Source organism: Salvelinus fontinalis, chromosome 7, assembly GCF_029448725.1.
Source record: "Salvelinus fontinalis isolate EN_2023a chromosome 7, ASM2944872v1, whole genome shotgun sequence".
In the NCBI taxonomy this organism is placed as follows: domain Eukaryota; kingdom Metazoa; phylum Chordata; class Actinopteri; order Salmoniformes; family Salmonidae; genus Salvelinus; species Salvelinus fontinalis.
This window is the reverse complement of record NC_074671.1, coordinates 58,364,843-58,423,120: the sequence shown is the minus strand read 5'-3', so window position 1 is coordinate 58,423,120 and position 58,278 is coordinate 58,364,843. Positions and strand designations below refer to the sequence as shown.

Genomic DNA, 58,278 nt, shown 5'->3' with positions numbered 1-58,278 from the left:
GGCTGAGAAATGGCTTCCTCACCAAGGCTTCATGGCCCCTGCAGTGATGGTAGTGAATACTGTATGTTTCTGCCATTTTGAACTGAAGGGGTTGGAGGAAGTATGGACTCCATCATAAAAGCTCAGGAATCCATCCTGAGACAGATTCATATTCTCTCTCTCTCTCGCTCTCTCTCAGCATTTATAGCTTCCAGACCTCAGACAGTTCTCCCTGTGGTGCTAGGACTGGCAGCACAGCCCAGAGGATACGGTGTGTGTGTGCGTATGTGATGTGACCCAGCCTCTTCGTGGGGTCCTGACTACCTAGCCATCCACAGAAAAAGCCTGTATAGTAACACCACAAGGAAAACCACACAGCAAAAGACCACGGTTTCTTCATCCCCTAGAGCGGGTAGTCAACAGTCAAAGGAAGCCAAGAAGCATGCTGTCTGATCAGGGCAGGGTATTCTCCAGGCCTTGAGTGAGGCTGATATCTCTCAGGTTTCCACCCAACCATTTCATGTGGATTAATTACCTGGCGCATTAAAAAAAGTTGCGACAGGACTTACAGAAACAGGAAATGTCGGTATAATTTCAGAAATGTCGACAGACAATTTGCTCGTTGGACATGGTGGGATCTTTTTTTGTCGGTCAAATTAAATATGGGAGAAATGGCGGTAGAAATGCCTTTATGCACAAATATTCATACAATATCCATCATATGGAAGTAAACTTGGAGTCACACGATGATATGGGCGAACCACCACCACATGGAAAAGCATCAGAAGTTTATAGCAGATGAAATAAATTATGATGAACTTCACATGGGGGTTAAGTGCACAGTGATCAGGCACATTGCCAATAGGCTAAACATCGAGGGTAGGCTATTACTTGAATGCTGGTGACATGATGATTGGTGCTTGGCTGCCAATTATCAAATAAAATAAAATGATTTTACTCTTATCCATATTTCTCATTTATCAGCAAAGTCCAGAGAACATGTGAAAAAAAACAGATTGTGTAAGTTTGCTATTTATGCAACAGTTTTTGTGACAAAACCATTGGTAGAGTAAAAATGATGATGGAAATCCAGTTAACTATTCGGAACATGGGAACGTAGCGCAAAAGTTATTTTTATGTGCACTACGTCATCACGCACAGGCTTTTATCCACAACAAGTCAGTCTGATGGAAACACATATTGTTTTTATGCAGATTTTTGAATATTCGCATGAAAATCTGTCGCCACTTGGATGGAAACCTAGCTACTATGACTAGCGTAACAGGAGGGGATGTACATAGGATTAGGAATTGAATAGGATCTCTATGAGGCTGTATTACAGTGGGCAGTGAGCTCATCATAAATGGACAGTCAGCATTCCTGTATGTCTCCTAGCCACTGCTCTCTAACCATGGCCTCCATCTGAACCTGTGGTACGCTCCACTCAGAAACAGAACTCTTCAAAACCAGGCCTGGAGAGATACAGGGTGTGCAGGCTTTTGTACAAGCCCAGCATTAGCGTACCAGATTGCTCCAATTAAGGGCTTGAGAAGCCCCGGACTCATTTCAGCTGAAGGTAAGCTCCCTGTACATCCTCCAGAATAAGCACATTACTGTCAGCGGTCTAATTAACATAATTGACACGCGAGGAAATGCAAATGTACAATAAATCTGTTTTGCCCTTAACGAGACGGTCGTTAACATACACTGCCTTCAGAAAGTATTCATACCCCTTGACTTATCCACCTTTTGTTGTGTTACAGCCTGAATTCAAAATGGATTAAATAGTTTTTTTCTCTCACCCATCTACACACAATACCCCATAATGACAAAGTGAAAACATGTTTTCAGAAATCTTTGCTAATTTATTGAAAATGAAATACAGAAAAATCTCATTTACATAAGTATTCACAACCCTGAGTCAATACATGTTAGAATCACATTTTGGCAGCGATTACAGCTGTGAGACTTTGTGGGTAAGTCTGGAAGAGCTTTACACACCAGGATTGTACAATATTTGCACATTATTATTATTTTAATTCTTCAAGCTCTGTCAAGTTGGTTGGTTGTCAAGTTAATTGCTTTGCCACATTTTTTGCAGTTTTACTTTAGTGCCTTATTGCAAACAGGATGCATGTTTTGGAATATTTTTATTCTGTACAGGCTTCCTTCTTTTCACTCTGTCAATTAGGTTAGTATTGTAGAGTAACTACAATGTTGTTGATAAATCCTCAGTTTTCTCCTATCACAGACATTAAACTCAGTAACTGTGTTAAAGTCACCATTGGCCTGTGAAATCCCTGAGCTGTTTCCATCCTCTCCGGCAACTGAGTTAGGAAGGACACCTGTATCTTTGAAGTGACTAATTAACATCTTCACCATGCTCAAAGGGATATCAATGTCAGCTTTTTCCCCCTTTTTTTACCAATAAGTGCCCTTCTTTGCGAGGATTTAGAAAACCTCCCTGGTTTTTGTGGTTGAATCTGTGTTAGAAATTCACTGTTCAACTGATCGACCTTACTGACATCTGTATGTATGGGGTATAGAGATGAGGTAGTCAAAAATAATGTTAAACACTATTATAGCACACATAGTCCATGCAACTTATTATGCGACTTGTTATTAAGCCCATTTTTACTCCTGAACTTATTCAGGCTCGCCATAACAAAGGGGTTGAATACTTATTGACTCAAGACATTTCAGCTTTCCATTTTTTATGATATTTAATTTTTTTAAACATGAAAAACATAATTCCACTTTGACATTATGGGGTAGTTATAGGCCAGTTTTATTCCGGCTGTAACACAACAAAATCTGGAAAAAGTAAAGGGGTGTGAACACTTTCTGAAGGCACTGTAGATTATCTAATGAGGCAGAAGGGGAGAGGAGGAGAGAGAGAGAGAGAGAGAGAGAGAGAGAGAGAGAGAGAGGGAGAAAGAGAGAGAGAGAGATGAGGGGTTGCAGATGATATTTGAGCTAGGACATGCAGCTATAATGAATTATAACCAAATCATTAACTCTCAAATTTGACACATAACGCATAAAATCCAAATGCAAGGAGAGTGAGTATCTATTTGAATCAGTGTTGTTGTGTGTGTTGTGGTTGTGCTGTCTTCGTTGCTGAGGATTTGCACTATACAGAAAGGGTTGGTATATGGAGGGTTCGTATATATAGGGTTGGTATATAGAGGGTTGGTATATAGAGGGTTGGTATATAGAGGGTTGGTATATAGAGGGTTTCTATATAGAGGGTTGGTATATAGAGGGTTGGTAGATAGAGGTTTGGTATTTAGAGGGTTGGTATATAGAGGGTTTGTATATAGAGGGTTGGTATATAGAGGGTTGGTATATAGAGGGTTGGTAGATAGAGGGTTGGTAGATAGAGGGTTGGTATATAGAGGGTTGGTATATAGAGGGTTGGTATATAGAGGGTTGGTATATAGAGGGTTGCTATATAGAGGGTTGGTAGATAGAGGGTTGGTATATAGAGGGTTTGTATATAGAGGTTTTGTATATAGAGGGTTGTGTCACGAACTGGCTCAAAGCCCGTAACAAAAGGGAGACAACGTGGAGATAAGGAATAACAAAATATATTTATTTAACTAAGGTAACCTAAATGCAATTAACAATGGTGTGTGTAATCAGTAATCAGTAGTGTAAGCGAGTGTTTTGGCATGCATGAATGTGATAATGCGGTGTGTTGAAAGGTGCTAAAGCAAACAACCAAAAAGTCACAAAAAGCCACAACAAAATCTATGACGGTGTCTGCATGGAGAGAGTCTCCTCCATGAATGGGGAAGTGGTGCATTTATCCTGGGAGACACCGGGCCCAGGTGTTTCCCATGTAGCTGATGACCCTCCCAACTCCGCCCACCGACATCCTAATAAGGAAACAAGAACAAAGAGATAATACGGCAGACAGAGTGGGAGGGTCGTCACAGTTGGTATATAGAGGGTTGGTATATAGAGGGTTGGTAGATAGAGGGTTGGTATATAGAGGGTTGGTAGATAGAGGGTTGGTAGATAGAGGGTTGGTATATAGAGGGTTGGTATATAGAGGGTTGGTAGATAGAGGGTTGGTAGATAGAGGCTTGGTATATAGAGGGTTGGTATATAGAGGGTTGGTAGATGACTATTGGATGGTTGTTACACTAAAGAAACAGAAAAAAGTGTCAGCGCCTGCAGTCTCAAGAGGTGCGCTGTTCTTCACAGCTGTGTTATCAAAAGGAAAGGAGAGAGGGAATAATAGAAAGAGCTCTGTCACTCTGCCTGACATCCCTCTTTCCTCAACCTGTCAATCACAGTTCACATCCCATTGACCTCTGCTGAGAGCCTACTGTAGCCACACACCGCACGCACGAACACGCATGCCAACACCACACACACACGCACACGCTAGAGCAGAGGCGTCAAACATGTAGCCCTGGGGGGTTTTCCCTCCTGCCATCTGATAATGTGTTCCCAATACAAACCTCTTAGTTTGGAAAAAACATTGAGGCTGGAGAATAAAAATTCCCATCAATGCAGTTAATGAATTCAAACGTGATGCTACTTAGTCAATGAGGCAGCTAATATTCTCTGAACACATACAGGGCATTCGGAAAGTATTCAGATCCCTTGACTTTTTCCACATTTTGTTACGTTACAGCCTTATTCTAAAATGTATTTAATTGTTTTTTCCCCTCATCAATCTACAAGCAATACCCCATAATGACAAAGCAAAAATAGGTTTTGAGACATTTTTGCAAAAAAATAAATAAATAAAAGATCACATTTACATAAGTATTCAGACCCGTTACTCAGTACTTTGTTGAAGCACCGTTGGCAGCGATTACAGCCTCAAGTCTTCTTGGGTATGACGCTACAAGCTTGGAACACCTGTATTTGGGGAGTTTCTGCACAGCTATTTTCAGGTCAGGAGATGTTCGATACGGTTCAAGTCCGGGCTCTGGCTGAACATCTCAAGGACATTCAGAAACTTGTCCCGAAGCCACTCCTGCGTTGTCTTGGCTGTGTGCTTAGGGTTGTTGTCCTGTTGGAAGGTGAACCTTCGCCCTAGTCTGAGGTCCTGAACGCTCTGGAGCAGGTTTTCATCAAGGATCTCTCCGTACTTTGCTCTGTTAATCTTTCCCTCGATCCTGACTAGTCTCCCAGTCCCTGCCGCTGAAAAACATCCCCACAGCATGATACTGCCAACACCATGCTTCACCGTAGGGATGGTGCCAGGTTTCCTCCAGACGTGACGCTTGGCATTCAGGCCAAAGAGTTCAATCTTGGTTTCATCAGACCAGAAAGTCTTGTTTCTCATGATCTGAGAGTCTTTAGGTGCCTTTTGGCAAACTCCAAGTGGGCTGTCATTTACCTTTTAACGAGGAGTGGCGTCCGCCTGGACACTCTACCATCAAGGCCTAATTGGTGGAGTGCTGCAGAGATGGTTTTCCTTCTGGAACTTTCTCCCATCTCCACAGAGGAAGTCTAGAGCTCTGTCAGAGTGACCATCAGGTTCTTGGTCACCTCCCTGACCAAGGCCATTCTCCCCCGATTGATCAGTTTGGCCGGGCGGCCAGCTCTAGGAAGAGTCTTGGTGGTTCCAAACATTTTCAATTAAAGAATGATGGATGCAAATGTGTTTTGGGGGACCTTCAATGCTGCAGACATTTTTTGGTACCCTTCCCCAGATCTGTGCCTCTACACAATCCTGTCTCGGAGCTCTACGGATAATTCCTGCGACCTCATGGCTTGGTTTTTGCTCTGACATGCACTATCAACTGTGGGACATTATATAGACAGGTGTGTCTTTCCAAATCATGTCCAATCAATTGAATTTACAACAGGTGGACTCCAATCAAGTAGTAGAAACATCTCAAGGATGATCAATGGAAACAGGATGCACCAGAGCTCAATTTCGAGTCTCATAGCAAAGGGTCTGAATACTTATGTAAATAATGTATTTTTGTATTTGCAAAAAAAATCTAAAAAACAGTTTTCGCTTCGTCATTATGGGGTATTGAGTGTAGATTTTTATTTAATCCATTTTAGAATAAGGCTGTAATGTAACAGAATGTGGAAAAAGTCAAGGGGTCTGAGTACTTTCTGAATACACTGTACATAGATAGAAACATAAATAGATAGGTTGAGAGAGAGAAGGGGGAGTAAAAGAAAGAGAGAGAGTGAGAGCGAGAGAGGGAGAGAGAGAGAGAGATGATAGAGAGTGAGAGAGAGAGAGAGAGAGAGAGAGAGAGAGAGAGAGAGAGAGAGATGGGGGTGAGTCTCTTTCTTAATAGGTTTCCTTCAAACACACCTGCTGCCAGAAATGCCATTTAATGTCAGCCGTCCGTATCGGACACACACACTGGCCCCTGTCCCATGAGCCTCCAGGGTAAGTTCAAGGTCGTCTTGCCAGGCTGATGCCATGGTCTGTGACTCAGACCAGAGTGGTTGGCTGAAGAGGCTGCCAGTAGAAGATGCACCCAGGCACAGGTCTGGACAACTCAATATTAGGAAGGTGTTCTTAAAGCTGCAATATGTAACTTTTTGTGTTATAGATCTGTCATTGTCATTGAAAGCAAGTCTAAGAAGCGGTGTATCTGTTCTATGTGCACTATTTCTATGCTTCCCATTCTTAAGTTTTGTGTTTGTGTCTTTTACTTTTGTTTTTATACACCAGCTTCAAAAAGCTGAAAATACTATATTCAGGGTTATGGGAAAGATATTTCACAGCGGTTTTGGTGTTACAATGATTATCTACACTATTCTTGCTTGTTTTGTCACACAAACTGAAATTAGGCGAACTGTTCCAATTTTAGCAACAAGGAAATGCCTGAGCGATTTCTGCATAGTGCATCTTTAATATTTTGTATACTTAGTGTACGTCATAATAATGTTTAAAGACATGGTATTAGATTTTGTCCATTTTGATTTCAACAAGGCTTTTTGGTTGAAAACAATAATGGCCAAAGGCAAGGCCAACTCTGTCGATAACTCTGTAGAGTCGCCCAGACCTACTGGACTGGTAGCACCACCGCACACAGGGAAATAACTATTCATCTCAATTAGCCCTTTGGACAGTGCTCAGCTACGACTGGGTGGCTAATGGGCTGAGTACACCATCAGGCCAGAGATAGAAAAGAAACACACACACAAACTTCTTGGCATGAGCACACTTGCATGTGTAATATGATGGATGTGGCTGAATCAAGAGTGCACGTGCCTGTTAATATCATATCATATAATCTGCAATTCTAATCCAATCTAGGATACTCCCTGATATTAAAACCATTAATTTCATTGGCCAAGGGACTTGGGTGTGTGAGTGCTGCTTCATCTCTTCATTCATGTTCTACTCCTTTCTATCCATCCTGTCCATTGTCGCAGCTGTGTCTGTCTCACCAATGCAGTCCCGCAATCATTGGTGTGCTTGCTCCTTAATTGGCAATTTCTCCAAGTGCCACACACCCAGTTGGGGGCCAACTATAAATAAACCCAGCGATTGCTCTCGGAGAATAAACAGCCCCCCCCCCCCCCCACACACCCGTCTGACAGCAGCGTGTCGAATAAATGAACCGGGATGGCGTGGTCAGACAGAGAAAACGCTCTCTCCCTAAAACATGGGCTTGTCTTTACATCTCTTCCCATTTACTCTGAATACCCACCGTGGCCTCTGCGTAGCTCAGGTGGAATAACTCAGCCGATATTTGCTCTGATGAAAAATGGTTTGCTCCTCTGATTCAAATGTCCGTTGTCATTAAAGCAAATTGCCACTGAAGCGTCAGTCTGTTGTGTTATTCTCTGTGATGTCTCTTCTCATTTCAGAGACACAATACCCATTATGCCATTACAGTATATAGTGGGCTCGATAACCCCAGTGACTGGGCCTCTGATGTGACATGACAACCTATTCCGAGGTTGTTCCGGTGTATCTGAGAATCAACAGATCAACGGAGCTGTAAATTAGCCTAACCTAGAAGCATTATACTGCAACGCACCTGACTGTGGGGGATTCGGTGGTCAGCATGTCACTGTTTTGTGTATGTTCCCTATAGAAACCATTGGAGGAATGAAATGGGATAGTCACATCAAAACCGCTGAGCCTCAGATGAATGTCTTCTTCAGGAAATATGCATTATCTCTAATAAAATCCTCAATGGTGTCATAACCTTTTCTCAGTCTGCTGCATCCAATGATAGCCGTGTCTAATGTGAATTAATGACTGCCAACATTAGCAGCGATGCATTATCAATCAACGCAGAGCTTAGAATGCAGAGACAGGAACAGGTTTCAAAACAAGTCTTCAAACTCACTGAGGCTTATTCGATTAGAAAGAAAGTCATTGTCACTTTGTTCATACAATAATTTAAGCTACATCAGAATTTTGTCAAGTGAAAAAAAAATCAAGACCTGGTCCCATGTCCACAAAGCAATTCAGAGTAGCAGTGCTGATCTAGGATCTGTCAATATATTTTAATTATGATCTAAAAGGCCAAACTGATCCTAGATCAGCACTCATACCCTGAGACGCTTTGTAGCTATGGGCCCAGAACATTAAAATGGCTATCCTTATTGGTAGAGTCGATCATAGATGTAGAACAATTAGAATTACTGGCAACTGATATATTGTCTATGGGGTCTATAAGGTCTCTCCTAAGTGAAGTATAGTATAAGAGGCATTCATCAATATAAAACATCAGATTCAATAACTGGATCCAGGCCAGATGAGCAGATGGCAGAGGGGTTCCCTGGCCTAGATGACAGTACAGGTTTGGTTCTGCAGGACCACAGGGATCCGCCTGCCAGCCCTGATGTTCCATCCTCATTACTGCTGGATTCCAGAAATAAGGGGTCTAGTAATCACCATGCCAACAGCTTTATTACACCACTCTTCACAAGGTGGATTTTTTAAATTTATTTTAAATAGTACATTAGGGATGAAAAAAGAAACATTCCAAGAGAAGCCTTTGGAAACAGATGAGCTGGGATGAAAGGAAACACAAGGCCCCAGATGGCTTCCTCTGTTCTAGTGGGATGGGTCTAGACTGGGTTACCAGTATTTGTGTATTAATGCTGCACCCTATAGGAACCATTATGACATTGCAACAACCCTAACTACACCAGACCAGGCATTAAACAAACCCTCTTCCTGCTGGTATTGTTATAAAAAGGAATGACAGAAAATGTTTTATTGTAAGACGGCAACTTTATTTCACATTATCCAAGATGGGAGACAAGAGGGTAAAAAAGTAACATGCATGTCTGATAAATATGATCTATCAGAAGATAAAAAGGCCCCAAAAAAAGCATGTATGTTGGGGAGTCAAATCTGAAGGACGGCCCTATTGAAAGTCCCGGTAGTCTCCTGAGAGATGGTAAGAGTCCGTCAGTGTGATCAGAAAGGCTTTATGTATGTTTAGAGGTGGGTTTGGGTTTTGTGATATGGTGGTTATGTTCAGGTGTGTATGTGTTCAGAAGGGCCTCCCCATGCCCATGCGTGGGTTAAGTGGGGGGGCTCTGTTAGGTGGTGTGATGGCTATGTCCAGGTAGTCTCCTATCTGGAAGCGCTGCGACTGTAGCGTCATGGAGTCATTTTCCCCCTTCCTGCCTGACACAGTGTTGCCGATGTCTTTCACTCTGTAACCATAGAGACCGTGGGTGAGACAACAGTATTCATAATGACATCATCCAATCAAACAACTGAGGCACTGTTTAAATACTTTTAAAAAGGCAAACACAGCCGATGTACCTAATCCACTTACCACCAAGCTCTTGATTTAAGGTAGAGTCAGCAATGCACAAAACAAACAGCAATGTCAGGCCGACTTCCGCAACAACTACAGAGCATTAGGAAAGTATTCAGACGCCTTGACATTACCCACATTTTGTTACGTTACAGCCTTAATCTAAAATTGATTAATTTAATTGTTTTCCTACTCAATCCACACTCAAAACCACATCATGACAAAGCAAAAAAAGCTTTTTTGAAATTGCTTAAATTTAAAAACAGAAATACCTTATTTACATAAGTATTCAGACCCTTTGCTATGAGACTCAAAATTGAGCTCAGGTGCATCCTGTTTCCATTGATCATCCTTGAGATGTTTCTACAACTTGATTGGAGTCCACCTGTGGTAAAATCAATTGATTGGACATGGATTTGGAAAGACACACCCGTCTATATAAGGTCCCACAGTTGACAGTGCATGTCAGAGCGAAAACCAAGCCATGAGGTTGAAGGAATTGTCTGTAGAGCTCCGAGACAGGTTTAAGTCGAGGCACAGATCTGGGGAAGGGTGCCAAAACATTTCTGCAGCATTGAAGGGCTCCAAGAACAGTGGCCTCCATCATTCTTAAATGGTGGTTCTAAACTTCTTCCAAGACTCTTCCTAGAGCTGGCCGCCCGGCCAAACTGAGCAATCAGGGGAGAAGGGCCTTGGTTAGGGAGGTGACCAAGAACCTGATGGTCAACAACAGAGCTCCAGAGTTACTCTGTGGAGATCAGAGAACCTTCCAGAAAAACAACTATCTCTGCAGCACTCCACCAAATCAGGCCTTTATGGTAGAGTGGCCAGACGGAAGCCGCCACTCAGTAAAAAGCACATGACAGTCCGCTTGGAGTTTGCCAAAAGGCACCTAAAGGACTCTCAGACCATGAGAAACAAGATTCTCTTGTCTGATGAAACCAAGATTGAACTCTTTGGCCTGAATGCCAAGCCTCACATCTGAAGGAAACCTAGCATCATCCCTAAGGTGAAGCATGGTGGTGGCAGCATCGTGCTGTGGGGATGTTTTTCAGCGGCAGGGACTGGGAGACTAGTCAGGATTGAAGGAAAGATTAACAGAGCAAAGTACGGAGAGATCCTTGATGAAAACCTGCTCCAGAGCACTCAGGACCTCAGACTGGGGCAAAGGTTCACCTTCCAACAGGACAACGACCCTAAGCACACAGCCAAGGCAGGAGTGAATTCGGGACAAGTCTCCAAATGTCCTCGAGTGGCCCAGCCAGATTCCAGACTTGAACCTGATCGAACATCTCTGGAGAGACCTGAAAATAGCTGTGCAGCAACACTCTCCATCCAACCTGACAGAGCTTGAGAGGATCTGCAGGGAAAATGGGAGAAACTCCCCAAATGCAGGTGTGCCAAGCTTGTAGCGTCATACCAAAGAAGACTTGATGCTGTAATCGCTGCCAAAGGTGCTTCAACAAAGTACCGAGTAAAGGGTCTGAATACTTATGTAAAGTGTGTATATATATATATATATATATACACACTTTACATATATATATGAGGCCGACCGATTATGATTTTTCACCGCCGATACCGATTATTGGAGGTCCCCCCAAAAAAGCAGAGACCGATTAATCGCCCGATTTTTATATACAGTGGGGAGAACAAGTATTTGACACACTGCCGAGTTTTGCAGGTTTTCCTACTTACAAAGCATGTAGAGGTCTGTAATTTTTATCATAGGTACACTTCAACTGTGAGAGACGGAATCTAAAACAAAAATCCAGAAAAAATGATAATGTGATTTAAGTAATTAATTTGCATTTTATTGCATGACATAAGTATTTGATCACCTACCAGCCAGTAACAATTCCGGCTCTCACAGACCTTTTAGTTTTTCTTTAAGAAGCCCTCCTGTTCTCCACTCATTACCTGTATTAACTGCACCTGTTTGAATTCATTACCTGTATAAAAGACACCTCTCCACACACTCAAACAGACTACAACCTCTCCACAATGGCCAAGATCAGAGAGCTGTGTAAGGACATCAGGGATAAAATTGTAGTCCTGCACAGCTGGTGGCAAATGCAGGAAAGTGCTGTTTGAATGAATGCTTATGAGCCTGCTGCTGCCTACCACTGCTCAGTCAGACTGCTCTATCAAATCATAGACTCAAATCATTGATGGAAATACATTTGACTGTCATGCTTATCAGTCTATAGGTTCATTTGAATAATTTGGTGTATTTTTGTTATTCATTGTGTATCTTATTTATCCAATACAACTATCAAACATGCATACACAGCCTATTTTAAGCGGGATTTCTCCTGCAGCTCCTCAACTGGTTACTGCTAGAGTAAAACATGTGATTTTAATCAGCCCATTCAATGTACAATTTCTAAATGCAATCGCATGTTAACCGGTTTGGTACACGATTAAAGAGAGCTACTATTTTTATTTCTCAACTGGTAATTGAAGCGGGCCTCCCACTCACTATGAATGTGCAGGTCAACAAGCAATCAGCGCGTCATCCACCACTTTACAATGTGAGCTGGAGGCAGTATGCATTTTGTTTTTTAAATACTTAATTGTTTGAAACCTGAATATTTTATTTAAAATTATGAGACATGTCTTACCTTGCTTCAAAGTAGCCTATAGGCTAAATCTGACCATGGAAACATGGAGGCAATTATTTGGGGAAGCTAACAATTTATCCTACCATTTCTAACCTTCTGCATGCTAGTTATATTTTCAGATACTAATTTTCATGGACCAGTTTTATTTCAATAACGTTTTTGTTTTTCAAAATCATTGTGAAGTGGTTAATCATAAAAATCGAAATTAAAATGTTATTGAATTTAAAAGTCTACTAACACGAGATCACCAGCCTCTGCCATATGGACACATTTTAAAATCTTCCAGGTCACGTTATCCGGCGCCACAATTTCCTAACAGAAACCCTGGTGTGTTAGTACTGGGCTGGAACAAAACCGTGCACACCCTGTGTCCAAGATTATAGAGCACAGAGTGACTTCAATCTACAACAGCCCAGTTGCTCTGAAGGTAGACCCAACGAAATGACATTGCCACGAGCAGCACCGCAGATATTGAGATGAGCAAGATGCAAGACTTCGCTCTCACACACTCACACACAGTATCTGCAGATGTGAATGGGTTCGCTTCACGCTGTTCTAGCGTGATAGCCACGGGACCAAAACAGCAGGAGTTGAGACTTGCGCTTCAACGCTCTTAGTTGTTGCTGAAATTGACCCACAATGCTGTTTACTTTGTGCCTCTACGTCATATCGCTGACTCTACCTTTAAGCTAGGGCCGTAGAGTAGTATACTAACCTGTAGCCATTTCTTTTGGGCTCAGGATAAACGATGGCGAAACCAAAGTGTGTTCCTTTCTTCCGAGCTTCAGGGTACACCTCCTTCACTAGGCTGGTCAGCTCCTTTAGCGAGGCATCCATCCTTCAGGAGAAGGACACATCATATATCACCACAATAATGAAAACTATGTAGCAATGGTACCCTGTATAATACACACAACACTATCACCAGTGCTCGACTTGGGCAGAACAGAGTGCCAGTAACAAATTTTTTACTCCTTGAGTTCGTGCACTTCTTGTAGAACATTAGCTCAAAAGTATTGTGTCGCTCCTGCGCCTAAATATAAACAGTACCGACACCCAAAATGAGTACCGGTGTTGTGCCGAAAATCTCCCCCCTGCCAGAATTCACCCCCCCTTCGCGTTCTTCATTGCTGTGACTTGCTTGCTAGTTGAGATTTCTGCTCTTCACTCCATTGTCAGCTTAGCCTACATTTCACTGATCTTAGTAGCAGAAAGCATGTCTGCAGTTTTCTGTTTGGCTATTTGTTTCAAGTGTCTGTGGCGGTTCTAGCTTGTATGGCGCCCTGGGCGAACCCCCCCCCTGACAGCGCCCGCCCCCGGGCCCCCAGCAAGATGCCGCCCTGGGTGGCTGCCCATTTCGCCTGTACCTAACTCCACTACTGATTTTGTATTAGTCTATAAATAAATCTCTTTGCCGAAATTCGTCATTTCTCCCATGTCTTATTCGACTAGTATTTTTGAAAGTGTAAGGATAATAATTCAGCCATAGTTGTTCTGAAATGTTTATTGCTTGTTTAATATAACACACATTAATTTCGGTTACCTATCCTGACATGAAGTTTGTTCTATAGAAAGTATTTGATTCTGATGTGTGCCACAGAAAGTATTTGACTCTAGCCACAAAATTAATGAAATTAGAAGGGGGGGTGGGGTGAATTCTGGCGGAGGGGAGATTTTCGGCACAACACCTGCACCTATCAGTCCAAATCGAGCACTGGCTATCACATTTTTTATTTACCTTTATTTAACTAGGTAAGTCAGTTAAGAACACATTCTTATTTACAATGACAGGTTAACTGCCTTGTTACAACAGTGGGTTAACTGCCTTGTGCAGGGGAAGAACGACAGATTTTTACCTCGTCAGCTCGGGGATTCGATCTAGCAACCTTTCGGTTACTCACATGACCCTAGGTGCAGCCAACCATTTATATATTCTTACCATGTGTAGATTTGCAGCTCACTTGAAGGGACTTGTCCTCGTGCGAATTCGTCCCCTCTGTGATGCCTGCCACCGTTGGTCGTAAATACCCGCAGCAGAAGAGGACAAGTCTATAGACACACAAACAGTTAGCTAACTGGTTAGACAGGCACGTGGCTAGTCTCCTAGAAAATGTGGTAGCAGGAAAAAAATATTAAATGCCAGTATAACCGCTTACAGAACTACAACCAATTAGTTTAGTTTGAAGTGGGAGTCACTTGCACAGTTCAAGCAGTGCAGCTGCGTTTGCTAGCACAGCAGGCTGGTTAATGCTAGCTACGTTAGCGAATTGCTTTCTCACAAACCAAGCGAAGATAAAGTGCTTATAGCTACCTTTTCTCGGTCGATAGGCTTTTCAGGGATTTTTCGAATCTCTTCTTGTGTGATTCTTGATTCAAGAGCCATTTTAGGGAGTAAATAAGTTAATTAATTGACGTTGTTGCTCACAGCAGAACATTTGCAAACACCGTGCCAAATAGTTGTTTCCGTTTCCGCTTTCCCAGCATGATGACGTAGAAAGGTGCGCTATAACTTTAACGATTGCCGTATACAAACCATATACGAGTAGATTGCAGTTAGCTTGATTTTAAAACATTTTGTTTTATAAACATCTAATCTCTCCAGTCCGATAAAGATAATTAAAGATAGTTTTCAATGAACGATTGTATTTCTAGTTTCCTCCCAACAGGTGGCGGTAGACAATGCTAGCCATTCTTATGTTTATTGCTATCCGGGATCCTTGGAAGGTCCACACTCTGAACCCTGACCTTTTTATTTTGTGTTTTTATTTAACCTTTATTTAACTAGGCAAGTCAGTTAAGAACAAATTATTATTTACAATGACGGCCTACCCTGGCCAAACCCTATCCCTGGACGACGCTGGGCCAAATGTGCGCCGCTCTATGGAACTCCCAATCACGGCCGGTTGTGATACAGCCTGGAATCAAACCAGAGTCTGTAGTGATGCCTCTAGCACTGAGATGCAGTGCCTTAGACCGCTGCGCCACTCGGGAACCTTAACCCCTACCTTTACCCTTACCCTAACCATAACCCGTACCTAACCGTAACCTTAACCTTTAACCATTTTAAATGTCAACCTCAATGTACCCCATTCTTATGGGACAGTGGTGCATCTAAATAGTCTAAATCTCCTCTCCTCAATAAGGTTAAATTACTGTAAGTGGATGTCGACTGAGAATATTTTTTCACTTCCCACTTCATGTCAAATCAAATCAAATTGAATTTTATTGGTCACATACACATGTTTAGCAGATGTTAATGCAAGTGTAGTGAAATGCTTGCGCTTCTAGTTCCGACAATGCAGTAATATCTAACAAGTAATCTAACAAATTCACACAACTAGCTTATACACACAAATGTAAGGGGATTAATAAGAATATGTACATATAAATATATGGATGAGCGATGGCCGTACAGCATAGGCAAGATAGGTAAAGGTATAGAATACAGTATATACATATGAGATGAGTAATGTAGGATATGTAGGCATTATTAAAGTGACGTTATTTAAAGTGACTAGTGATACCTTTGTGAAGTCCATTTATTTAAGTGGCCAGAGATTTGAGTCTGTATGTTGGCAGCAGCCTCTATGTTAGCGATGGCTGTTTAACAGTCTGATGGCCTTGATAATGAAGCTGTTTTTCAGTCTCTCTGTCCCAGCTTTGATGAACCTGTACTGACCTCACCTTCTGGATGATAGAAGGGTGAACAGGCAGTGGCTCGGGTGGTTGTTGTCTTTGATGATCTTTTTGGCCTTCCTATGACATTGGGTACTGTAGGTGTCCTGGAGGGCAGGTAGTTTTCCCCGAGTAATGCGTTGTGCAGACCACACTACCCTCCGGAGAGCCTTGCGGTTGAGGGTGGTGCAGTTGCCATACCAGGCAGTGCTATAGCCCGGCAGGATGTTCTCGATTGTGCATCTGTAAAAGTTTGTGAGTGATTTAGCTGACAAGCCAAATTCCCTCAGCCTCCTGAGGTTCACCACGCTGTCTGTGTGGGTGGACCATTTCAGTTTGTCCGTGATGTGTACGCAGAGGAACTAAAAACGTTCCACCTTCTCCACCACTGTCCATTCGATGTGGATGGGGGGGTGCTCCCTCTGCTGTTTCCTGAAGTCCACGATCATCTACTTTGTTTTGTTGACGTTGATTGAGAGGTTATTTTCCTTACATCACACTCCGAGGGCCCTCACCTCCTCCCTGTAGGCCGTCTCGTCGTTGTTGGTAATCAAGCCTACCACTGTAACGTCGTCTGCAAACTTGATGATTGAGTTGGAGGCGTGCAAGTCCACGCAGTCATGGGTGAACATGGAGTACAGGAGAGGGCTGAGGACGCACCATTGTGAGGCCCTAGTGTTGAGGATCAGCGGGGTGGAGATGTTGTTTCCTACCTTCACCACCTGGGGGCGGCCCGTCAGAAAGTCCAGGACCCAATTGCACAGGGCGGGGTTGAGACCCAGGGTCTCGAGCTTAGAGATGATTTTGGAGGGTACCATGGTGTTAAATGCTGAGCTGTAGTCAATAAACAGCATTCTTACATAGGTATTCCTCTTGTCCAGATGGGATAGGGCAGTGTGCAGTGTGATGGCAACTGCATCATCTGTGGACCTATTGGGGCGGTAAGCAAATTGGAGTGGGTCTAGTGTATCAGGTAGGGTGGAGGTGATATGATCCTTGACTAGTCTCTCAAAGCACTTCATGATGACAGAAGTGAGTGCAACAGGGTGATAGTCATTTACTTCAGTTACCTTAGCTTTCTTGGGAACAGGAACAATGGTGGCCATCTCGAAGCATGTGGGGACAACAGACTGGAATAGGGATTGATTGAATATGTCCGTAAACACACCAGCCAGCTGGTCTGCGCATGTTCTGAGGACGCGGCTAGGGATGCCGTCTGGGCCTGCAGCCTGAGAAAGTTAACACGTTTAAATGTTTTACTCACGTTGGCCACGGTAAAGGAGAGCCCACAGGCTTTGGTAGTGGGCCATGTCAGTGGCACTGTATTGTCCTCAAAGCGAGCAAAGAGGTTGTTTAATTTGTCTGGGAGCAAGACGCTGATGTTCGCGATGGAGCTGGTTTTCTTTCTGTAATCCGTGATTGACTGTAGACCCTACCACATACGTCTCGTGTTTGAGCCGTTGAATTGCGACTCTACTCTGTCTCTAAACTGATGCTTTGCTGGTTTGATTGCCTTGAGGAGGGAACAGCTGCACTGTTTGTATTCGGTGATGTTTCCAGTCGTCTTGCCATGATTAAAAGCGGTGGTTCGCGCTTTCAAATTTGCGCGAATGCTGCCATCTCCAATGCACTTGCTAATAAACTCGCTCACCGAGTCAGTGTTTACATCAATGTTATTGTCTGAGGCTATCCACAACATATCCCAGTCCATGTGATCAAAGCAATCTTGAAGCGTGGAATCCGATTGGTCAGACCAGCATTGCATAGACCTGAGCATGGGCGTTTCCTGTTTTAGTTTTTGTCTATAGGTTGGGAGCAACAAAATGGAGTCATAGTCAGATTTGCCAAAGGCAGGGCGGGGGAGCGCTTTGCATACATCACGGAAGTTCCAGTAGCAATGATCCAGAATGCTACCAGCTCGTGTTGCGCATTCGAAATGCTGATAGAATTTAGGAAGTCTTGTTCTGAGGTTAGCTTTGTTAAAATCCACGGCTACAATAAATGCAGCCTCAGGATGTATGGTATCCAGTTTACATAGAGTCCAGTGAAGTTCTTTCAGGGCCATCGAGGTATCTGCTTGGGGGGGATATACACGGCTGTGACTATAATCGAAGAGAATTCTCTTGGAAGATAATGCTGTCGGCATTTTCTTGTAAGGAATTCAACAAAAGGACTTGAGTTCCTGTATGTTGTTGTGATTACACCATGAGTTGTTAGTCATAAGGCGTACACCCCCACCGTTCTTCTTACCAGAGAGACGTTTGTTTCTGTCGGCCCGATGCATGAAGAAACCGTGTGGCTGTACCGACTCTGACAACATATGAGCCATGTTTCCGTGAAACAGAGAATGTTACAATCTCTGATGCCTCTCTGGAAGGCAACTCGTGCCCTAATTTCGTTCACCTTGTTATCTAGAGATTGGACATTGGCGAGTAATATGCTCGGAAGCGGTGGATGGTGTACTCGCCTTCTGAGACCAGTAGGCCGCTCCGTCTGCCTCTCCTGCGGTGACCGCGTTGTTTTGCGTCGGCCTCTGGGATTAGATCCCATGTCCAGGGTGGAGGTCCGAACAAAGAATTTGCTTTGGGAAAGACGTATTCCTGGTCGTAATGTTGGTAAGTTGACATCGCTTTTACATCCAATAGTTCTTCCTGGCTGTAGGTAATAACACTTGAGATTTACTGGGCTAACAATGTAAAAGATAATACATGAAAAGGCGACCATCTCTGTCGGGGGAAGAAGCCACTATTGAAACCCCACATTTGTCATCATCATTTGTGTTAAGAAATAATCATTTTCCAGCAATTGCGGTGTAGCTCAAATCTGACATAATGCATTAATTGATTTGTCTGCTGGAGTGTGGACAGTGCATGTCAATATACAGTAGTCTACAAAGCATACCAGACACAGTGGGCAATGTAGTGCGCATGTAGGCTATCTATCAATGCAGATCGTGTGTGAATTTCTATGCACGGGTGTGTGTTTGTAGTTGTGCGCGTGTCTACGTATGCCTCTGCTTATCTCCACATACTGTACTGACTCAGTGAGTGTGTAAATGTACTGGATATACATGATGGGTTTGCAGTTGGGTCTGCATTGCAAGCCCCATTGTCTGAGCCTCTGGCCTGGACATCTGTGTGCGTGCGCTCGTGCAAGTGTGTGCATGTGCATGCTTGTGTGTGCGGCATGCCAGCAGGAGTGGGACCATCCAGTCGTAGATCACCTCTGACCCCTGTTCTCAGATCAGCCCAAACCTCCCTCAGGAGTTACACAATACAGCTGTATATCAAACGTGTTTTGCCTTGAAATGAATTGAATCAACCCAACTCCATCAAGTGACTTCTGGCCTTTTAAGACAACTAAAGACAATTATGAGATTACCCTTTGATTCTGTTTATCAGTATTCAAATTGCTGTGTATTGAAGAAACTAGAGTCAAGCACGTTCCACCCTCATCTATCACAACTAACTTGGCTGGGATCAATGGTAATTGTCCACCTACACGGCCGAGACCTACTGCTTAGTCACATGCAGCTTGAGCCTCTCTCTCCCACTGTCTATCCTTCCCGCTGAGAGAGCCCTCACACTGGCCTCCTCTGTTCTGCTGCTGGCTGGATGACCAGGGTCTACTCTCACTAACAATCACATCCATTTTACCCCGACCAGGCCCATCCCCTCACAGCCCCGCACCAGAATTCTCATGGATCCACTTGAAAGAATCTATCCGCCACTCTCTCGATCTCTCTTTTCTTTCTTCTTTTCTTCTCTCTCTCTCTCTCTCCCTCTTGCTTTCGCTCTATCTTTCTCTCCACCTCTCTCTCTCTTTCTCTCTCTCTTTCTCTCTCTCCACCCCTATCTCTCTCTGTCTCGCTGTCTCTCTCTCTCCACCCCTCCATCTCTCTCTCTCTCTCTCTCTCTCTCTCTCTCTCTCTCTCTCTGTTTCTCTGTCTCTCTATGTCTCTCTCCCCCATAACAGTGTGTTTTAGAGCCCTCTCGAGACACTGATACCAAATCATTATTTTCGCAATATCCAGATTACGATCAATGACTCCATCTCCTCTCTAAAAAGGGATTGTTTCCTCTCTCCATTTTCTCTCATTCCCCCCGAATCCCTCCATCCTCTATGTGTTTAGTTCTAATGTATAAACTCCTCTCTTCAGATGGACACAATGGGGCCTTGTAACCCTGCTGGTGTTGATTCTGCCTCAGGGAGAACAGAGACAAATAATGTAGCTACGGTACCTGAATCTGGTAACAAGGTGACTGACTGATGTGAAAAGAGGGGATGGAGAGCGGAGGTGGACACTTCAGAGTCTCTTTGAAAGTGTATACTGTAGGCTGATTTTTAAGGTAATTTGGTCATTTTAGTGTGTGCTGCCCGGGAGCTGGACGTGTGTGTGTGTGTGTGTGTGTGTGCGCGTGTGTGTGTGTGTGTGTGTGTGTGTGTGTGTGTGTGTGTGTGTGTGTGTGTGTGTGTGTGTGTGTGTGTGTGTGTGTGTGTGTGTGTGTGTGTGTGTGTGTGTGTGTGTGTGTGTGTGTGTGTGTGCGTGCGTGCGTGCGTGTGCGTGTGTGCGAGTCACTGTTCATTTGGTCTGTCTCTGGGCTGTGAGTGACTGACTGCTGCCTCCTCCTCCTGTATGGAGCAGCAGTACATAGGGTATTATGGCTAAAATGCCTCCTCTCTTTGCTCACCTGAAGACATACTGTAATGGACAAATTACTGTCGTCACTGGCTGCCATCGTCAGCTTAGTGGGGGCAGAGATGGGAGTGATACAACAGAGAGGAGACATTTGGTTATAATGAGCGTACCTCACTTCCTCAACATCTTTGGTATTTGGTCATTTAATAGGATCCCCATTAGCTGTTGCGGAAGCAGCAGCTACTCTTCCTGGGGTCCACACGAAACATGAAACGTAGTACAGAATGACATAATTCACAACATTAATAGACAAGAAAAGCTCAAGGACAGAACTACATCAATTTAAAAATGGCACACATAGCCTGCATATCAATACATACACACAAACTATCTAGGTCAATTAGGGGAGAGGTGTTGTGCCGTGAGGTGTTGCTTTATCTGTTTTTTCATTTGAGCAATATGAGTCCATGCAATAATGGCTCTATATAATACTGTACGCTTTCTTGAATTTGCTCTGGATTTGGGGACTGTGAAAAGACACCTGGTGCCATGTCTGGTGGGGTAAGTGTGTGTGTCAGAGCGGTGTGTAAGTTGACTATGCAAACAATTTGGAATTTTCCACACATGAATATATATTATAAAAAGAAGAAGTGATTCAGTCAGTCTCTCCTCAACTCTTAGCCAAGAGACACTGGCATGCATAGTATTTACAGTTGAAGTCGGAAGTTTACATACACTTAGGTTGGAGTCATTAAAACTCATTTTTCAACCACTCCACAAATTTCTTGTTAACAAACTATAGTTTTGGCCAGTCGGTTAGGACATCTACTTTGTGCATGACACAAGTAATTTTTCCAACAATTGCTTACAGACAGATCATTTCACTTTTAATTCACTGTATCACAATTTCAGTGGGTCAGAAGTTTACATACACTAAGTTGTCTGTGCCTTTAAACAGCTTGGACAATTCCAGAAAATTATGTCATGGCTTTAGAAGCTTCTGATAGGCTAAATGACATAATTTGAGTCAATTGGAGGTGTACCTGTGGATGTATGTCAAGGCCTACCTTCAAACTCATTGCCTCTTTGCTTGACATCATGGGAAAATCAAAAGAAATCAGCCAAAACCTCAGAAAAAAATGGTGGATCTCCACAAGTCTGGTTCATCCTTGGGAGCAATTTCCAAAGGCCTGAAGGTACCATGTTCATCTGTACAAACAATAGTACGCAAGTATAAACACCATGGGACCACACAGCCGTCATACCGCTCAGGAAGAGCTGCATTCTGTCTCCTAGAGATGAACGTACTTTGGTGCGAAAAGTGCAAATCAATCCCAGAACAACATCCAAGGACCTTGTGAAGAAGCTGGAAGAAACAGGTACAAAAGTATCTATATCTACAGTAAAACAAGTCCTATATCAACATAACCTGAAAGGCCGTTCAGCAAGGAAGAAGCTACTGCTCCAAAACCACCATAAAAAAGCCAGACTACGGTTTGCAACTGCACATGGGGACAAAGTTCCTACTTTTTGGAGAAATGTCCTCTGTTCTGATGAAACAAAAATAGAACTGTTTGGCCATAATGACCATCATTATGTTTGGAGGAAAAAGGGGGAGGCTTGCAAGCCGAAGAACACCATCCCAACCGTGAAGCACGGGGGTGGCAGCATCATGTTGTGGGGGTGATTTGCTGCAGGAGGGACTGGTGCACTTCACAAAATAGATGGCATCATGAGGAGGGGAAATTATGTGGATATATTGAAGCAACATCTCAAGACATCAGTTAGGAAATTAAAGCTTGGTCGCAAATGGGTCTTCCAAATGGACAATGACCCCAAGCATACTTCCGAAGTTGTGGCAAAATGGCTTAAGGACAACAAAGTCAAGGTATTGGAGTGGCCATCACAAAGCCCTGACCTCAATCCTATAGAAAATTTGTGGGCAGAACTGAAAAAGCGTGTGCGAGCAAGGAGTCCTACAAACCTGACTCAGTTACACCAGCTCTGTCAGGAGGAATGGGCCAAAATTCACCCAACTTATTGTGGGAAGCTTGTGGAAGACTACCCAACATGTTTGACCCAAGTTAAACAATTTAAAGGCAACGTTACCAAATACTAATTGAGTGTATGTAAACTTCTGACCCACTGGGAATGTGATGAAAGAAATAAAAGCTGAAATAAATCATTCTCTCTACTATTATTCTGACATTTCACATTCTTAAAATAAAGTGGTGATCCTAACTGCAGCTTAACTAGGTCTTTCCTGGCAGCACTCAACCACAAGACCAGACAATAGTGAAGATAAGATCAAATTAGAGCCTGCAGGACTTGCTTTTTGCAGTGCGATGTCATAAAAGCAGAGCATCTTTTTATTACGGACAGGCCTCTCCCCATTTTTACAACCATTGAATCTATATGTTTTGACCATGACAGTTTACAATCTAAGGTAATGCCAAGTAACTTGTTCAACAGCAACACCATTCATTACCAGATTCAGCTGAGGTCTAGAATGATTTGTACCAAATACAATGCTCTTAGTTTTAGAGATGTTCAGGACCAGTATATTACTGGCTACCCATTCCAAAACAGACCAACTCTTTGTTAAGGTTTCAGTGACTTCATTAGCTGTGGTTGTTGATGTGTATATGGTTGAATCATCAGAATACATGGACACACATGCTTTGTTTAATGCCAGTGGCAAGTTATTGGTAAACACAGAAAAGAGTAGAGGGCCTAGAGAGCTGCCCTGCGGTACACCACACTTTGCATGTTTGAAATTAGAGAAGCTTCCATTAAAGAAAACCCTCTGAGTTCTATTAGATAGATAGCTCTGAATCCACAATATGGCAGATGTTGAAAAGCCATTCTCAACAACAGGATAGGGTCAATAATGTCTAAGGTTGCTCTGAAATCTGACAGTACAGCTCCCACAATCTTCTTATTATCAATTTCTTTCAACCAGTCAACGGGCATTTGTGTCAGTGCAGTACATGTTGAGTGCCCTTCTCTATAAGCATGCTGAAAGTCTGTTATTAATTTGTTTATGGAGAAATAGGATTGTATTTGGTCAAACACAAAACACATTTTTCCAACAGTTTGCTATAAGCTGGCAGTAAGCTGATATGTCTGCTGTTACAACCAGTAAAGGCCGCTTTACCACTCTTGGGTAGCAGAATGACTTTGGTGTCACGCCCTGGCCTTAGTATTCTTTGTTTTCTTTATTATTTTAGTTAGGTCAGGGTGTGACATGGGGAATGTTTGTGTTTTGTTGGTTTTGGGTGTTTCTATGGTAAAGGGGTTGTTGGGTGTAGTATATGGGTTTGTGTTGAGTACATGTGTCTAGCGTTGTCTATGTATGTTTAGTTGTCTAGGAGAGTCTATGGTTACCTTAATGAGTTCCCAATTAGAGACAGCTGATTTCGGTTGTCTCTGATTGGGAGCCTTATTTAGGGTAGCCATAGGCTTTCATTTGGGGTGAGTAGTTGTCTATGTTATACGTTTGTAGCCTGTGTGTGCACTTCGTTCTTAGCTTCACGATCGTTTTCTTGTTTTGTTTAGTGTATAAGTGTTTTTGTTTCGTTTTGCCTTCCTATTCATTAAAAGGAATATGGCTTATTTTCCTACTGCTGCGTTTTGGTCCGTCAATCCTCCACACGATCGTGACATTTGGCTTCCCTCCAGGACAAAGACTTTCCTCTAGTCTCAGATTAAAGATATGACAGATAGAAGTGGCTATAGAGTCAGCTACCATCGTCAGTAGCTTTCCATCTAAGTTTTCAATGCCAAGAGGTTTGTCATTATTGACAAAATTAAAACTGTTAACTTTTCTTTCATTATACATTTTTTTATGCTTGAGTACGATGGCTCACTTCGTTGTTGGCATTTCCTGCCTCAGTTTTCCCACTTTGCCAATGAAGTAATCATTAAAATAATTGGCAACATCAAATGGCCATCTGATTCGATGAAAGAAAGATGGAGTTGAATTTGTCTTTCTGTCCATAATTTCATTTAAAGTACCCCAAAGTTTTTTTCTCCATTATTCTTTAAATCATTGATCTTGGCTTCATAATACAATTTCTTCTTCTTTTTTTTGAGTTTAGTCACATAATTTCTCAATTTGGGTTAAGTCAGCCAGTCAGATGTGCAGCCAGACTTATTAGCCACTCCTTTTGCCCCATCTCTTTCAACCATACCGTTTTTCAATTCCTCATCAATCCATGGAGCCGTAATATTTCTAGCAGTCAGTTTCTTAACAGGTGCATGTTTAACAATAATTGGAAGAAGCAATTTCATAAATTCATCAAGTGCAGCGTCTGGATGCTCCTCATGAATCACATCAGACCAATAACTTTTTTTTTTTATCATCCACATAAGAGTCACAGCAAAATATTTTGTATGATCTCTTATACACTATTTTAGGCCCAGCTTTGGGAACTTTGGCATTCCTGGATATAGCCACTATATTGTGATCACTGTATCCAATGGGTACGGATACAGCTTTGATAAAAGTTCTACAGTATTAGTAAAAATGTGATCAATACATGTGGATGATCCTGTTCCTGTAGTGTTTGTAAATACCCTGGTAAATTTATTAATAACCTGAACCAGATTACGGTCACTGGTTACACTGAAAAGCTTCCTCTTGACAGGACAGCTTGATGAAAACCAGTAAATTATTCAGGTCCCCAAGAAAGTAGACCTCTCTGTTTACATCACATACACTATCAAGCATTTCACACATATTATTTAGATACTGACTGTTAGCACTTGGTGGCCTGCAGCAACACTGCAAAAGAAAAGGCTTTAGATGTGCCAAGCGAACCTGCAACCACAACACTTCAATAACACTTGCATAAGATATTCTCTAAGCAATACAGGGATATGGCTCTGAATATATACAGCAACACCTCCCCCATAAGCATTCCTGTCTCTTCTGTAGATGTTATGTCCTTCTATTGCTACTGCTGTATCCTCAAATTAAGTGAGTCTCAGAAATGGCTAATATAGGAATGTTATCTGATGTTTGCAAGTTATTGATTTCATAAACCTTATTTCTAAGGCTACATGTATTAATATGGGCTATTTTGAGCCCTTTCCTGGGTAGCATATTAGAGATAGACATCATATGGAAAAGAGCAAACAAAGCAAGAGACAAATATATACTTTCAGCAGTCCATTAATCAGTTGGTGTAGCGGTTTCTTTCCTCCTCTTCGTCTGAAGAGGAGGAGTAGGGATCGGACCAACACGCAGCGAGGTATGTAGACATGATGATTTTAATAATAATAACGAAGACGAAAATACACTTGGAAAATACTACAAAACAACAAACGACGTTAAACAGACCTGAACATGAGAACTTACATAACACGAAGAACGCACGAACAGGAACAGACTAAACAAACGAAACAGTCCCGTGTGGTGACGAACACAAACACGGAAGACAATCACCCACAAACAAACAGTGAGAACAGCCTACCTTAATATGGTTCTCAATCAGAGGAAACGTCAAACACCTTCCTCTAATTGAGAACCATATCAGGCAACACATTTAACCCAACATAGAAACACATAACATAGAATGCCCACCCCAACTCACGCCCTGACCAACTAAACAAATACAAAACAATGGAAAACAGGTCAGGAACGTGACAGTTGGTGTGTGTTTGTGTGTGTGTGTGTGTGTGTGTGTGTGTGTGTGTGTGTGTGTGTGTGTGTGTGTGTGTGTGTGTGTGTGTGTGTGTGTGTGTGTGTGTGTGTGTGCTGCAGGTTTGAACCTACGAACCCATAGGCTTGGCTCTCTCATCCATTCCAGGCTTTTGGGAGGGAGTGTGGACAATGAGCATGTCATAAGCAGATGTAAGCAATGTCCCCACACGCTCTGGCAGCTTTTATGGCTGGGATAAGTTCTTTCCTCTTCTGGCGCACAGCTTCCGGATAGTTCTAGTTGAGGAAGATATACATTCCTCTGAAGTTCCTCAGACTCCGTCCAGGTCTCATGTGGAGATTCTGCAATTGCGTCCACAGCCATGTTGTTCTGCCTTGATTGTCCATCGAGATAATCAGATTTTTCCGTCATTGTTGTCATGGATTCACATACAGAACTAATGTTCTCTCTCAATGACTTACATAATGCAGTCATATTTCCGTTCTCATGTTTAAAGTCATGGAGCTGACCCTGGGAGAACTGCCAATTGTTCTTCAGGTCCTGGACCTCTCTGGTCAGGTCATCCATTATTTTATTAGTTGACTCCATCAGTATTTGGACAAAATACTTGAAGCTATTTTCTTGTTGTTGTGACAACTGCTTGTAGAACTCTTTTTGTTTGTTAAAAGATCCTTCCCCTGTGATAGAGAGACACCACTGTCCTCAAAGGTACTACCGCCCGCTTTGTCTTTGTCATGGTAGCAACATGAGTTAAGCTGTAACTCCTCGCAGTTCCAGACAGGGCAGGTTGCAGGGAAGATTGAAAACAACAAACAGCAGAGATCTAGACAGCCACAAGCCGCGGTCCCAGCTACAATGGCTAACAGCGTCACGTGCTGCATTCAAGCCCTCAAGAAAACCCAGCTATTTTGATAGGCTAGCTGCTACGCCAAGCAGCTCCTCAGACCCTGGGTTGGCAGGATCACTGGACAGATAGCAGCGGTCCAAGCAACTGATGCCAACCGCGTCGCAGGATCTAAAGTCAAAAGTAACTAACTACTAAGAAACTTTTAGATAGACTTTCAAAACTTTCCAAAACAACAAACTGAGCTCTCCCTCATTCTGCGTTCAACAGGAAGTGAATATACAAATGCTAGACAGGGGAATTGGTGGAGGGTGTTACGATTTTTTGTGAAAATGTCTTTCCAATCTTCCAATAGGGTAAACCAGATTTGGAGCCATCATATAAATGGGATAAATGAAGCAGAGAATCGTGCTGAGGTGACGAGTCCTACACGCCAACATGTGTGTCTATGTACCTGCAAATGGCTAGAGGTTAATCTTTAATGAGATCTGACTGGGACCCGTGCCAAGTGTGGACAAGTGTGAAAAAATTAATATGCACATTAATCTTACTGTTACACAAAAACATGCCATAGAAATATAGATAGCAATCTCCACAGGGTGAAAGCTCAGATTGAATCTAACTGATCTGACGAAGTTACAAAATCAGACAGTTATGCAGCCCTTGTTACATGTGCATGGAATGTGCTGCTTCACATGCACATGTACAGAGACACACACACACTCACAGTCTCACTACAATACACACTCACAGTCTCAATACGATACATACTCACTGTCTCAATACAATACACACTCACAGTCTCAATACAATACACACTCACTGTCTCACTACAATACACACTCACAGTCTCAATACAATACACACTCACAGTCTCACTACAATACACACTCACAGTCTCACTACAATACACACTCACAGTCTCAATACGATACACACTCACAGTCTCAATACGATACACACTCACAGTCTCAATGCAATACACACTCACAGTCTCACTACAATACACACGCACAGTCTCACTACAATACACACTCACAGTCTCACTACAATACACACTCACAGTCTCAATAAAATACACACTCACAGTCTCAATACGATACACACTCACAGTCTCAATACGATACACACTCACTGTCTCAATGCAATACACACTCACAGTCAATACGATACACACTCACAGTCTCAATACGATACACACTTACAGTCTCAATAAAATACACACTCACAGTCTCAATACGATACACACTCACAGTCTCAATGCAATACACACTCACAGTCTCAATACGATACATACTCACAGTCTCAATGCAATACACACTCACTGTCTCAATACAGTCTAAATACTACACACATTTCTCAGATGAGCAAATCCCGTCTGGCTGAGGAGGACATTACCAGTTATCATCACTCTGGTTGTGTCTCTTGTCATGCAGCACCAGACCCCAGTGTCAACTCACCTCGTTGGTAAACAGAACTGTTGTTGTCGCCAAAAGGAGCCACACAAAGCCATGCCTGTACTCACTACCCACCCCACCTCAGCCCTATCGAGCCCTGTACCCCCTCCTTCCTCTGCCCTCAGCAGGGTTTGTGACCCCCCCTTCAGCCCCTCTTCTCTGTCCACACCCAATCTACCATTGGGCATCCGCCCCCAATCCCCAAGAAATAGGAGATAACCGTGTGTGTGTGTGTGTGTGTGTGTGTGTGTGTGTGTGTGTGTGTGTGTGTGTGTGTGTGTGTGTGTGTGTGTGTGTGTGTGTGTGTGTGTGTGTGTGTGTCCTCACTGTGCCCTGCTGTTATCCTGATGGGACAGGATGGGGGTAATTAGGGAAACCCAATCTGGTGGGAGCAGTTTGGTAGTGAGGTATGAAGGGAGGGAAGAACAGAGTAGGGAACAGAGAGATGAATAGAAAGGAAAGTGTTTCACCTAGTCCACTGAGCCACTCAGACAGAAGGGGAGTGTTTGGGATGAAATGCTGTATACTGCTACAATGCAGTTCAACCAAGGTGCATGAACAAACTGGATCTTGCAAGCACCTGGATGGGGGTGGGATGGGATTGTGTTGGGGTAGGGTTCAATGTGTTTTGTGGAGTGTTTAAGTCTAGATTTAGCTACAAATTCATAGTGTGTAAAACATTCCCTGAGGTCAACAATTTGACCACATTTGAGTGTAAAGACATCAAGACCAGGTTTGTGCATCCACACACCAAAAAAAGTATAATCACCCAATGTGGGATTCACTGTTTGGTTAGAACCACAAGAAAACAAAACAAAACCTCTTTTGATAAACTGACTGAATGAACTCCTCCTCAGTCAGTATATATACACACACACACAAATATATTTGAGTGAAGCAGAGAAAGATGCAGATCAGCACAACATCTATGGCTGTGTTTCTTATACATAGGAACATCAGCTCAAGACTCACTCAAACTGCACTTGTTGTCGCTCCAGATTTCAGCTCCGCCCCGAAACTGACGTCACGTAGGTGAATCCACAAGTTCAGGTGCGTCTTTGAGAGCGCTCAGAGCACATCAGGTCTAGTCAGCGGTAAATCAGTGGACTGCGTCTCACCCTAGACGGTCTCTCCCTGGAGCTCTGTTGGATCTGACTATGGCAGAGTGAACCAAGCAGGAGAAGTGGGGGTACATGGAGCCTCCCTGACATTCAGGAGAGAAAAGGTGAGGAAGACAGGTTGATGTGTTGTTCTCTTCTCTGTCAGCTGACTTCTTTTTCTCTATTTGTTTCATTAGATGGAACATTTTAAAAACTTTGGAGATGTGTTATGTAAAATGTATTTTTGTTATCACATGATGGAAGTATTGTGGGGTTGAAAATAATAATTTCATCTTGCACAATGTCTTGAATTTACCTATCATAATAATAATATATGTATTTTATATAGCGCTTTTCATTACACATTGAATGTCAAAGTCAATTTAAAAACAACTTATGAAGTGAATTAAAAATATAACACTTCAACTTATTGATATTTTATTATTATAACATGTAAACCGCATTGATGTGAATATTGGGTGTCTTCGAGAGGTGAATGTAACGTGCAGTTATAGTGCAGTTATAAAAACTTAGTACGGCTATATAGTGCAGCGGTACACTCTTAGGGGGAACCTAAAACGGTTCTTCGACTGTCCCCATAGGAGAAACCTTTGTAGAACCCTTTTTGGTACTAGGTAGAACCCTTTTGGTTCCAGGTAGAACCCTTTTCGGTTCCATGAAGAACCCTTACCAGGGTTCTACGTGGAACCCAAAAGGGTTTGACCTGGAACCAAAAAGGGTTCTCCTATGGGGAAAGACAAAGAACCCCTTTTTTTCTAAGAGTGTAGTACATTAGAAATGTTGGCTGGATCAATAGTTCATTACAACATTGGCACTGGTCTAGCCAAGCAACTGTATTCAGTTCTCTCTCTGTCTCTCTCTCTCCTCCTCCTCTCATCTCATTCTTATTCTCCTCCCTCTCTATTTATTTTTTTAACCTCAACTTTCACCCCCCTTCTCCTCTCCTCTCTCCCCAGAGTAGAGTGGATTGTTCCTGGGCAGCAGAGGAACGATGAGCTTGGGGACCCTGTATCTAATGTTTTATTTTCTCCTCCTTCCTCTCTCTTCCCTCCAACTCTCCCTACTTCGATCCAGCCCTCACCCCCTCTCTCCTCTGGTCTCTCCACAGGGTAGGTGTGTGTTCTGGGCCAGAGGAGCAGGAGAGATGACCTGGGGGACCCTGTACGCCCAGCTGGCTGGTGTGAACCGCCACTCTACCAGCCTGGGGAAGGTGTGGCTTTCTGTCCTCTTCATCTTCCGGGTCACCGTGCTGGTCCTGGCGGCCGAAAGCGTCTGGGGGGACGAACAGAGCGACTTTGTCTGCAACACCCTGCAGCCGGGCTGCGAGAACGTCTGCTACGACCACTTCTTCCCCGTGTCCCACATCAGGCTCTGGTGTCTGCAGCTTATCTTCGTCTCCACGCCCGCTCTCCTCGTCGCCATGTACGTGGCCTACCGTCATCACACCGACAAACGCCAGGTCCTGCAGCAGGGTTCAGTCGGGGGGCGTTGCCGCAGCGACAAGGCCCAGGCGGCCCAGGAGGCTGAGCTAGAGAGTCTGAGGAGGCGGAGGCTGCCAATCGCCGGGCCGCTGTGGTGGACGTACGCCTGTAGTCTGGTCTTCCGCCTGCTGTTCGAGGGAGGCTTCATGTACGTACTGTGTGAGCTCCCTGAGTAAAGCCTAACAAGCCTTTATTTCAGGCAGACAAGTTACTTGAGTGTAGCTCAATGAACCACCTCCACTACATAAAACGCTTAAGAATAAGATGTAGATACACTTCCTCAAGATTCACGACATCACCATGTACAAGTATAGGATCTTAATTTGATCACCCTGTTGCAGGAGAATGTTCCTGCTATGCAGGAAATGTAAATCTTGTAGTGTATTTGAGGTTTAAAAGGCTTCGGAAGTTTGTCATTTACACTTTGAAATGTCAGACATGATTTTCCCTTTACGAAAAATATATCAACCCCTACAAAAATGTCCATTAATTATAATCCACATAATGATTCACATTTCCTGATTATTTACCAGCTGTTGCCAACTGGCTCAAATAAAGAGGCTACATCTGTAGTTCTAAGCCTTTATCTTCACCTTCGTTCTCCAGGTATGCTCTATACGTGTTGTACGACGGCTTCCAGATGCCCAGGCTGGTCCAGTGTGACCAGTGGCCCTGTCCCAATGTGGTGGACTGCTTTGTCTCCCGCCCCACAGAAAAAACTGTCTTCACTGTTTTCATGGCCGCCTCCTCCTGCGTCTGTATGGCACTCAACATGGCCGAACTGGCCTACCTGGTCGCCAAGGCTATCGCTCGGTGCCCGTCATCACGGCGCAGAGGGGGGAAACAGAAAGGGGAGGGTGCAAACTGTTCCTCAACCTCTTCCAAAGACAAGACTCTGCAGCAGAACAAGAAGAATGAGAAGTTGTTGTCGTCCTCTTCGTCTGGGTCCACCTGCAGCAAGGCGGTGTGAGGACGGGGGAGCTATAGACATAGCGTGCATATGCACACACAGACGTGCAAAACATAAGTAGTACACACACAAACACACCGAATCATAAATATGTGTAAACACTGTGTAGTCCACTCCAGACATGCACAGAAGCTCTCCTTCCCCGCTTCAGTCACTGGAGTCACTACACCATCTAGTGGCCAATATTCACACATGGCCACTGACCCCTCACAGGCAAAGACAGGCCTGCAAACAGACAGACAGACAGACAGACAGACAGACAGACAGACAGACAGATTGCTCCTATGGAATTGTGATGTTGGTAATGAAGAGATAACATTGTAAATACACTGACAATGGCATTCGCAGAATCACAGTAGAGTACTATGAGTAAAGGCTTATGCAATGACCTACAGAGGATGTGTGTGTTTTAAAAACTCGTGAAATAAAAATATTAGATATTTGATATACTGTCTGATCATTGAGACACATTTTAGCAAAGCTGCATTTCACAATTTGGGTGATGGTGGGTGGTCAGATGTTGGTAAATCATGTGGCTGTGTTAGTGGGCCTGAGGAAGCACATCCCAGCACTTAATCATGAGATGTGATATGTATATATATATATATATATATATATATATATATATATATTATTTTCAGATAGCACAAATGTAAAATAGAGTACTACAAAAAATATACAAGGTGCACAAAGAAGATGTTCAGATAGTACAGATAATATGGGAGAGGAACATCCAGTCCTGTAATATAACTCATCTATATGCATTTAGGCCTACTCTCCAACATTGTCAAGGCCATCATTCCCCCCTGCGCACGGAGACGCCATGCACAATTTTGGAGTCCTGGTGTGGAATTTCGGAAGAGCAGGGTGGCAGGGTGGGATGAGAGGTGACGGGGGGTTGACGGGTGGGCGACGCCGCCCCCACCCTCCCCTACGCGTGCACTCATGGATGGTCACACAATGTGACAGTACCGATGGCTGGGCACGGGACGCAGCGGCTGCGCTTTGCGGGACCCCATCTCCAGGTTCCACACGCGCCCTTAGACTAGCTTCGCTTTGCTCACCCTCGCGTTGTCTCTCTCTCTTGTTCGCTCTCTTTCTCACGCGCACGCTTGGCCTCGAACCCCGCGGGAGAAAAGAAGAGAACGCAGATCGCGACGCTTCCGGAAAAAAGTTTTGGCCGGCCGCTGTCAAAGGAGATTGGTAAGCTGTCAGAGCTGGGGAGTGAGAGGGAAGGGGAGGGATCTTTCAACCTGGGAAGGTCTGTAGGATTTTCCAACCCTTTCAAAATTTGGATAGCTTCAGTGACCACCGGATATTGCTTCAAGTGGCCAAGGCTTGGGGAGTCTATCCATCCACCCTGTCCTTATGCTTATTTGGGAACGACAAGTAGCCACTTTTACGCTCACCAATTACAATGCGAGTGATGTTGACTTGACTTAGCCTGCAATCAATTACTGTATCAATAATAATAAGTATTCTGTTAGGATATCTACTGCCCAAGGTTTATATATTTAAATAACTTGGGTCAGTGTGGTCAAAGTGTTAAATGGTGCGGCCGCTGGAACACAATGCCGCTGATCCCCGTCAATAGCCATTGCCAAGGAGCACAATGTGCGTCTGGCAGCTTCTCTATTGTCACAGGTGGCAGACGGTATTTCATCAAAACCTCCAAAGGATCAACACATATACTGTGCAGCTCGACACATACTGTCATTATAGAGGGGTATTGCACCACTTTCATACCAGCGCGTTATTGACTAGGCTAGGCCAGGCATAACGACCATGGAGTCTTCTATTGAAATTAATATTGAACTGTAGAAGGCCAGTGATTTGAGTTGAGCTAATATGGGCTACATTCAGCAACAATGCACCACCAATCGATAGATTGGGATACTGTGGTAATCATAGTAATCATAGATTTTACAGTAACAGCCTGCCTGTGTTTTAACATGGGGAAAATAGGTCCTTGTTTTCAAAGTTTGTAAAACCACTTCATGTCCAAACAGGAGTTTGTAACAGGAGAGTAATGCAGCTGGGATCAGTTTTTGTTGTTGTATCTATGCATTGGTGATATAGAGCCCTCTGTAAATGCATATCAGTCGATCCCGGGCAAATATTTCCCCTCATCAGCAGTTCTGTGTTCTGATGATCCGAGCATTCCTCCCAGGCTGATATGTACTCATTCAGACTGCCACAGATGGCCAGCCATTGTAACCCGCTTGCCCAGCAACACACAGACAGGCCTATGGATGGATTGTAAACATTCCTCAATTAAATCTGCCTTTCAAAACAAAACACATATGTCTATTCGATTTTGTGGCATTCATAGGGTTCATGGTTCCATGTAGTCTGTCCAATTAGAAACACCAAAGTCACATTTTTCAGAGAAATAGACATTTTGGGGGAAGAGGATGTAGGTTTTTGACTTTGAAGACATGATACATTTTTATTGGTGGCCAGTAGGCTTGTAGAAGCCAGTCTAAAAAGATTTGAGTTTTCCCCTCATCTCCGAAGTGTCAATATCGTAAGTTGCATGGACAATAGGCATACAAAAAGAATGGTTAATTTGGGTATTTGCGTAATGTAAGCATATTTAAATGACATTATAATTGCGATTCATAACTGATATTATTCGTTTTTTGCTTCCAGGTATTGTATTTCTTTTGAACCACTAGTCGATGGATTTATCACTGACAATACAACAACATTTTAGTAAGTCCACCGTCTGTCACTGCTTTGGGTGCTTTTCTGTGTCATTGGATATCTGGTCCTCTTTTCGTCTGCTTTGCAATGTGTTCAGAAGTTGCCGTGGCCACTGGATTCTCAATTGTAGCTGATTTCAAATTGATAGAACTGTATAATGTCTGTATTTGGAAAAAAAACGTTCCTTTGAATTGCTGCTAATGATTCTAGTAGGCCTGGAAGAAGCACAATGGTGGTGCTCAGGATTTGTTATTGGCGCGTTTAACCTCAGTCTCCAGTACTGTGATTAGAGAATGTATTAGAGAAGTATGTGGCCGGTCGAGAGTGAAAGTGATCAAGGCAGCTTGTTAGTCCCTTATGACTGACTGGATGGCGTCCATCCTGTGTCTGAGGGAGACGAGTGTTGTTCGGTGGTCTCCACAGCTGTTCTGGGCTGTGCAGAGTGGGATGCCACATGACAGAACCTTCAGATAGAAATATATTAGAACAGATATGTATCCTTTATGTAGAACAAGGAATCATGCCGCCTCCTAAAAGCAACCCCGCTGCCTCCTTCAGTGCCAAACGCATTGGCTTTGACTGAGAGATTGTGTGACTTCACAGAGTGATGTCGGGAGCAGAAAGTGCATAGGATGGGTACAATGTGTGTGCATAAGATGACAGTAATATTTTGTAATATTATGGCTTCAAACCAGAGGTCAATGTTTGTTTTGGTTTCTGAACCTGTACATTTTCATTCAAAGTTTTTATTCCCCTCTTCTCTCTTGTCCCCCTCTCTCATTTCCCCACCTCCCTTTCCTGTTTTCTTACCCTCTCAGTTGTTACTCACCCATGCCTGTGCTCCCCCCCTCCCTGGCCTATGCTCTCTCATTCTGTGTGTGTTCTCTCCCCACCTCTCTCTTCCCTCTCATCCCGTCGGTGCCTACACAGACCTATTCCCTCTCTGTTGCTCCCACCTATCTCCAGCTTTCCAGCTTTCCCCCACCTCTCTATCTGCACCTCTCTCCTGCTTCACCCAACCTCTCTCCTGCCTCTCCTCCAGCCTCTCCCCTCCTCTCTCTCCCAGCCTCTCCCCACCTCTCTCCCCCAGACATTCCCCCCCAGCCTCTCCCCACCCAGGCCTCACCCAGTTGCTACTCATCCCAGGCTGTGCTCTCTCTCCTCAGGCTAGAAATTGTGTGAAGCATGGGTGACTGGAGCTTTCTGGGGCGGCTGCTGGAGAACGCTCAAGAACACTCCACCGTGATTGGCAAGGTGACTGATTGATCGATTGATACATTTATACAGTTATTTGATTGATTTACCCTTTTATTCCTGTGGTATATAGCCCCTTATGCCTTCTTATGTGGCGTTATGTCCCTTGTGTCCAGGTGTGGCTGACAGTCCTCTTCATCTTCCGTATCCTGGTCCTGGGGGCGGCTGCGGAGGAAGTGTGGGGTGACGAGCAGTCTGACTTCACCTGCAACACACAGCAGCCTGGTTGTGAGAACGTGTGCTACGACGAAGCCTTCCCCATCTCGCACATCCGCTTCTGGGTGCTGCAGATTATCTTCGTGTCCACGCCCACCTTGATCTACCTGGGACACGTGCTGCACATTGTCCGCATGGAGGAGAAACGCCGGGAGAAGGAGGAGGAGCAGCGGAAGGCCAGCAGGCACCAGGAGGAGAGAGACCCTCTGTACAGGAACGGAGGAGGAGGAGGGAAAAAGGAGAAGCCCCCAATCAGAGACGAGCATGGTAAAATCCGCATCCGGGGAGCTCTTCTGCGCACGTACGTGTTCAACATCATCTTCAAGACCCTGTTCGAAGTGGGCTTCATCCTGGGTCAGTACTTCCTGTATGGCTTCCAGCTCAGCCCCCTGTATAAGTGTGGTCGCTGGCCCTGCCCCAACACGGTTGACTGCTTCATCTCACGCCCCACAGAGAAGACCATCTTCATCATCTTCATGCTGGTGGTAGCCTGCGTCTCCCTGCTGCTCAACCTGCTGGAGATATACCACCTGGGATGGAAGAAGGTGAAGCAGGGGGTCAGCAACGAGTTTGCGCCCGACCGAATGGTGCTCCCCCTGGCCAGAGACGAGGCGGTGGAGTCCAATATGATCCAGGAGGGGATCGCCCACCAGGCCCTCAACTGCCTGCCCACGTACGGTGGCGTGAACGTGGTGTACCTGCCCAACGAGCAGGCAAACGCCACGGCCGCTTTATCCGAGCAGCAGGCAGAGGCGGCGGAACTCAAGATGGACCCTTTCCATGAAGACTTCCTGCTGGAGGCTCTTCCCACATCCTTCTACGGCAGCGAGGGCAGTGGCCAGCAGCAGTCCGTGGAGCAGAACTGGGCCAACATGGCCATGGAGCTGCAGACTCTGGACGCTGCCAAGTCCTCCTCCTACCCTCTTTCTCCCTCCTCCCCTTCTCCGCCACCCTCCTCCTCCTCCCCCACCTCCTCTGACCAGGAGCAGTCACCCCCTCCACCGGACACTGCCCCTCCTATCCCCGACTCCCGCTCCTCCACCCTCCCCCTGGGAGAATCGAGAAGGAGTGAGGAGCACCAGCAGCAGGAAGAAGAGGAAGCGGAGGCGGCGCTGCCACTGACGCACGTTGATGATGTCACGGTGACCCGGGTGGAGATGCACGAGCCGCCCGTTTTCATAGCGGCGGACACCCGCAGGCTGAGCATGGCCAGCAAGACCAGCAGTGTCCGAGCCCGGCCCGACGACCTTGCCGTGTAACACATACACACGCACACACTCTCACACACCTTCACACAATCACATACAAACACATACGACCCCTGTCCAACACCGCACCCCAATGCCTCTGGGTTCTATACATGATATATCTTTGAGGCTCAGGTGTCAAATGTTGTGTGAAATACAGAGGCGATGTGGGGGGGGGGGGGGGGGGCTCTGGAGTTGAGATGCTCCTGCCATTACTCTCTACAAAGTTGCGTTATCTGGAGATGCATTCGGTGAGGAGAGGCATAGCTTAGTGCTTCAAAGTTCTGAGGTGCCAACACGTGTGTGGAGAGGGAACACACACATTCACTGTTTGCAGCTCAGATGCCATGAAAGGAGTAGAGATATTGGACTAACTAGTTTGGGACATTAGCAACATTTCGGATGAATATAATTCTGCTGTTTTCTTTATTCTTTGATGGTAGACATCAGAAGAGGGTTTGCGCTTTCATTTATTTTTTTCTCTCCCCCCTTTTCTTTTTTCTTTTCTTGTGATGAACCCTTTAAGATGAAGCCGATGTGTCCTATTGTCTCTTCCTAGTGTCTGTCTGTCTGCCTCGTAGCTAGCCGTCTGTCTGTTCCATGCTCACCCTTCCTATTAAGCTGAATGAAGAGAGGAACGCTCTGACAGTATGGTGGAGTGGAGAGAAACGGGGATAGGGTACCTGGGTGGCACTTTATTCAAAATGACTTGGTATTTACTTACAAATTACATGTTAATTACACAATAATACCTTGTGAATTACTTGTAAAACAAGCACGACTAGACACATTTTGGTACCAGGTAGTTAACAATTAAGTACCCTCTGATAATATGTAATGTACCAGTAAATACCAGGTTAATACCAGTGCATAAGGTAACGTCCTACCGGTTACTGTAGTGTGTAGCCATACTAGTGTGAAGCTCCAACCTATGTTACCACCGCGATCCCAACCTGAGGCTTGGTCTTTAGGCTTCACAGGCTTTGTGTGTGTGTGTGTTTCTGTCTGTGTGTGTGTGTGTTTCTGTACGTTTCTGTAGGTGTGTCTGTGATAGATATATTATAGAGTCTTGTTTCAATGTCTACAACAACATTTAGGCAGTTACATCAGGGTAAATAATATATATATGTAAATATATTACATAGTACATATAGGGTATGTTATACATATAGAATTATGACTTATAAAGAACCCATACTGACGCTTGTGTTTGCAGTGTGTTAAAGAAGTGTGTGTCCTCATCGTAAAGAAATTCAGCAGATTTAAGACTGTAGGCCCCCACTGGTAGTCAGTATGGGAAGTTTCAGTATAGTGCTTAGAGAGAGTAGGCAATAGAATTGCTAGAAGATCGATAGATAAGGAGTATTATTTAAGGCAATGACATTTCATTCTTTGTTACTGGATCATAATAGCAAAACCAATAGGAATGTGCATTTGGGTATCATTTTCTTAAACTCCTGCCAGTTTTTTAAATCAGAAAATGGCTCTTAACATGCAGTTGTATTTCTTTTAAGCTTCCCGTTTTTTTTCTCACCAAATTAATTCCTTTTATTGTCATCTAACATTCAGGAAGAAATCATAGCTATCGAACAATGTTTTGGACAAATCTCTTTTGCATTTTGTACCTCTTTATGTTTGGAACAACGGTAAATTCTGTTACTGTGAAACTACAACTCACTACGACTGACTCACTCACGCACTTGACCTTTGACCTTGTTATGATGAAATCATATGTTATCTTTCCACCACGACCTGGGGTTATTACCATAAAGCAACAAGAAGCAGGAGGCATTTCAATTTTGGCACTTAAGTAAGAACAGAAAGTTGTGATTCTTACAGTACATTTCAACAATGTAGATAGGCTGTTTGTTCCCATTTCTCTCTCTATCTCCCCCTCCCTTACCCTCACACTCATCCTTCCTTCCTTCCTTTCTTTTCTCTCTTTCTTTTATTCTCTCTCTCTACACACACACACACACACACACACACACACACACACACACACACACACACACACACACACACACACACACACACACACACACACACACACACACACAAACTCTACATTGGGGTATATCTTGGGATAGAGGGTTTAGACCGAGACTGTGAATGGGCTGTTGCTGTGCTCTGCTGTATGATGTGTTAAAATGCTTAGAGAATCAGGTCTGCTGTTTGTTGCATTGCCACACACACAGAATCCAAGTGCCTCACAAATCATTTACATACCATGCATGTTAAAAAAAAGCCACCAGGTGATGGGATCGAGCTGTGACATTGTAATCCAAAAAAAACGAAGAGCAGGTCAGCTGTCCACCAAAGAGAGAAAATCTAAAATGGCCACGAATAGAACTCTGTTAAGAGTTGTTGAAAACAAGTTACGGTTCTGTTAACTCATAATTTCTGTTTATAACCTTGTCATTTCGGTTGTTTAAAGTTGACACTTTAGCATGTAGATAATGATCTGGACAGCTAAGACAGAATGGTGTTCTATGATAAAATAACAAAGGACATCTCAAAAAGAGGATGTCTCGATATTTTAGAAAGTATTTTTATTTATTGAAGAATTACCAGATTACCAAATACAAAAAAGTAGATTTTGAAAAAAATATTGCTTCTTTGTTGAATTTTTGTCGAAAAAATACTGGAGAGGTGTTTGGCTAGGTTAAAGTTATACTCCATTGTTGTGTCAGGCATCCCCCCCACCCATCGGAAAACTGACATTTTGTTGGACTTTTGGAATCTCTGGCGTGGAGTGAGATTTCATTGGCCAGTGAGGCAGGGAAGGATATTTAGACATTCTCAGACCAGATACCCCATTGTGAAATCACTGTCTATGAAGAGAAGTGCCTTGCGTCTGAACTTTTGTAAGAACATGTTGATGTAAATGTTAATTTACCTCAAATGTTTACAAAACTGTTACTGAATAAACTTTTTGTACCATATCTAACTTGTCGCCTGGGGGTTTTGTTTGGTGAAATAAAATAAGTACTTTGGCTTCCCACAATGCAGAAAGAGATAGTAGTTATGCTTTTTGAGGACATGGGGGTATGAAGGGAGGGAGAGACGAAGTGAGAGGAAACGAAGGGGTGGGGGAGAGAGGAGAAGGGAGTGAGAGGTTGGGAAGACACACAGGCACACGGTTTTCACACTGTGATGAGGAACGTCCATCAAAATGTAATTTAGTTTCCTTAATAACATGCAACTTTAGCTAGCCTATGACAGGCTGTAACCAACACCAATGGGGAACAGTTGGGTCTGATAGTGAAAGTCAAGATATCTCAGTCACTTTCAGTACTTAGCCCTTACTGGTTCAGTATTCACAGAGATAAAAATACAATTTGGGGATGGGCCTGAGGGAAGTGTAGGGGTGAAATGGATCACAATCTTGGAGAATTGGGGAGTCTGGAGTGAATTTGGTGGATTGAAGAAAAGATAGTGGGCGAAGTCTTGGACTAGGAGAGGAAAATCTTAGTCCTTGGAAGAGTACAGACAGCATATTCCACCCTTAGCTCTCTTTCTCTTCCTTCCCATCTCCCTCTTTTTCTCAACATACAGCTCTCCTACTCTTCCTCTCTCTCTCTCCCCCAAACCCCACCCTGCTCTCTCCCGCTACATACCTCCCCTCCCCCCACATCTCCCACTCCCCTCCCTCTCTCACTCTCTCACTCTGTCCCCCAAACCCCACCCTGTCCTGTGCTCTCTCCCTCTACTTTCCTCCCCTCCCCCACGTCTCCCCACCTCTCTCTCTCCCCCAAACCCCACCCTGTACTGCTCTCTCTCTCTCTACTTACCTCCCATCCCCCCACATCTCCCACTCCCCCGCCTCTCTCAATTCAATTGAAGGGGCTTTATTGGCATGGGAAACATATGTTAACATTGCCAAAGCAAGTGAAGTAGATAATATACAAAAGTGAAATTAACAATAAAAATTAACAGTAAACATTACACTCACAGACGTTTCAGAAGAATAAAGACATTACAAATGTCATAGTATGTATATATACAGAGTTGTAACAATGTGCAAATGGTTAAAGTACAAAAGGGAAAATAAATAAACATAAATATGGGTTGTATTTACAATGGTGTTTTCTCTTCACTGGTTGACCTTTTCTTGTGGCAACAGGTCACAAATCTTGCTGCTGTGATGGCACACTGTGGTATTTCACCCAGTAGATATGGGAGTTTATCAAAATCTGGATTTGTTTTCGAATTCTTTGTAGATCTGTGTAATCTGAGGGAAATATGTCTCTAATATGGTCATACATTGGGCAGGAGGTTAGGAAGTGCAGCTCAGTTTCCACCTCATTTTGTGAGCAGTGTGCACATAGCCTGTCTTCTCTTGAGAGCCAGGTCTGCCTACGGTGGCCTTTCTCAATAGCAAGGCTATGCTCACTGAGTCTCTACATAGTCAAAGCTTTCCTTACATTTGGGTCAGTTACAATGGTCAGGTATTCTGCCACTGTGTACTCTCTGTTTAGAGCCAAATAGCATTCTAGTTTGCTCTGTTTCTTTGTTAATTCTTTCCAATGTGTCAAGTAATTGTCTTTTTGTTTTCTCATGATTTGGTTGGGTCTAATTGTGTTGCTGTCCTGGGGCTCTGTGGGGTGTGTTTGTGTTTGTGAACAGAGCCCCAGGACCAGCTTGCTTAGGGGACTCTTCTCCAGGTTCATCTTTCTGTAGGTGGTAGGTGTAGGAATCACTTGCTTTTAGGTGGTCTCTCTCTCTCTCCCCCCTGTTGTTTTTTCATGGCCACACTAGTTCATATCATGTGATTGGCAGAGGATTGCCTAGTTAATCGCTGGCTATAATTCCCCCTTCACACTGGCCTCCCCTGCAGACCTAGCCCACTGACCCTGCTGAGAGCAGCACTTCCTTTATGCCCCTGAAAGCACAGGGGATTGAGCCCTAACAGCAAAACTAATCACCCTCCTCCCCTCTCTTTCTATCGCCAGGCCGCTAGCCTGGCAGTGTGTGTGTGTGTGTGTGTGTGTGTGTGTGTGTGTGTGTGTGTGTGTGTGTGTGTGTGTGTGTGTGTGTTCATGTGACACACACACACATCAGTCAGGTAAAGGTTAGATGCCAAACTTTTCTGTGACCCTTTCCAGGGATCTGGGAAGACTATTCGTTGCTATGCAAACATTAGCACACAGACGATAAATTGGGTGTATCAGGGATCTGTCTGACAACTTTGGTAAAGAGACACCAGATGCTGGGAAACTAGCCCATCACCGAGCTAGATACCTTTAAATTATTTTGCCACTGAGCTTGTCCAGGTAGAAATGTACCTTTGGCATAGATCAAGGACCAGCTTACCATCACCTTAAAAACCATTAAGGGGGAACACAAAACTGACTTAAGATCAATGTCTAGGGGCATCTTAGTACATCCTACTCTGAGGGAGTCTCCCCCCACAGATCACTATGGAGATGAGGGAGGGGCATTCTAATATGACTCGGCGCCCTTCCTACCTACTGTATGAGTGACTGAATGGCTTGCGATGTCAAACTAGGGTATTCCTGAGTCAGACAATAGGAGACAAGAACAACTGGGCCACACCTTACTTGACAGAAGGGGTACATTCATCTGCAATGAGGATAGAATACCAGCTGTCATAAACAGTAATGACAGCTTATGTCAGCTTATAACCAGTTTATGTGGGCTCTGGTCAACTATGTGGGGAATAGGGTTTTTCTTTCACAGTCAGCTACCTGTCGTTTTTACACGTTATACAATACATATGGAATAGGGTGTATTTTACTGTCCGGCATCTGTGTCTGTCTGGTTTCCAGTGACCCTGGCGTCTTTTGTCATCACAATGGGCAAAAATGTGGCTACAGGGCCATTTAGTTGTGTGGAGGTCTGTGAATGCCATCGTTGTCACATGACCAGTCTCCGCCATCGTTGTCACATGACCAGTCTCAGACATCTCGCACAAAAAGAACAACCATCCCTTTTATCACCCATGAACCCCTTCCCTCCACTTTACCCCCATAGGATGTGTGTGCGTTTGTGCGTAAACTTTGGACCATAGACAGAGTGACTGAGTATGAGCTCTGCCCCATGCCTAAATGGCATTAATGATTATATAAGCAATAAGCATAGTGAGCCTACCAGTACCACTGCTAAGTGGAGTAATACTCCTACTGGTATAGTGTTCCCGCCTTGGGACGGGAACCAACATGCTGCTGTTACGAATATCAATCATTTAGATAGTAAAGTGTCAGCGGCAGCACACTGAATCTTCCCATGACATTGACCTTGAACATGTCTGAACATGTTGAACAAAGTGCTACACCAACATCAGAATCAGCATGCCACAATGCCATGCAAAAACTTCCCGACATCCCTTGATCTTGTAAAAAAAAGTCTTCGTACCCCACCTGGTGGCCAAGGGGAAAAGCACAGCCACGTTGAATACCTCACGTCAACGGTGCGCGCGCAGTCATCGCCATTTTGAGTTACAGCCGCACTTCGCTGGCTGATGACAGTAAGGAGGCACGGTTTTTTCGTTTCTGAAATATTTCTGCGCATTCAAAGCTATACTTAGTGGATACATATTGTGAGGGATTTACTTCGCTCTAAGTATGGCTCACCGAAATCTAAAACAGGTCAACATTCAAAACAACGCACCGTCGCCGAAACCTCAGCAGCAGTACCGCCAGCAGCAGCAGCAGCAGCAGCACACAAAGCGCAACATGGACTCTCCAGGCATGGAGCGAAGGCCGAATGTTGCGGATGGGAAAGCCCCACCACCAAAGCCGCCGACGGCTGCCAGCCCTGCGGCAGAGGGGGAGGGTGGAGCCGGAGAGTCGCAGGAGATGACGCTGGATATAAAGAGTTTTAGGAGACCCGGGGAGAAAACCTTCACGCAGCGATGTAGGTTGTTCATCGGTAACCTCCCGACAGACCTCACGGAGGATGATTTCAAAAAGCTGTTTTCAAAGTATGGCGAGGCTAACGAGGTGTTTATCAACCGAGACCGAGGATTCGGCTTCATTCGACTGGTAAGACTGCGTTTTAGAGTATTCAGTAATATCGAACTCCGTGGTGAAGGAAGCTCCTTTTGATTGTTGGAGTTTAGGCCGCTATAATATCGATACCCATCTGTTCCCCCTAGTTAGTTAGCTACTATTTATTACTCAGGCGGATGGGTCTGCCTGACCAATTGTTAAGCCTACTCCCCCACCTGACACCATTCATTTCTTGATACATTGGGTCCCTTTGAAACATACTTGACTAGATTATGGTAACACTATCTAGGTGGCAATTCTCATTAATCAATCAAGAGTGCATAAAAAAACTTTGAAAGTTTGCTATCAATAGAGCCTAACCTTTGACCTGGAATTCTAGGAAACCAGGACGCTGGCGGAGATTGCCAAGGCAGAGCTGGACGGCACAGTGCTGGGGAACCGACCTATCCGGATCCGCTTCGCCACGCATGGCTCTGCCCTCACAGTGCGGAACCTTTCGCCCGTGGTCTCCAACGAGCTCCTTGAGGAGGCCTTCTCGGAGTTCGGCCCAGTGGAAAGGGCTATCGTTGTGGTGGACGACCGTGGAAGGCCCACTGGGAAGGGCTTCGTGGAGTTTGCCAACAAACCTTGTGCTCGTAAAGCCCTGGATCGCTGTGCTGACGGGGCGCTGCTGCTCACCACGTAAGACAACCAACGACTGCATTTACTTAGTTACCTGGTTTACGAAGTAGCCCAAACGCACCAAATCAATTCCAAGCAGTGTTTGTGATAACTCCCATCTCACCGTGTTGTCTCCAGGTCTCCTCGGCCTGCCATAGTGGAACCCACCGAGCAGCTGGATGAAGAGGATGGACTCCCAGAGAAGTTGCTGGTGAAATCTGTACACTACCACAAGTACGTTATACACATGATCTCCTATTGGGAGTTTAACTCTCTGTACCAGTCTTGACAACAGGAGTTCTTTATCATAACCAGTATGAATTTGTTGATTTATTCACTTGCCCGTCGGTGTGTGTGTGTGCACCGTTCCACTTTCCTCATAGTCTCCCTGCAGGTCTTAATCCAGCCACTAACCCCTCTCCTCCCTGTCTCTCCAGGGAGAGGGAGCACCCCCCGCGGTTTGCCCAGCCGGGGACATTTGAGTTTGAGTACTCGTCCCGCTGGAAGGCCCTGGACGAGATGGAAAAGCAGCAGAGAGACCAGGTTGAGCGCAACATCCGAGAGGCCAAGGAGAAGCTGGAGCAAGAGATGGAGGCCGCCAAGCACGAGCATCAGCTCATGATGATGAGACAAGGTACACACACTCAGAGGAACCTCTCACACACACCGAGGAAGACGCTCACTTCTAAAGGACAAAGTTAACATGTTACCTTTTGTGTCGGGCGCATATTCAACATTAGCAGACATAGCCATAGGCCTACTTCAAGTGTTGTCAGAAACTGTCACGTGTGAATACAAAAAAACATTAATACCAAGCCAACCCCTTTCTCTCAGACCTGATGTAATACCAAGCCAACCCCTTTCTCTCAGACCTGATGTAATACCAAACAACCCCTCTCAGACCTGATGTATTACCAAGCCAGCCCCTTTCTCTCAGACCTGATCAAATACCAAGCCAACCCCTCCTCTCAGACCTGATGTAATACCAAGCCAACCCCTCCTCTCAGACCTGATGTATTACCAAGCCAGCCCCTTTCTCTCAGACCTGATGTAATACCAAGCCAACCCCTCCTCTCAGACCTGATGTAATACCAAGCCAACCGCTTTCTCTCAGACCTGATGTAATACCAAGCCAACCCCTCCTCTCAGACCTGATGTAATACCAAGCCAACCCCTTTCTCTCAGACCTGATGTAATACCAAGCCAACCCCTTTCTCTCAGACCTGATGTAATACCAAGCCAACCCCTCCTCTCAGACCTGATGTAATACCAAGCCAACCCCTCCTCTTAGACCTGATGTAATACCAAGCCAACCGCTCCTCTCAGACCTGATGTATTACCAAGCCAACCCCTCCTCTCAGACCTGATGTATTACCAAGCCAACCCCTTTCTCTCAGACCTGATGTAATACCAAGCCAACCCCTTTCTCTCAGACCTGATGTAATACCAAGCCAACCCCCCCTCTCAGACCTGATGTATTACCAAGCCAACCCCTCCTCTCAGACCTGATGTAATACCAAGCCAACCCATCCTCTTAGACCTGATGTAATACCAAGCCAACCCCTCCTCTTAGACCTGATGAAATACCAAGCCAACCCCTCCTCTCAGACCTGATGTATTACCAAGCCAACCCCTCCTCTCAGACCTGATGTATTACCAAGCCAACCCCTTTCTCTCAGACCTGATGTAATACCAAGCCAACCCCCCCTCTCAGACCTGATGTAATACCAATACCAAGCCAACCCATATTTCTCTCATCTTCTCTTTCTCAGACCTGATGAGGCGTCAAGAGGAGCTAAGACGTCTGGAGGAGCTTCGCAACCAGGAGCTGCAGAAACGCAAGAATATAGAGATGAGGTACGTGTGTGTGTACCTCCCACTCTATTTTCTACTCGTCACGAGGAGAGTCAGAAGTGTGTGTTAAAACGTTCTCTCCTGTTTGTAGACATGAGGAGAGGCGTAGGCAGGAGGAGGAGATGATGCAGCGCCATCGAGAGCAGGAAGAGATGAGACGCCAACCGGACGGCTTCAAGCCAAACTATGCGGACAGCGTGAGTTCACCGAACAGACACACAAACATGCACACAAAGGTCAGACCGGTTCAAGTCTAACTTCATGAAGAGTGTGAGTACACTTGGAGAACACACACACAGCCAACATAGACCTTCACATCAGTACAGTCAGTATCACTCATTTCTAGGTTTTTGAATACACAAACTATCACACTTTTTTAAAAATGTTGTTCATTTCAGAGAAGTGGTGTTCACACACTTTCATTCACATGATTCTGCTGAGGGTCTGCGTTTTATATGGGGATTTTGAGAACATTCTCAGATATGATAGGGATTTTTCGGGTCCATCGATCATGTTGGGTGCTGAGAAAAGATGCCTAACAGTCCTACCGCTCTACGTCACACTGATGATGATCAAGCATACTAGGGATGGGCACGGTTAATTAAATACGCGGATATCAGACCGAATGTTAGTATTCAATTACTTGAGTGTTATTTTTTTTAGATGTGTATATTTATTTATTTATTTAGACCTATTTTAACGATGAAAAGGCTTTGTCTATATTACGTCATCCTTGTGACATTTTTATCTACAAAGAAATACCAGGACATTTGAAATTCTTAGTTGAATTAAACATCAAACCTTTGAATGTAGTTTCTATAGCGGTGTGTTGATCTACTGCTGGGTATTTAGCCCTCCAGGCTGCCCCGACTCGGTATGCCATTTTCCCCATTTCAAATAGCAATTACAGGCACTCCCTTGACAGAGTTTCCAGAATACCTGACACAGATCAATGCAAAACACTCACCAGAAAACCTTTTTTTGTAGCAGAATCAGTTCTATCGCGGCGAAAATCAGACTTCTCTTTCGCTGTTGCTGTTAGCCAAACTACCGGAAACGCAGTATCTCCGCTGTTTACCTCTGCCGTGTGCATGTGCATTTTCCGACTATCCGGATATCTGGGAAAAATAAGTGATGATATTATTTGAATAGTAAAATCATTTTGACTACCCATTCCTAAAGCATCACAGAATGCTGCCTTTTTCTTTTCAACTAGTGTCCCATATCACTATAGGAGCATATCTTTTCTAGGTAACTACAGATTAACATAGTGTACCGTAGTCCTGTGTGTGAAAGTAATAAAAATGTATTTTGGGTCGGTCTAGTTTATGGTAGCCTACTACCTATTTAGTGCTATTTCTTATGCAAGTAGCATGTCACAATACCAACAGGGCTCTAGGTTTGGTTTTGGTATCTTCGAAAGACTTTAGCTTGAAAGACACAAACCTGATCTGAAATTGACCTCAAGCCGCTATTCTTTCTCCTTCTGACGGGACTGATAGGTGTAAGCAGTGCAGCGATTGCTCAACCTAACCCTACAATGGGCTTAGGGTAGCAGCTGACGGCCACCATCTTGTTTACACCCATCTGGTCTTCAGATCTGCTAAAACCAAAAGAGAAAGGCCGGGGGGTTTTCATATTGGTTCATCGTTGTTCTACTGTGGTTTTCAGGGTGTATTTTTCTCACCAAACTGATGTCCAGCAGTAGCAGCCCTTCTAAGCAGTGTATCCACAATCACAGCTAGCGACATTAAACACCATGTAGCTGTCCCACGTTATACATTTATCATCAATTCAAATGTCTGTTGTATTTACCTGGGTTTTCAACACCTATTTTACTAAAGTAGTATGGGAGATCCTGTAACCGACAGCTTGGCGTTCTTGTGGGAACGTTAAGAGGGGAGAGGCTAATGATTGACAGACCCTTTCACCACAATGCTCATTTGTGATGCTTGAGTGTCTTCCAGATGAGAGTAACTTCACTTCCAGAGAGAGTCCTCAGAATAGTTCTAAGGTTTTCCATGAAGGCGATAGGGAAACTTGAAAGTCACAGAATCTGTTAAAATTATATTGGCATGTCTAGAAATGGCCACTGTGCAAAGGCTGTGTCCTTTGGTATCTTCACTTTATCTAATCACTTGACAAAAACACACAGGCAAAGAGTTGAGGAATCTGTCATCAGCTTTTTTTAGGTGGATTTTAATGTCATTCATTTCAAGCCTAAGTCTTGGTCCCAATTTTCAATACTTCAATAGTCTCCGGTCAACTTTTTCATCATTGCAACTCTGTGATCATGGGTTGGGAAACATACTGACGTTCTCAGGAAACATGCGTTTCCCTACCTAGCCCTTAGTGCACTTGTATTACTGCATGCCTGTGGATGTGATGTGTCTTATGATGTTGCTGCATAATAACTTTTCTTCTCTGTTTCTATTGTGTGTTGAGAGGCCGTAGAGAAAGAGGACCGGCTGGAAATATCCTACAAAGCTCCCTCTGCTGTTACAGCCACCCTTACACTACTCTTAGCATGAACTCTTGCTCCTATGCAACAGTTGCAACTCCTACAGCTTAACCCAAAACAACCCGCTCAAGGATTAATATTGATCTATTGTCGTTACCCTTTACCATTAGTCTTGGGGGGATATTAGACTGGTGGCAATCTTAGAACATGCTCGCAAGCCTCACACACATTTACAAACAACACGTATACCTAACACACTTTTTGCCTCCCTCCTTTTACATTTACATTTTAGTAATTTAGCAGACGCTCTCATCCAGAGTGACATAGTTAGTGCATTCATCGTAAGAAAGCTAGGTAAGACGACCACATATCAGTCGTAGTAAGTACATTTTTCCTCAATTAAAGAAGTAATCAGCAATGTCAGTGCTAGTAGGAAAAGACGAGTGCAAGTTTAAAATAAAATGATGCTCCATCCCCGCAACTTTCTGCGCTGTCGACCGAGGAATGAAAACCAAAAGGGGTGGTTGAATAGAAGTCCATAAGACAAAGCTGAACTACAACTTAGAAGTCAGAAGTGTCTGGCAATAATATAACTTTTAAAGATCTATTAATTGGGCACCACTTTGTATTCAATGTGTCCCGTCATCCAGAGTGCCAAAGTTGTGCTTGTGTAAAACATACACAGGATTACAGTACAGTACATGTAGGCCTACTATTATTAGTGGCACTAGCAAAAGTCCTCACTTTAAATATTGTAAAAAAAACAGACTTATAGTTATTATTATTTAGCACGCTACTCTAACACCGTTTCAGATAGAAATACCATTCAAACTTTAAAATGTGTAGTCTGGTCTGGATTAAGTTGCTTGCATACAGTTTTTTTCATAGCATATATGCCAATTAAAAAATATGTTTTTACCCCCTTTTCTCCCCAAATTCGATCTTGTCTCACCGCTGCTCCGGAGGCGAAGGTCGAGTCATGCGTCCTCTGAAACATTACCTGCCAAACCGCGCTTCTTAACACCCGCCAGCTTTACCCGGAAGACAGGCTCACCAATGTGTTGGAGGAAACACTGTTCACTTGACGATCAAGGTCAGCCTGCAGGCGCCCGGCCCACCACAAGGAGTCGCTAGAGTGCGATGAGCCAAATGAAGCTCCCCCGGTCAAACACTCCCCCTAACCCGGACAATGCTGGGCCAAATGTGCGCCGCCCTATGGGATTCCCGATCACGGTCGGTTATGTAATACAGCCCGGGATCGAACACGGGTCTGTAGTGACACCTCTAGCACTACGATGTAGTGCCTTTGACTGCTGTGCCACTCGGGAGGCCCTGCATATACTTTTTAAATGATTACACTTTTTGTCTTTCTTTAAAAACTTTGTATAACAATGTGACTTTTTACACATCAGCTACTTTGACCACTTTCCCAACAATTTAGACAAAACTTAGAGGACATTAAATATTGGTCTTCTCTGCTATTCAAATCGGGAATGGAATTATCTTCTAACAATCAAACTATACAGCTATTTTAGGATCCGCATCAACTAATATCTCTTCACTTTTTCAAACTTGAAAAAAAATAAGTTAGTTTATGAAATCTTTAGTCTGCTTTTCAAATCTGAAATCAGAACAGCAATATCAAATTATAACACTTACTCTAGCTAACCCATTGCCTACCGATCTAAAATAGTCACTACTGCAATGTAGACTACTGCTACTAGTACTTCTGGGCTACTTACTACTACCTAGTCTCCCACTGAAGGCTACTATTCACTATTTATAAATCAGTCACGCCCTCTACTACACCAGACTTACATTTTCAACACTAACAAACTTCTAAACTTCCGCCACTAGGTGTAACATATTCATCACCCCTAATTATAGCCTAAAACTTTTCTAATTCCTTATGAGTAAAAGTGTTGTAGTCTGCGTGTATTTACTGTATTTGTAATTAAATATGTGATCGAACTCCCCCACACGCCAAAGTAATAAGGTTTTTATAGTTGTCTATCATAGTATGGGCTTTGGTAGTATGGGCTTATCAGACTAGATATTTTAACATTTAACTTTGGCTAAAATTCTTCACTTCACTTAAGTAAAATGTTTTACATTTCTTCAACTACCACAAAAATACTTTCAAAGACTTAAAGCAAGTCCCACAATTTTTTGTTAATTGATAATTACCTTCTAGTTACTTTTTAAGATAAAAAAATAATAATAATGTTTAGTAGTAGTGCATACTGTACTTTAGGGAGTATTTATCCATAAACATTTGTGCAGAAATTGTTCCAGGCAAAAGACCGATCAGATATTCTGATCAATACTCAAGATTTGATTCCAACAAATAATATACATTTTGTTTTGTTTCTCTTTTAACAGTTCTCTTTTTTTTATTTTTTTTATTAAATGCAAGAAACTTTTTTTTTTTAACTCAACATTATAGAAGACAAACTTTTGTAATACTGTCACGTGTCATGTTAATTAACATGACATTTTAATGTCCCATACTGCACTTACCTCTGTACTCAACAGAGACGAGAGTGTGTGTGTGTGTGAGAATTTGTTGCCGTGTGTGTTTGTCTGTGATGAGAATTTGTGTGTGTGTGTGTGTGTGTGTACTTAAACTACTTCGTGTGCTTGTCTTGAGGGAGTGTTGTGTGCAAGCATGTGTGATGGAAGTGTTCGATCTTCAATGTGGAACATTTGCATTGTATTCCAGGTAAGTATATTCAGGTGGAGCTGTAACTACATAACTAGAACACAATTTGTCCCACAAAAGATGAGTGAATGCAGCTGGTGAAGGATTTTTAGTGTCCATCTCTCATTAACTATTTAAATGTAACATGATTTGAAATATAGTATATTAATATGGAATATATAATATATGTACTATTTACCCATGTTTACTTTGTTTTAGCTGGCCAGTTTAAAATTCACAGGAAACTCAGATTTTACAACGTATATCTTAAGACATTTTGGACTAGAAGGTGTATTCTGTGGTTCTGCATTGTTTAGAATGTTGCTGGTAGAAATGCAATGTGTAGAGCTGACACTGTTCCCTATTACACGTTACAGAGCATGTCTGTTCTAAACAATGCTTTTCTATCTGTAACTCTTCTGACTTTCACAATATAACGTAGCACACAGGACTATACTGTATGTGTATCATATTTGTATGATGGTGTGAGTGAGCGAGTTGGGAGGATGTTGAGTGTACTTGCATATTATTTGTGTCTGTGAGAGTGTGTGGGGGGGGGTTGAGTTGAGTGATGATGTGTACTTACGTGTGTGTGAGAGAGAGGGCGAGCGAACGAGTGGGGGCATGTTTATTGCATGTCCTTTATGATAAGATATTTTATGTGATGGGGGGCCAGTGTTGATAATGTGTGTGCTTTGTACAGCTTCATTTGTGAGTTTGTGTAGCGTACATATATCTTTTTGTGTACTAATGTTTAGGTTGTGTGAACATCAATGTGTGGAGGGGATTTGGGGATTTATCTACTTCTCAATCTTTTCTCTTGCATATTTATCAGTAACCCTTATTCCTCTATTAGGCTGAAATTACCACAACAAGGTCACTTCATTGTTTGATCAACTTTGGACTAAATCCATGTTATATTTTGGCTTGTCCCATATTAAGTTATATACTCATCACATACAGACCAATATTGACTTTTTTAGATGGACCTTGAGAATCCATACTGGACACATAAGTAACTTGTTAAGCATACCTAGGAACTCAGATGTTCGTTCCGTATGTACTCCTCTCACTAAGTTCTTACACATCCAATACAGTATCATTCCAAACACAGCTTTTGTAACTCCTCCTTCGGGACTTTTTCTATCACAGTTGGGAGAACATTATGAACCTTATTCCCTGGCTGTTGCTTATATATCTGTGTGAGTGTTGTGATGTGTGAGGAATGATCCTACACATGTCCTAATGGTCCTGCTAGTTATTGTCCATAAGGTTTACGGGTGCACCACTCTTCTTCACTTCTTCCAGAGAGAACAGGAAATGAGAATGGGTGAACTGGGCCCTCGTGGAGCCATTAATATGGGAGGTAGGGTCATAACGATGACTCAGCACTGACTGGTCCATGAACAACCATAAACTACCCCCTCCCCCTTTCGGTGTCTACAGATCTAAAGGAACTGGGAAGGTGTTGGACATATGGCTAGGTTTGTGAAATTCTGGTAACTTTCTCAATTCCCAGGGACTGGGATTCCTGGAAAACCTGGGAATTTGGGGAAAGTTACTGGAGTTCTGTCGCCCTGGCCATAAGGAAGAAGTTCCCCCTAAGCCCATTGGAAGGCTAGGTGGCGCCACCTCCATATTGTGTGCACCTGGCTCGTTCCTTCAGGTCGGCAGACATTAAAGGGCTAGGAGCAGGGCTAGGGATATATTGTGAGGCTCTGAACGGGATGGGCTGTGTGAGGCTCATGGTGGCTCCTTCACCACTTTATGAATGTAACCCGGGGCTGCACATCACCTACATACTGTGTGTACTGAAGTACTAATACTACTGGGGGAAATATGCTCATGTGGCGTAGTCCGAGAACATGCTAATTATGTTTTTGTGTCACTGATTAGATATGTGAGTGAGAGTGACTAGGGTGTACGTGTGTTTTGGGGGATTGTGAGACTGAAATAATCGTGGAGGGGTTAAAGTTATCCATCACTGCAAAGGATTTCCGTCATGGAATTTTTTGAGATTTTGTTTCATTTTTTATGACTAAATGGTGTAACTCAGTTTTAATACATGTACAAAATTATCCTCTTTCCTGACAAGTAATGATGGTCATGCCTTTTTTTTCATGAAAAATGAGTTTTGCAGTCGATCTGAGATTGACTTAAATTTCAGTCATGGGATTTCTTTTGTTTTTACCCCTGATTTGTGTGTGGAGAAACTGAGTACATCAATTCGTAGAAAGTCATTTCTTCCTTTTTTAGTGTGAATTTTACATGATGACTTCACTACTTATGATCGTTTTGTTATCAGGTCATTTGTTGTTTAGTCAACTGGTTGAAGGAAACCATTGTTTACTTTAGTCCTTAATGTTTTATGTAACCTCACTTTTGCTCTTTCTACAGACCTACTTATTTATCGTGCCACACATGTGGAAGGTTACCTGATTCGAACAATAGAGGCCCAAACCGAACCTACATTTCTAGCATGAGGGTTTTTAGCAAACATTTTGTATCCGCAGTAGCCACCAATCCCAACACTTGGTAAACGTTCTTATCTACAAGCTTAGAATAAACCTATCCCTTTGTTTGTATTTACATTTTATGTGTGTGTATGTTTACTACTTACAAACATAATGTTGTGTGTTCTTCAATCAGATGGTGGATTATTCTTTTTTTTGGGGGGGGGGTGCTTTTTGCAGTATCATTTCTGTGTACATATACCATCTAGGAAAAATGTATCATCTGTTCATTTCTAGCAGTGTGTGTGGGTGGGGTCAATTCATAACTAATACAGCTCTGTCTCATTTAGTACCTAGAAAGCATAATGAACTCTTTACTCGTGTTTCCATTAGTAGTTGATGCAACATTTTTCTTTTTTTAAATTAAATGACTTGTCATCCTACTGATGCTTTTACAGTGTTCTCAAAGACCTGTATCGTATGGCTGTGAATGGGGTTTGGGATTTGGGTCTGGAGTTGAATATCTGGCAATGGTGATGTGCAGTCACGGTTTTTAACCTAGAAGCAGAGCTGGGTGATGGCGTTCTTTCGCCTGAAATCGGAAATTCATTCAGACTATTTGAGGGCCTCTCACAGCTTGTCCCACATTGCTATTTTACTGTAATGGAACTCTTACTCTGTTGATTGAATGGTATGATACACTGCTCCTGTTCCCAATGACCTGTAAATAGTCTGTTGTAGGCATCTATCTGCTAACGTTGGTTTTTGGTTGTTCCGCTTATATATTAATACAACTTGACCAATTTTAAGGCATAGCCTAATGATTACAGGTGCTGTAGACTGTTAATCTGCCATATGAAATCATCAACAAATGATGTACGTTTTTAAATATATATATATATACTTTTTTTAAATTAACGTAACATGCAACAATTTCAAATATTTAACTGAGTTACAGTTCATAGATAAAAAAATCAGTCAATTGAAAAACGTATTAGGCCCCCAGCTCATGTAACATGGGACCAACATTTTACATGTTGCGTTTATTTTTGTTCAGTGTGCATATCGATATGGATATCTCACCACAGACTAACAAAATGTGATATGTTTTCAATTGTGTACCAACGGGCTCAATATTGACTTATTTTTCCCTATCAAACTAGGAAATTAAACATTTGACACCTACATAATTGGCATTGCTTGTGTGACCAACAACCAACGTTAGCTAGCTCTGTCAGCCCTGAGAGATTTTTACACCACTCTACAACAACAAACAGTGCACACGGGGTGTGATGGGTGGGGTTTACTTCCAGTGTGACCAAACGATGCTACGTTGTTTTGCGTGTAGATGGGTTTAACCCCGCCTCTGTTGCTGGGGCCAGTGTAAACCAGGGACCCCCTCAAATGATGGGCATAGGCATAAGCGGAAGGGCCGGAGCCATGGGCCCCGAGGGAACTCCAAACATGGGCGCACCAAACATGATGCCAGACAATGGAGCCATGGTAATGTATGCGCTAAGATGGGCGCTTACTCTCAACCTCTCAATTTCTCTCTCAATAACTTGCTCTCCTTAACCTGCTCAATCCTTGGTACTGAATAGAAACTGCAGTGTATTGTTTTCAGATTTTAACCAGTGGTGAGAGGAGATGCCAGAGGCTATTTAGATTCTGCTTATGGACATTACATTCCAAGGTGTTTTGCCAGTGACTTTGATTTTAATAGTTGATGATACATATATATTGTCCAGCTGGTCTTTTCTGGCATCTTTTCCCTTACCATTGCGATATCTTTGATCATGATATCATAGTATCTCGTGGTGGTGATTTAGCAAATTGAGGTTAAAATAATATTTACTCCCCTGACTTCACTGTTCACATCATGAGGTTAGTGCGGGTTAGGAAAGGGATTCTCATAGCTTATATCAGCTCTGCACCCATAACTAATGGATTGATTCCTCTCTCCCTCTTCTGACTCTGCCCGGAACCCCTCTGCTTGCCTACTTTGACGTTCGGAACGCCTTCTCATTGCCTCGCCAAAACGAACATTGTTATTGAATATCCCTCCCATCTGATTCTTCTGCATCTGGACTGCTCATAATATCTCCACCAACCCTACCCCTTTATACTGTAGCTGCGCACCGATAGGTTCCCCCAGGGGGCTCCTAATCAGATTGGTTCGTCCCCCATGATAGTCCGTCCAGGTGTCGAGTCCCCTCAGCAGCAACAGGCAGTGGGAGCAGGGCTAATGGGGGCAGGGCTTATGGGGGCAGGGCCTGGGCCTGCAGTGGGGGGGCCTGCAAGCTTCGGGAGGGGAATCCCCGTTGTGGGAAACTATGAAGGGCCTAACAACAAACGTCGCAGATACTGATTGTGTTATTATGTTTACATTTTTTCAACGGTGTACCCCAAGGCTCAATATTTGGATCTCTTGCTTTTCCTTTCTCATTATGTAAAATAACTGATTTATTTTCTCGTCAAATGTTTGTTTTTGTTCTTTTAATTTGGGCTGATTATTTCCCTCAGCTTCTTCATGTGTCCCGAATGTTGACTGAGGTGGAAAAAAATAATTTTTTATATCACAAGCCAGCCCCAATGTTGATGCAAAAACACAAATCTTCAATGTTGGCCGCCAAAGGCCAATATCAACTGCGATGTATCTTGATGTAGTCAGGTCTGTAGGTAAGGTTTAGGCCAATATTAACTGTGATGTATCTTGATGTAGGCAGGTCTGTAGATTTCTTATAAACTTCTGTATGATGTCGTTTCTTGCTTTTTGCTATCAGTATCCTATCCTCCTGTTATTGTTGTTTTCAGTAGTACCTAGTAACAATAAGTGAAGACCTGCATTGCCTCTGCAATGGTTAGCTTACTTTGATTTCCTCCCATCCATGGAATGTATTTCAGGTACAGTGCATCCTGTAGTAGTTTGTTTGGCTAACTGCAATAAAACTATGAAATGCCATTTTGTGAATACTAAGTTGATTGAAGTTTAAAAAAATATAAAAAAAAAAAAAATATATATATATATATTTTATTTGCAAGCTATAGCACACAATATTTTACAAAGCTAGGTTTTAAAGGACCATAGCGTTTAGTCTGCTTCGTGTTTTCTTTTTTGCCAAGGAAAATCTGATATCGTAGTATTGTGATACTGGTATTGGTACATTACTATTGGGTGTAATTGATCCTCAACCAGGCAAAATACCTATATCGGATATTCTGATCAATACACTAGAGTTTAAATTTGAACCAATAGGATACTCTACATTTTGTTAGTCATTTCTCATTCTTTTTCCGTATATTTAAAGTTTCTTGCATTTTAATTAACTCAACATTAAAGACAAACTTTTGTGATATTGTCATGTGTTATGTTAATTCACATGACATTTGAATATCCCATACTCGTGCACTTACCTCTGTACTCGAGCGAGAGAATTTGTGTTTCCGTGTGTGTGTGTAGTAACATAGTAAAATCATGTGCTTGTCTTGAGTGAGTGTTGTGTACAAGCATGTGTGATGAAAGTGTTTGTGATCTTCAATGTGTAACATTTGCATTATATTCCAG

At 43.4% G+C, this 58,278-nt stretch overlaps 4 protein-coding genes across 5 annotated transcripts; 3 read left to right on the top strand and 1 right to left on the bottom strand.

The window, feature by feature from the left end:
• Window positions 1-9,152: 9,152 nt before the first annotated feature.
• On the bottom strand, window positions 9,153-14,816 carry LOC129859886 (histone deacetylase complex subunit SAP18-like). Its single transcript, XM_055930108.1, has 4 exons — window positions 14,646-14,816; window positions 14,274-14,383; window positions 13,050-13,172; window positions 9,153-9,603 (listed from the first exon to the last, which is right to left on the bottom strand). The coding sequence occupies exons 1-4, from the start codon at window positions 14,715-14,717 to the stop codon at window positions 9,438-9,440; spliced, it is 471 nt and encodes a 156-aa protein (XP_055786083.1). The 5' UTR covers window positions 14,718-14,816; the 3' UTR covers window positions 9,153-9,437.
• Window positions 14,817-29,496: 14,680 nt separating this feature from the next.
• LOC129859878 (gap junction beta-2 protein-like) lies at window positions 29,497-32,603 on the top strand. 2 transcript variants are annotated; one of them, XM_055930102.1, is made up of 3 exons: window positions 29,497-29,840; window positions 30,845-31,365; window positions 31,824-32,603. In XM_055930102.1, exons 2-3 carry the CDS (start codon window positions 30,881-30,883, stop codon window positions 32,185-32,187), a joined length of 849 nt encoding a protein of 282 aa, XP_055786077.1. In that variant the 5' UTR covers window positions 29,497-29,840; window positions 30,845-30,880; the 3' UTR covers window positions 32,188-32,603. The 2 variants fall into 2 exon arrangements, with proteins under 2 accessions (XP_055786077.1, XP_055786078.1); XM_055930103.1 differs by having other exon boundaries at window positions 30,811-31,365.
• Window positions 32,604-36,004: 3,401 nt separating this feature from the next.
• On the top strand, window positions 36,005-37,780 carry LOC129859869 (gap junction alpha-3 protein-like). The gene is made up of 2 exons (XM_055930063.1): window positions 36,005-36,147; window positions 36,264-37,780. Exons 1-2 carry the CDS (start codon window positions 36,079-36,081, stop codon window positions 37,620-37,622), a joined length of 1,428 nt encoding a protein of 475 aa, XP_055786038.1. The 5' UTR covers window positions 36,005-36,078; the 3' UTR covers window positions 37,623-37,780.
• A 6,285-nt stretch (window positions 37,781-44,065) lies between these two features.
• Window positions 44,066-58,067, top strand: LOC129859867 (paraspeckle component 1-like). The gene is made up of 9 exons (XM_055930060.1): window positions 44,066-44,617; window positions 44,964-45,265; window positions 45,383-45,478; window positions 45,682-45,878; window positions 47,017-47,101; window positions 47,190-47,295; window positions 53,569-53,626; window positions 56,062-56,216; window positions 56,845-58,067. The coding sequence occupies exons 1-9, from the start codon at window positions 44,198-44,200 to the stop codon at window positions 57,079-57,081; spliced, it is 1,656 nt and encodes a 551-aa protein (XP_055786035.1). The 5' UTR covers window positions 44,066-44,197; the 3' UTR covers window positions 57,082-58,067.
• The last annotated feature ends 211 nt before the right edge of the window (window positions 58,068-58,278 follow it).

Coding starts and splice junctions, on each gene's coding strand:
- LOC129859869 (XM_055930063.1), top strand. CDS start 36,079: ATGGGTGACTGGAGCTTTCTGGGGCGGCTGCTGGAGAACGCTCAAGAA. Junction 36,148..36,263: donor ACTCCACCGTGATTGGCAAG/GTGACTGATTGA, acceptor CCTTGTGTCCAG/GTGTGGCTGACAGTCCTCTT.
- LOC129859867 (XM_055930060.1), top strand. CDS start 44,198: ATGGCTCACCGAAATCTAAAACAGGTCAACATTCAAAACAACGCACCG. Junction 44,618..44,963: donor GATTCGGCTTCATTCGACTG/GTAAGACTGCGT, acceptor CTGGAATTCTAG/GAAACCAGGACGCTGGCGGA. Junction 45,879..47,016: donor GCTCATGATGATGAGACAAG/GTACACACACTC, acceptor TCTCTTTCTCAG/ACCTGATGAGGCGTCAAGAG.
- LOC129859878 (XM_055930102.1), top strand. CDS start 30,881: ATGACCTGGGGGACCCTGTACGCCCAGCTGGCTGGTGTGAACCGCCAC. Junction 31,366..31,823: donor CTGTTCGAGGGAGGCTTCAT/GTACGTACTGTG, acceptor TTCGTTCTCCAG/GTATGCTCTATACGTGTTGT.
- LOC129859886 (XM_055930108.1), bottom strand. CDS start 14,717: ATGGCTCTTGAATCAAGAATCACACAAGAAGAGATTCGAAAAATCCCT. Junction 13,173..14,273: donor GAGCTGCAAATCTACACATG/GTAAGAATATAT, acceptor CTTCTCCTGAAG/GATGGATGCCTCGCTAAAGG. Junction 9,604..13,049: donor CCCAAAAGAAATGGCTACAG/GTTAGTATACTA, acceptor CTATGGTTACAG/AGTGAAAGACATCGGCAACA.